Genomic DNA, 71518 nt, shown 5'->3' with positions numbered 1-71518 from the left:
AGCCCCACAAGCTACCGCTCGCTCGGCAGCTCGCTTGGTAGCCCCAGGAGCAGCGCCGGCCTGGATGGACTGACTGCGCATGTCCGGAAATCCAGACATGCGCAGTCAATCCATCCGGACCAGCGCGGCTGCTCCCGCGGCGAGCAGCAGCTCATGGGGCTGCCCCACCCCTGCTGCTTCCGCGGTGACCTTGCGAGCTGCCGTGTAAAAAGCAGCAGGAGCGGGGCAGCCCCACGAGGTGCCGATTGCGTGCGGCAGCCCCATAGCTCGGTGCCTGCTAGCGGGGCGGGACAGGGCTCGCCCAAGTGGCACCCCTCTCCCCTGGAACCCAGGGCGGACTGCCCCCCGCCCCCCTCGTGATGCCCCTGCTCCATGGTTAGCAAAATAAGAAGCTGTCGTTGGTCCATCTAACTTAGTGCTGTCTGCACTGACTGGCAGCAGCTCTCCAGGTTTTCAGGTGTTGGAGATGCCAGGGACTAATGTGTAAAGCCACGTGCTCTGCCACTGAATTATGAATGGGGGTGGGGGAGAAATAATGAGCAGTATCCAATTAAACCATTGTCTCAGTACAAGGATTTCTGCTTGTGCAATGGAACTCCCCCTAAATATGTTCCGCCAACCCTTTGGAGCAGATTTGGGGAGGGTTTGGGATAGATGTGGGGGGGGGGGACTTTTGTTGTGCAAAAGGAAATCCTTTGCACTTTCCCAGTCTTAACAGTGCAGTTCTCCAGCCAGGCTATGTATGCAAAATGCATATACAAAAGTAATCCATGCACAAAAATGCATATATTTCTGACAGTAACATGAAATGAATTATATTGGGGGAAATTGCTTGCAAAAATGGATATATTAGGCAAATACATCCAAAAGTGTGTATGTTAGGAGAAATTAGCACTAAAATGCTAATGGTTTTTTTTGGGGGGGGGGGAGATTGTAAACCGGTGTGGAAATTTACAGAACTGAACATAAAATTGGGGAAAGTAGAATCCGAAATTAATGGATTTGCTCATCCCTAATGATGTCTGCAACTCTTCACCATGGGAAAGTGGGTGAAGAGAACCTAGGGGCAGGGGGCATGGTAGAAAGAAAGCTCAGGGTTACATTTAACTATTTTGCTCCTTTTCAAAGGCTTGGCAAAATGATGGTTCATGCTACCATGAACATTTACAAGATGGCTGTGGAAAACTTCCTTCCGACTCCTTCAAAATCTCACTATGTCTTCAACCTGCGCGATTTCTCCCGGGTCATCAGAGGAGTGTTGCTCTGCCCACATACCCATTTGCAGGTATGAAAGCTACACTTGCTTTTATTTCATCAACGGGGGCACCATCATCACCATGAAACTTAGCATTTATAATTGCACTTTAGGTTTCCAAGTACTTTGTATCCATTGCCACATTGCAATGATTACAACAACTCTGTAGATTAGGTGAATATTGTATATTGAAGATGGAGGAGTGCAGAGCTGAGGCTGAGCAATTGTGGCCTACTGGAAGCCACCAAGAGGGTTTGTGGCAGAGGCGACTTTTGACCTAGAGATTTCCTGATCTATATCTTAACCAGTATTGGCTGCATGCTGCATCTAGTATTAGTCCTACTCAGAGTAGACTTATTGAAATGAATGAGCATGACTAACTTAGGCCCATGAATTTCATTGAGTCTGCTTTGAATAAAACTTAGTTGGATGCAACCCTGTGCACACAGTTGCACCTCACAATGGACCACACTGCTGCTGAATCTCCAGAAATAACTTCTCTCTGTAATTCCCATCTCAAAAAGTGATTTATCTGCATGGAGAAGGATCACAGCTTTTCTCCTGCAAAGGCTTGAGCTGGTTCATTCTAAAGTTCTTTATATTGTTACCAGCAGTAATACGGGATTCCAGAGGTCTTGGCCCTCAATCAGTGTCTGTGCTCTTTGGAGAATTGAAGATGCGGTAAAGGCTGTTGTAGCTTTAATAAATATTATTTATTCACATATTTACACCTGAATTTAGGTGGAGGGAGTACAGATCTTACAGCTTGATCATCTCAAGAGGGGCTTGTTCTTCACAACAGTGCATTACTGGAGCTCAAGGCATCTCTCTCAGCCTCCCAGCCAGCCTGCCAAAAGATAAATCTCTGTCTTTGTTCTCTCCCTTCTTTTCAGTATACAGTAGCTTGCTAAAGTTACTCTCTCACACACATACACATCCCATCACCTTGGGAACCTCTGTCTGCCCAGGCCCAAGATTCCTTTTAGATGGCCATCAACACCTTTTGTCATGTTAACGCCTCTATCCCAGGTCAGGCACTGGCTTGGAAAGGAAGCTAAGCCTGTGTTTTTCCACTGGCCTGCAATCTTCCTTTCGGTACTCCAAATAATAAAAAACCCTACCATTTATTAATTTCTAGGGTTTGGGGGGATCCCACCCCCAAACCCATAACAATATTTACTGATTAAATTCCTGTTGGTTGACTTCCACCTCCCAGTGGTCAAGAAGTATCAAGATCCATGTGTGTGTGACTGTGTTCATATCTGCTTCAAAACCAGGCATGGATTGAGGTTCCTCCTTTCTTTTGATAGGATGGGGAGAAACTGATCAGGCTTTGGATTCATGAAGTTTATCGGGTCTTCTATGACCGCTTAATAGATGACGAGGACAGGAAGGTGTTTTTTAACATGGTGAAAGAAACAACCTCTGATTGCTTCAAGCAGAGTGTTGATAAGGTATGTTCATCTTCAAGCAGTAAGAGCTGTTTGAATAAAGAGAGGACAATAGGATATATTTACGGCAACTGTTATTTTGGTTGCAGAGGGCTGAAGAGCTCCCCCACCCCCAACCCCCGTTTGACAGGGTGCAAAAGTGGCAGAGGAATTTCAGCAATTTTCTGGAATTTGGGGAAATTTCAAGGATGGAACTCAAGTAACATTCACTTCTCTGGCTTCTATTTGAATGGTCAGTGGTAGCAGCCGCCATTTATCTTTGCCCATAATTCTTCTTGGATTGTTGCTACATCATGATTGGTTGATTGATTGATTGATCAATCTATTGATGAATACATAAACAAACAAGCAAACACTCCAACTGATAAATTATGGGTGGTATGCTATGTTAGTCCTACTCAGAGTAGAACCATAGAAGTTAAGCAACATGACTAACTGGTCCATTAATTTCAACGGGTCTATGCTACGTAGAACTCGGTTGGATACCACCCTATAGGTTTTAGTTTAGAGGGAGGAAGGCAAGCAAGGGGAATGTGATAGAAGCATGTAAATTATGCTTGGTGTGAAGAAAGTTGATAAAGAAACATTTCTTCCCCTCTTGTAATATCAGAACTTGGGACCATCCAATCTGAAAAGTGGGAGATTCAGGACAGATGAAGTGCATAGTTAAATGATGGTGTTGGCTATGACAAGATGAAATGATGGCTGCCAATTTGGGTGGCTTTAAAAGAGAATTAGACAACTTCACAGAGGGTAAGGTTATTAGTGACTACTAGTCATGGTAGCTATATCACATATAGTTCCAGAGACAATATGGTTCTACATGCCAGTTGCTGGAGATCATGAGTGGGAGAATGCTGTTGCACTCATACCCTCTTTGTGAGCTTTCCAAGACGTATCTGTATGGCCACATTGGGAGTTGGTTACTGGACTAGATGGGCTTTTGATTCAACCCAGTAGGGTACTACTTATGTTCTTAGTTTCTTTTCACATCTGTTACGTCAGAGTGGTGGTGGGCAGATGGAGTCCAAACTGCTTATGTATTCCTCACTGTCTTCCATAGGTATTAAGCCACTTGTCTCCAACTGGAAAGATCCGTGACGATAACATCCGGAGCCTCTTCTTTGGAGACTACTTTAAGCCACAAAGTGATGCGAAGATCTACGATGAAATAACAGACTTAAACAAGCTGACGTCTGTTATGGAATACTACTTGGAGGAGTTCAACCAGATCAGCAAGGCGCCCATGTCTCTAGTTATGTTTAAATTTGCCATTGAGCACATCTCAAGGATATGCAGAGTACTGAAGCAGGATAACGGCCACTTGCTGCTGGTGGGCATCGGTGGAAGTGGCCGACAGAGTGCCACCAAGCTGGGCACCTTCATGAATTCGTATGAACTCTTCATGATCGAAATCACGAAGTTCTACACCACAAATGACTGGAGAGAGGATATCAAGAGGGTCATGTTGCAGTCAGGGGTGGCCAACAAAAACACTGTGTTCTTATTCAGTGATAACCAAATAAAGGACGAGTCCTTTGTAGAGGACATTAACATGCTGTTGAACACGGGGGACGTGCCTAACATCTTTGCAGCAGATGAGAAGGCTGACATCGTTGAAAAAATGCAGGGTGCAGCAAGGACCGAAGGCAAGAGAATTGAAGCCACCCCTCTGGCCATGTACAACTTTTTTACTGAACGCTTGAAGAAAAACTTGCACATAGTTTTAGGTACAAATTTTAAAAAAATAAGTTACTTTTTCATTCTGATTTCTTCTAACATTTGACTGGGCTTGTCTGAGAAATAATGATTATGTCCATTGCAGCCATGAGTCCAATTGGAGATGCTTTCCGGAACCGCTTGCGAATGTTCCCATCGCTGATCAACTGCTGCACTATTGATTGGTTCCAAAGATGGCCCACAGATGCTTTGGAAATGGTTGCAAACAAATTCTTAGAGGATGTGAAGCTGGAAGATGAAATCAGAAAATCGTATGTCATGGGATGCTTTGCAAAGCTGCCCCCATCCCACGCCCTCTCAAATATAACAAATCTAAATTGTCACAATTTCTAGAAGGCATAGGCACGTAACTCTATTGCAGCCAAAATCAACAGAGGCACTTTAGATGCTAACAAATTTATCCCAGATCAGTCTTTTGTGGATTTGATTAGGAATGAGGGAGAAATTTGATTCAGATCACATTTAAAGGCAAATCTACCAAAAGTCACACTTTCTGAAACAATACATGAATGGAAATAACATCTTTCAAAATTCACATTTATCTGAAACTGCTACCTTGTGGGCCAAAGAATGTGGACAAAGATGCATTTCCTAGGGGAAAATATGCGTACAAATGCATATATTAATTAAAATAAAATGCAAAGAGGCAATAAATTGGGTGAGATTGCTTTTGAAAAATGGAAATATTAGGCAAAATTGCATACAAAAATCTGTATATTAGAAATTCACACTGAAATGGTGATGAATTTCCAGGGGGATTTTTTTATAAAATGGAAACTGAAGTGGAAATGTGAAGAACTGAACTTAAGATTAGCAAAAAATGAGAAACTTGAGAGAAACTGAAATTGATACATTAAATCATCCCTAGTCTTAAGTCTACTTCAGAGATGGCTCTCCAGATATTGTTGAAGTACTACTCTCATCATCCCTGTTTACTGACTTTGCTGGTTGGGACAAGCTTTGGAGCTTGTATTGCCACTTTTGATGCCTTCATAATAACCTAACTGAACTTAGTTTGGCCAGTCATGGTCTATGGTTAATATTGAGCCGGACCGATTTCTAAGAAAGGTATTAAATAGCATTGTAGGCCATAGATATGGAGAACAGTTTTTGAAATTACTGCGGAATGCTGTTGACTATTGTCCATCACCACAAGGCTTTCTGATATAGTTAATTAGCATGCCACAAAATCATCCCTTGGCATGTCCTCAAATAACTTTTATATCTTGAGCCAAAGTTTTACCAGAAAAATTATGTGGCTCTTATACAATGTTCATGGACCACACAAAATTTAACTCATTGTTTGTATTAGGTGCCTATTAACACGTGTTTTCCCTGTAGGGTTGTGTCCATGTGTAAGTATTTCCAAGAAAATGTGAGAGAACTCTCCGTGAGCTATTACAGCACTCTTCGAAGACACAATTACGTAACACCAACATCCTATCTGGAATTGATTCTGACCTTTAAGGCATTATTAAATACTAAAAGGCACGAAGTGGATATGATGAGAAATCGCTATCTTGTGGGCCTTCAGAAGCTTGATTTTGCAGCTTCACAAGTAAGTGGCGACTGGAACAGGTAGATTGTATGGAAACTTGTAACTGTTTTCATTATCTGCAGTATCCATTGCAAGCTCATTATTATTAACAGGGCTGTTCAAAGACAGTGGCTGTATACACACCATATATTTAAAGCACATGACTTCCTCCAAAGAATCCTGGGAACTGTATCTTACAGAGCTACAATTCCCAGCACCCTTAGCAAACTACAGTTCCTGATTAGTTAGAGAGCAAAATCACTGGCAGATTCTGGTACCTAATTGCACACTAAATTGCTGGTGCTTTTTTGTCATGCCTCCCCCCCCCCCCCGTATCTGAAATTGATTATGGAATGTGGTGAACTGAAGATTGGAATAGTAAGGAATTAATATCTTGATTATGCCCTCTCCCTTGGTCGTCCTCTTTAGGTTGCAGTGATGCAAAAGGAGCTGACTGCTCTTCAACCGGAATTGATCCAGACCTCCGCAGAAACGGAGAAAATGATGATCCACATAGAAAAAGAAACCGTTGAGGTGGATGCCAAGAAGGAGCTTGTGGCTGCAGATGAAAAGGAAGCCAATGAAGCTGCAGCTATTGCCCAGGGTATTAAGGTAATTGTGCTGTGCAGCATGGCGCTCCCTCCCCGTCAGAGCTCATCTTTCCAACAGTGCCGTGTAATAATTGAGAAATCCAAACTAAGAAAGGTGTAAAGAGCTAGCAGTGATGTGTTGTTTCTGCCCTATTTATTGTTTCCCTGGAGGAATGTATGCAATGCTAGTCCTTCTCAGAGTAGGCTCATTGAAATTAACGAACCCAAGTTAGTTCTGTCCTTTAATTTCAGTGAATCTGCTCTGAGTAGGACTAGCATTGACTCCAGTCCTAAGGCTTCAATCCTGTACCCCAAGTGTGGGAATGTTTATCAGCCCAAGGGCCACATTCCTTTCTGGTCAACCTTCTGAGGGCCACATGCCTGCGGTGGGTAGAGCCAGAGGCAGAAGTGGATGGGGTGACAAATGCAAATTTTACCTTTTGTAAGGTTGACTGGTTTCTTCATAGCCACACACCATCCAGACATGCAAGTGGCATTGCCAGAGTTCATGGACACAGTCCAGTCAGACAAAAACAGTTGGGGGACAAAGTGAGGGGGGTGTTGCCAGAGGAGAGCTCTAGGGCTAGACAGAGAGGAATAGAGGGTTCTCCATCCTCTGCTATGCCAACTTACCTGAGAGTAAGCCCCATTGAACTCAATAAGACTTACTACTGAATAAATATGCACAGGGCTGCACTGTCAGCACATGATGTGCCCTTCCATGGTTGGCTTTTAACTAAAGGGGAACCACTTAAGAGGGGATGGTCACACTGGGAACATGACACCGCTGAGATGGGATTCAATCCCTTGCCCCCACCACAGATCTGATCTGCCTCCCCAGGGCTGCTACTTACCCCAGAGCAGGGAGAAACTATTTCTCCCAAATACACATATGCTAAAAGTAATGTTGGGCTAAAAATGCCCACCTTTTGTGGGGTCACAAAAGAGTGAGTGTGATGCAGTTAGAGTGCTAGGCCAGGGGGGGGGCGGGGTTCAAATCCCCACGGAGTTAGAAAACTCACTGGGTGACCATGTGCCCATTGCACCAGGGAGTGCTTTTGACAGGTGGGCAACTGCCACCGAGAGGGCCATCAATCAGTTCCGATCAAGGCACATCCAGGAAAGGGCTGTTCTTGCAAAGTTGTTGTTTCACTGGACTGTGCAGTGGCATCCTGACAATGTGGCGGGAATGTATTTGATATGATTAAATAAATAAATAAAAATGTCCAGTAGCACCTTAGATACCAACTAAGTTTGATGTGATTACAGGAAGAGTGTGAGGGGGACCTGGCGGAGGCAATGCCAGCCCTGGAAGCTGCCCTTTCAGCTCTCGATACCTTGAACCCTGCAGATATCTCCCTTGTCAAATCCATGCAGAATCCACCAGGACCTGTCAAGCTGGTCATGGAGAGCATTTGTGTTATGAAAGGAATAAAGCCAGAAAGAAAGCCTGATCCAAGTGGAAGCGGTAAAACACACAAAACAAACAAACACAAACAAAAACAAAAATCATATATTGGGAGGGGTTGTCATGTGCTTTTTTGTTGATATTGAACATTGCCATCGTATCACTTTATATTATATATTAAGACATTCACCCAGCAGAGTTTAGTCCATTAGGGCAAGTGCTGCACTGTCCTACCAAGCTAAGCCTGTCCTTAGCCAGCCCTATCTTTGAAGGTGACTCAGAAACTACAACTAATCCAGAATGCGGCAGCTAGATGGGAGTGGCCACTGAGACCACATAACACCAGTCTTGAAAGACCTACATTGGCTCCCAGTATGTTTCTGAGCACAATTCAAAGTGTTGGTGCTGACCTTTAAAGCCTTAAATGGCCTCGGCCCCGTATACCTGAAGGAGCGTCTCCATCCCCATTGTTCGGCCCGGACACTGAGGACCAGCTCCGAGGGCCTTCTGGCGGTTCCCTCACTGTGAGAAGTGAGGTTACAGGGAACCAGACAGAGGGCCTTCTTAGTAGTGGCAACCACCCTGTGGAATGCCTTCCCATCAGATGTCAAGGAAATAAACAACTATCTGACTTTTAGGAGACATCTGAAGGCAGCCCTGTTTAGGAAAGTTTTAAATGTCTAATGTTTTATTGTATTTTAAATATTTTGTTGGAAGCTGCCCAGAGTGGCTGGGGAAACCCAGCCAGATGGATACTACTACTACTATACTACTACTTCTGCTCCTCCTTATCCCCAGTGCTGGTGTTATAGAACTCAGCCAGAAGGAGGGTGAAGGCAAAGCCAGAATTAGTTGACTTTGCCTATCATTGGCTCTAACTCCCCATTACTATTGACTCTCCTGCATTCTGCCCTAAAAGTCTAATAGGCCTCAGCCTCCATTGTAGTAAGTGCAATAAAATGGACCATAGATACAAGTGTTATGGAAAGTGAGTCATTATATCACCTTGTCCATTTGCTTTGGCTTAAGAATTACCTGGATGCTCAAAAAACTATTTAAGGGGAAAGAACAAGGGAGGTTGAAAATCTTCCAGATTTGTTAAATGAGGTATTTGTATTTTGAAAACATTTTAATATATATGTATTTATGTGAAATTTCAGGTAAAATGATAGAAGACTACTGGGGAAGTTCCAAAAAGGTTCTAGGGGATCTGAAATTCCTCGAAGGCTTGAAGACTTATGACAAAGATAATATCCCATCAGCTGTAATGAAGAGAATTAGAGAGAAGTTCATCAACCATCCGGACTTTCAGCCAGCTGTCATAAAGAATGTATCATCTGCCTGCGAAGGCTTGTGTAAATGGGTGAGAGCCATGGAAGTGTACGACCGTGTTGCAAAGGTGGTAGCCCCAAAACGGGAACGACTCAGGGAGGCTGAAGGTTTGCTCGCTGTACAAATGCAGAAGCTCAATACGAAGCGAGCAGAACTCAAGAAGGTGATTGACCGCCTCCAGGACCTGAATGATGAATTTGAAGACATGAATAACCGGAAGAAAGAACTCGAGAACAACATTGACATATGCTCTCAGAAGCTGGACAGGGCTGAAAAGCTGATCAGTGGCTTGGGAGGCGAGAAGGATAGGTGGACAGAAGCAGCACGCTTGCTAGGAATTCGATACACTGACCTCACCGGGATGTCTTGTTATCTTCAGGGACGGTGGCTTATCTGGGAGCCTTTACCGTTGATTACCGTACAGAATGTCAGAAGAAATGGCTGTCTTTGTGCAAGGAGGAGAAAGTCCCATGCTCTTCTGATTTCAGCCTGAGTAACACTTTAGGGGACCCGGTCAAGATCCGTGGCCTGGCAGATTGCCGGATTGCCAATTGATTCCTTTTCAATTGACAACGGCATCATTGTTTCCAACTCAAGGGCGGTGGGCTTTAATGATTGATCCTCAAGGGCAAGCCAACAAGTGGGTCAAAAATATGGAAAAGGGCAATAAGCTTTCTGTTATCAAGTTGTCCGACACCAACTATGTAAGGACTTTGGAGAACGCCATCCAGTTTGGAACCCCAGTCTTGCTTGAAAATATTGGCGAGGAATTGGATGCGTTCTTGGAGCCAGTGCTGCTAAAGGCAACTTTCAAACAGCAAGGTGTGGAGTACATGAGACTGGGAGAGAACATTATTGAGTACTCGAGGGATTTCAAGTTTTACATAACGACACGCTTAAGGAATCCTCATTATCTTCCGGAAGTTGCTGTGAAAGTTTGTCTGCTCAATTTTATGATCACCCCTCTAGGGCTTCAGGACCAGCTTCTTGGGATTGTGGCTGCAAAGGAAAAGCCTGAGCTGGAAGAGAAGAAGAACAAGCTGATTGTAGAAAGTGCAGCAAACAAGAAACAGCTGAAGGAGATTGAAGACAAAATCCTGGAAGTTCTTTCCAAGTCGGAAGGAAATATCTTAGAAGATGAAACAGCCATTAAAATCCTCTCTTCTTCCAAAGAATTGTCTGAAGAAATATCTGAAAAGCAGGAAATTGCCACTATTACTGAAATGGAAATAGATGCCACCCGAATGGGGTACAAGCCAGTGGCCGTTCATTCAGCAATAATCTTCTTTTGCATTTCTGATCTGGCTAATATTGAACCAATGTATCAATATTCCCTGATATGGTTTATTAACCTCTATGTCCAGTCTCTTGCCAATAGCAGGAAAAGCGATGTTTTGGAAGATAGGATTGAATTCATAATTGACCATTTCACAATCAGCATCTACAACAACGTCTGCCGGTCCCTGTTTGAGAAGGACAAGCTTCTTTTCTCCCTACTTCTGACTATAGGGATCATGAAAGGAAGAGATGAGATTGATGATGAGGTCTGGCGTTTCCTACTGACAGGTGGGGTTGCGCTTGAGAACCCGTATGCAAATCCTGCCCCAGAGTGGTTGTCTGACAAATCGTGGGCTGAAATTGTGCGTGCCTCAGGGCTGAAAAACTTGCATGGGCTGTTGGATCATGTGGAGTCCAATGTCATGGAATGGAAACTGATTATGATTCTGCCAAACCTCATGAAGAAGAGTTTCCCGGTGTATGGAATCTGGTCACGGGTCCTTGACCGCATGGTCATCCTCCGATGCCTGAGACCAGATAAAATCATTCCGGCCACCCAGCTGTTCATCTCAGACAACATGGGGAAGATTTATATCGAAACCCCCAACATTTGATCTTGTTGGAAGTTACCATGATTCCAACTGCTGCGCACCTCTGATTTTTGTCCTGTCGCCAGGTGCTGATCCCATGGCAGGTGAGGTTTCTTAAATAACCCAACATGAAATCCTCCTTTCATGATACTGCCTTTTAGTTGAACAAGGCTATAATTTGCACCTTTCACTACTCACACCCTGAGCAGCAGCTCAAACTCTGACCCAGAGGAGGAGTGCGCATCCATATTTTTTTAAAAAAATGGCAGTGCAAGCAGATGAGGGGCTGGACCCAAACCTGGGTCCCCATTTCTGAACGTGAGCCAGAGATTCCATGGTCAGAGGAGTAATGCTTCTCAATGCCAGTTGCTGGAAACCACAGGAGGCAAGAGTGCTGTTGTGTTCAAGTCCTACTTGCGAGTTGCCCACAGGCATCTGGTTGACCATTATGAGAACAGGATGCTGGACTAGATGGGCCATTGGCTGATCCAGTAGGCTCTTATAATGCTCTTATGAGACCCTCAAACTAGGGTCCCCAGAGGCAGCATCTCCTGGGTCAGATTCATCTGTAGGTCCAACCTTCCCCTCTGCCCCAGGGCCTGTTTTCCAGCACACAAAATGCACCCAGAGGGGAAAGACCACAGCTCATAGTACCCTTTTCATGGAGAGGGTCCCAGGTTCAGTTGCTGGCCTCTCCGGGTAAGGCTAGGAGAGAAATCTGCCTGAAGCCATGGAGAACTGCTGCCAGTCTGTGTGGGCACTACTGGGCTAGATGAACCCATGTTCTGACTCTGTATAAAGTAGCTTCCTACTGACATTCCCTAATTTTTCTATATGTTTGGTGCAAAGGTCTTTGCAATAGCAGCTTACCAGAAAGTCCTCAAAAAAGCACTTGTAATTCCCCATCAACACCTTATTATTATTATTATTATTATTATTATTATTATTATTATTATTATTATTATTATTATTATATTTGTATCCCTCCCATCTGACTGGGTGGCACTAAGGACAGCTTCCAACATATATAAAAAACATAATAGCATATATAGGGCTGCCTTCAGATGTCTTCTAAAGGTTACAGTTACATTAACTGAGAAGATTCCATTTGGGTTTCTTGAATAGCATTCCTGACTAAAATGCTGCGCATTTATTAAAACGATTTGTATTTAAATATTTGACCCTAGGCTTGTTGAAGTTTGCTGATGATCTCGGCATGGAAAGCATCCAGACTATTTCACTTGGCCAGGGCCAAGGCCCAATTGCAGCAAAGATGATTAATCAGGCTATCACGGACGGGACTTGGGTTGTGCTGCAGAACTGCCATCTCGCAACCAGCTGGATGCCTGCTTTGGAAAAAATCTGTGAAGAGGTCATAGTACCTGAGAATACTCATGACAAGTTCAGGCAAGAATTCAGTACCTATTATTCAGTCTACATGGATGCTGTAGAAATTTCATTTCCTGGGGTCCAGACATCCACTTTTGCTGGTCAGGAAAGGGGTGCAATGAAAGTTCTGATCCCCTGGGGTTCTGGGGTCGCAGAGGACATGGCAGCAGGCTTTTTAAAAGAAGGCAATATTAGATAAATATCTCTTCCCACTGAGGCCATGCCAGATAATATCACAATGAGCAGGGTCATGCAGGTAAGGTCAGGCTCAGTAGCATGTGCCTCGATTTAGCAGTATCAAGTTCACGGCCAAGGTCAAGTATATATGTTAGTACAGTGGTGCCTCGGGTTGCAAACACCTCAGGTTACAAACACTTTGGGTTACAGACTCTGCTAACCCGGAAGTAGTACCTCGGGTTAAGCATGTGGCAACAGCGGGAGGCCCCATTAGCTAAGTGGTACCTCAGGTTAAGAACGGTTTCAGGTTAAGAATGGACCTCCGGAACGAATTAAGTTCGTAACCAGAGGTACCACTGTATATAATGCCCTTAACAGCTTGTCACTAGTTTACTTGTGAGATCGCCTTATCCCATATATGCCTACGAAACTGCTTTGATCTGTGGAACTGGCACTGTTACAAGTGTCACATAATACTTGTTCTGCAATGGTAAGAAATTGATATTTTCAGCTGGAACTCCCAAGCAGGTACCTTCACTGTACTCTTTTTGGTGCCTGCTAAAAACACATCCATAAATGTAGAAACTTGACTTACATTTTAATCTGCTTTCCCTCCCTGCCCCCATCGTTGATTTATTTATTTTTGAATGTTTTCAATAGTTGTTCTTTTTTCTTTTTTAAGATGATTTTATTTTTACTCTTTCTGTACACTGCTTTATTATTTATACCCCTACCATGTGGCTGAGTTTTCCCAGCCACTCTGGGTGGCTTTCAGCACATATAAAAAATTAAATGCAAAACATTAAAAATTCCCTGATACAGGGCTGGTTTGTGGCCAGTAGTCAGGGTTGCTAGTTGTCTAAAACATCTGGAAGGACGCACACAGTGGCAAACCCCTGATCTACACATAGACAGCATCCACGCCATGTAACCAAATTTATTTCTGCTCCCAACTTCATTAGATTGTGGCTGACTAGTTATCCATCCGAAAAGTTTCCTGTCAGCATTCTCCAGAACGGAATAAAAATGACCAACGAGCCACCTAAAGGAGTGAGAGCAAATCTCCTTCGATCCTACCTCAACGACCCAGTTTCTGACCCCATGTTCTTTAACAGTTGTGAAAAGAAAGAAATTTGGCAGAAGCTGCTGTTTGGTCTCTGCTTCTTCCATGCTCTTGTGCAAGAAAGAAGAAACTTTGGTCCATTAGGTAAGATGTTGTGTGCTTTATTGTTTACAAAAACAATTTGGCTTTTTGTGGTAGATGGCTCTGGGGAGGTGGGAACAGAAAGTCAAGCCAGAGGAGGTTTTGCATATGGTCTTCACCTGCACCCGTCTTTCTCCTTGCCACCCAAGACAAGGTAGATGGTAGGTGGTTCTGTGGCCAGCAGAGGCTGGAGCAGGCTCTGAGATGGTGTCTTTCCAATTCTTCGTCCAGGATGAAAGCCGTATGGTTCCTATCTGCCCCCCTCCCCACTTTATCCTCATAACAACATTGTGAATAGATAAGTCTGAAAGAGTATGATTGACCCAATCATTCACTGAGTATCATTCCTCAGTAGGGAAGGGGGAGAAACCCAACTCAGTTCGCCTTTAAAGGCAAATCTACCTTATTCACAGCCATCCTTCAGAATTCACGTTTCTCCAAATTTTGCGGTTTTCCCAGCCAAGTTGTATTTACAAAAGTGCACATACTGAGGTAAACATTCACCCATCCCTATTCCCGAGTGAGGAATTTAAAGTGGATCTCCCTGATATACTGCTCTGTCCACAACACCACACTGATGCTATCATCTTATATGTGCTGCAACTCTAAACTAAGGAACAGCACAGCATGGCAACAGCTTTTGACCCCATGCCAGTAATGGGTACAACCATTGCACCAATCATTGTGTCAGTCTGTGATCCAGATCGCACAGTTCAGTTTTGCATCAGTACATGGCTCTTTCTACGATTAAGCTGGGGCTTAGTTTTATTGAAGATTTCCTCATGTATGTCACTCACTGCCCACTGGGCCATTTTTGGTGCCAAAAGCACCCCAAATAACATTTTAATGTGGTTACAAACTTGGATCTATTGCTCAGGGTTTCCTAGGTGGCCATATAGGAAGCTTCTGTTCAAATTAACCATAGGCACTTGTGCCTTTTCTGTGTCCATCAGAATGCAGCTGTTCAGTTTGAGCTCAGCAGTTTTCAAATGACAGCTGAGGGGCACATAAATAATATTTAACATTAGTGGCTCAGATTAATGTAAGACCTGGAACACATCATTGCACTATAAGGGAAGTTAATTAAAGACAAATATCTCCCTCTTGGATACAATATTGAGACAAATGCCTGGGCTTCACTATAGAATTGTTTCAGCTTAGCCTATTAGCATTGAATGGCATTTTATTGTTTGCCATCAGCAGAACAAAGCTTGCTGTATTGCAGACTCACTTTCCTCCCACTCTGACCTGGACAGGTTGGAACATTCCTTACGAATTCAATGAATCTGATCTGAGAATCAGTATGCGGCAGATTCAGATGTTTCTGAATGAATACGAAGAAACCCCATTTGAAGCTCTCACATATCTTACAGGTATGGACATTATGGCTACATTCAGACATAATGCTGGTTTAGCATCATGAAATGAGCTCAGCATGATTTAGCTAAACTATGTTTTATCATTACGAACGTGAGCGTATTACAAAAGTCAGGTAAAATCATGGCTTATCATTATGAAAATGAGCCCCCAAAGCTTGCATACATCCCTTCTCCATTCCTCAGTGTGGGCCATAGCAAAACAGCTGGAAAAGAAGAGAGGAGAGAGAGGAGCATGCAAGGCACACTGCAGCTCATGTGATGCTGCTTTATACAAAGTCATTTCATTGGTCCATCTAGCTCAGTATCGTCTGCTCTGACTGGCTGATACCTTCCTTTGCCATAGGCAAGGGTTTCCTCCCAGCCTTACCAGGATATGACGCCGATTGGATCTGGAATCCTCCCCCAAACCATGGTTTCCTGTTACATCTGGGCCACAGTCTATAGCCGCCACCTTCTACCATGCCACCCACAGTATATGGGGATCCATGACGGGAGTCCAATTCTGACAAAACTCAGTTATCCCTAGTAATGCAAGGCTAGCTAACATATGGCTGTTTATTAAGACTGTCCCACCTGTAGGTTTCCATTTCCCCCTGAGCCCGCCGTATGTGGGCTCCAGTCACCTTGTGAGCAGAGTCTTATTGGTCTCCTGTTTTAAACAGACGGTATCGTCTGCATGCTGCATAAACCATCTTACCATTTTGTTCTAATGTGTGTTTTCTATTCCTAGGCGAATGTAACTATGGTGGGAGGGTAACGGACGACAAGGACAGGCGTCTCCTGCTCTCTCTTCTTTCAATTGTGTATTGCAAAGACGTAGAACTCCTGGAAAAACTATCAGCTTTCCCCAGGGGGGAATATTTTGTACCATCCTTTGGAACATACCAGTAAGAGAGCAAAAGGTGTGGATGAAGTACTCTTTCACACAACACCTAGTAAAACGATGGGATTCTCTCCCCCCCCCCCCCCGAAATAATGATGGCCATCAACCTGGATGCTTTAAAAGTGGATTACGCAGATTCGTGGAAAATAAGGCTATCAATGGCTACTAGCCACAATGGCCATTTTCTCCCTCCACTATCAGGGGACAGTGAATGCCTCTGAATAACAGTTTGCTGGAATCACATGTTGTGCTCAGGTCCTGTTTGCGGGCTTCCCAGAGGCATCTGTTTTGGCCGCTGCAAGATGGGTCTTTAGCTGGTTGTGCGGGGTTTTTCTTATCTGTGGTGAGGCAGGCAAAAGCGGGGGGGGGGGGGGAGACGGAGAGGTATCAGGCGAGAGTTTAAACGGGATAAGCTGTGGGGAGGAAGGCGAAAACAGGGGGAAAGACCAAACAGGATGCAGGCGAAAGTTCAACAGGAGAAGCTGTGGGAAGCAGGCAAAAACGGGAAAATACGGAGAGGAGGCAGGCAGAAGTTCATCAGGATAAGCTGTGGGAAACCAGGTGAAAATGGGAGAGAAAGACTGAGAGGAGGCAGGCTTAAGTTCATTGGGATAACGTGTGGGAAACCAGGCGAAAACCGGGGGGGTGAGGGAAGACTGAAATGGGGCACACGGAAGTTCGTGGGGATAAGCTGTGGTAAACCAGACAAGAACGGGGTGGGAAGAGCCACAGCAAGGCGTGGCCGGGCCAGCTAGTGCTTTTATAAAATGTGGGCATCACAGTCTGTACCATTGGGGGCAGTGTGAACAAGAGCACCTCCTTATCTAGCAAAACCTGCTTGCAGGTGATGATTCTTAAAATTCACACATTGTTATATATTTATTTACAGTCCTACATAGACTACTTGAGAAGTCTGCCAATTATAACCCACCCGGAGTATTTGGGCTACACGAGAATGCAGATATCACAAAGGATAACCAAGAGACCAACCTGCTTTTCAATAGTGTCTTGCTGACTTTGCCCCGACAAGCAGGTGGCAGTGGCAAATCTCCACAGGTAACAAAATGACACAGTGGCTTCATTTGGTGCTTCAAGCCCTAAATGACTTAGGCCCCAAATATCTAAACAACCACCTCCATCCCGAGTCTCTTTTGCATGTTAAGGTTGGCAGAAGGGGCCCATTTGGTTATTTGGCTACCCTCAAGGGTGTTGGTAGCCTGGGAGAGGGCATTATTTGTCGCATCCCCTAAGCTGTGAAATTCCATCCCTTTAGAGGTGTGTCTAGCAGCTTCATTACGTAATTTCTATCATATGCTGAAGATGCACCTATTTACCCTGACCGTTGACACCTGACATGCATACATGCATCGCTCTTACTACGATGTATGCATTTAGTGCTGTGCTAAGCACGACTAAAAGCATAATAAGCTCAAAAGGGCCAATGAGTTTGAAAAAATTACATATTTGAAGAATAAACTACAAAAAGATGGCAGGTTATTAAAGAGCTACAAAATGCTATTTTCAATCGCATTCTATTTCAAAATGTTCAATTTCCTGATTTTAGGAAACGGTAGAGGAACTGGCACAGGACGTCCTGTCCAAGTTACCACAAGACTTTGACCTAGAATATGTGATGGAAATGTACCCAGTACTTTACAGGGAATCCATGAATACGGTTCTTAGGCAGAACTTATCAGGTTTCAACAGGTAGGATTCTGGGTTTCTTCTTATTCTTCTTCTCCACCCTGCAATATTAATAGAAATTGTGATGGAGCAGCCACAGGCCTGAAAGCTCCGAGTATATTTTATGTTAGCATAATGGGCATCAAGCAAAATCACAGATATTTGCCCACTTGCTATTCCATATACAGAAGGTGATGGGACTTGCAGTTGACTGTGGCAGGACAGTGTCCTCTACTGCACAAAAGAGTTTCCACCCTCCGAAACGTTACTCTCACCCCATCACCTGCCATCCACTCTGCCTAATAATAGGATTGGCCCTCTTTCCTCATTTAACAGCATGCTTAAGGTCATGTGGAAGCCTCCAGTTAACCATAGGTTTCCATTTCATCTGAGCCTATGGTTAACAGATTCAGGACAGATTCAGAACCATTTCTTCTCCCTTTAGGCTTACAGAAGTTGTACGCAGCAGCCTTGTCAACCTACTTAAAGCCATCAAAGGCCTGGTGCTGATGTCTGCAGAACTCGAGGATGTCTTCAACAGCATGCTTGTAGGCAAAGTGCCTCCTATGTGGGCAGCCAAATCCTACCCATCCTTGAAGCCTATGGGAGGTTACGTGTCTGATCTTCTCATGAGGCTGGTCTTCTTTCAGGTATGCTTCAGCTCTCATGGTTCAGTGTTGATGTCAAGATAATTTACACATAAGTAGAGATGGAGGAAGAATTCAATTGGTTTGCATTTAAACACAGTCTTCCTAATTTGTGCTTTCCAGAGCAATGTGGGAACCAAATCACAGCATTCAAATTTTGCACTTTTCTAAAAGTTGCAGTGAGGATCTCCAGCCAAGCAATGTGTACAAAAGCGCATGCATTGTGGTAAGAGTGCATAGAAGTGCATATATTAGTGAATATAACAAACCAAATGCATTCATTCTATTAGGGGAAAAGTGCTTGGCAATATGTGTATATTAGGAGAAATTTTCACTATAATGCTAATGAATTTTCATGAGCACTTTAAAAAAGCTCTGCAAAGTGATGTGGAAATGTGTGTGTGGGGGTGGATTTAAGACTAGAAAAATGAGATACTTAGAGTAACTGTCTATCAATTGAGGTTGCTTTTCTGACACGGTTTCCTTTTGGACAAATAAATGTCTAGCCAGAACTGCTTTTTATGTATAAGTGATTTTACACTGTTTATTTTGTTCTGAGCTTTTAAATTTTGGAATTTGGTGTTTTTGTCTTGATACTGGTCATTGACTGTAATAAAATGACTTGATTTGACTTGAGAAACTGAGAGAGATCAAAATTGGCAGAGTCATAACAATCCTGTGCAGGGCCTACTCCGTGGTTGCTCCCAGACTTTGGGACTCCCTCCCTAGAGAAGTTAGATTGGCTCCCTTCTTGCTATCCTTCCACAGGCAGGTGAACAGCTTTTTGTTCCAATGTGCTTTTGGTAACTGACTGCTTTTAATGAGAGGGCTGGTGCCATGCTGTTTTTACTGTAATCATTTGTATGGGTTTAAAAGATTTGTGTGTGTGTTCATGTGTGTTTTAATTCTGTCAATGTTTGCTTGTATTTAATGATTGTTTTTCTGTTTTTTTAGTGGTTTGTTGACATTTCTTGGGATGGCTCAAGTGTGTGGAACTGGTTTGGGGAATTCAGTATTCCCTCAGGGTGCAATTTTGTTTTACTTCAAAAGTTTATATATGGCTTAACTCGGTAGTATCTAAGCAGTGTAAATGGAGGCAGGCAGTAGAAAGCTAGCTAGGTGGTTAAGAAAGAGCCACAGATTAGAAGAACTGTTGCAGGAATAGAGGTTAAAAAAGCTATCGCTGTTAAGAGATACTGGGTTGCATTCAGTGCTAGTCCTACTCCAGAGTAGACCCATTCAATGTGACGTCAAAGTTAAAGTCCATTAACTTCATTAACTGCTCTGGAGTAGAACTAGTTGGTGACAACCCTTAATTGTTAGATAAGCTTCAAGAGAGACAGCAATTGCCAACAATAAATTAATTAATAAAAGCCCCAGAAATAGATGTGTACACCAAAAAGTGTGTCAAATTTAAATTTTTAAATTATATTATATATGCTTTAAGAATCATGCTGGTGTTTTCAGCTAAGTGTGGTGTCACTTTCTTATCTAATATTTATAAATTTGGACGTAAACCTTTACAGATTTGCATTGTTTAATGGTAGAGACGGATGGTTTGAGATTCTATCACCCCAAGCTCTTGGCCTTCAAGACTTTACAGCTGACCATATGCAGTTGTTGTTTCTTTTAATCCACATAATAACTATTTGCTTTGCTGATTCATGTTAAACCTAGGAGTGGATCAATCACGGACCTCCCATTGTGTTTTGGATTTCCGGTTTCTACTTTACTCAGTCCTTCTTGACAGGAGTTTCACAGAACTATGCCAGGAAATACACCATCCCATAGATCACATTGGATTTGAATTTGAGGTAAGTAAAACAATTTCATTCTGTGTTGAAGAGTTCCTGTATACTATGCAAATGAAACTTGGTAACCTAGGGTTGTATCCAACAAAATCCTACTGAGAGTAAACCCATAGGAATTAATGGACCTACTTTGGTCATGCCCATTAATTTCAGAGGATGGTATGGTTAGGTTCATGGACTTGCTCCCACCCATCTCTCCTTAATTACCAGTGCATATTATATCACTTACTTCAAAAAGGCCATCCTACTGCATTTTGGGGGCTGGGGTGGGGGGCTGTTCATTCTGTTACATGGAGCCCTGGGCACACACCTTTGCTCTGATGGTACCACTGATCTCCAATGTAAAGTACTGAGGCTGGTAAAAAAAGTGTTCCTTCCTTCCTCCTTCCTTCCTTCCTTCCTTCCTTCCTTCCTTCTGTCCTTCCTCAAAACATGGATTTCTGAAGCTGCATCCTCCAGAGTCTATTCAGAGCTTTCAATGGCCAGAAACAACAGCGGCCGTTTTCCTACTTAATTGATCCTTAGTGTTAGAAGATAATAGTAAAATATTAAATAATTGATGTCATGTTGTTAGAGAAAGGGGGGGGGGGAGAAAGGAGCTCAGGGATTTAACCTTACCGTCTCAGAAAATGCCTTTGGGAGCTGTGCAGAGAGTACAGATTCAAAAGTAATAAGTCTGGAGAGCATTATGAACTAAAGCTTAATGAGCATTTAGAAATATGAGGACCAGTGTTGGGGGACACACTGGGACCTAGCTTTTGCAAGCATTTGTAGATATTTCTCTTCCATTCTTTATGTTTAAGAAGCCCATAGTGAGCTAGTGGGATGGGGAAGAAAGCATGATGGACAGTCTCCGTAGATACTTGGGGAGCTTCTGAGTAGATTGAGTCACATAGGATTGGGTGTGATGTTTCAGCACGTCCTGCTTCAGTGCTTCAGATCTACAGGAGACATTCCTTCCTACGGCTAGCAACTAGCACTGGATAGAACCTTCCTTCTGCAAGACCTAGGCCATGTTTTAATACACCATCTCTTCCTTCCTTCCCCCACCCAATTTAGGTGATGCCACAGGAGCACACTATGACTGAATTGCCTGAAGATGGAGCCTACGTGAAAGGGCTTTATCTGGAAGGGGCCCGCTGGGACAGGGAGACCATGCAGATTGGAGAGTCTTTTCCCAAAATCCTCTACGACTCCCTGCCCATCATTTGGCTGAAACCTGGTGAGAGCTCCAAATTTTTGCATGAGGGGATTTACCTGTGCCCCGTCTACAAAACCAGTGCCAGGAGAGGCACCCTGTCCACCACTGGCCACTCCACCAATTATGTGCTCTCCATTGAGCTCCCTTCCGATTTGCCCCAGAAGCACTGGATCAATAGGGGCGTAGCTGCGCTTTGCCAGCTCGACGACTAAATGGTTCGTGTCACATGCCTGCGCTTTCCAATGAAAAAGCGCAGCTACAACCATTGCCCCTTTGAGAAGAAAGAAGTCTCGGGCTACAACCACCGCCCCTTTGAAAATAAAGAAAACTTAAGGCTTGAGCAACTTGTTTTATTGCACATTCATCCTGATTTGTTTCCAGGGAGGTTAGAAGCTGCATCTACACCATACATTTATGTATGTATGTATGTATGTATGTATGTATGTATGTATGTATGTATTTCATAAAGTTTATATGCTGCTTGATTCTAAAAACAACAACAACCCTCAAAGGGGTTTATAAAAAGAACACAACAATAAAATTATTAGTAAGAATAATTTAAAACATTCAGAAAATTAAAAACTGCAGTAAACTACAAACACATCAATATTTCAGATAGAGGAGTAGGCTTGTCTAAATAAGAATGCTTTAAGTAGGTACCAAAAAGAGTGCAGTGAAGCTGCCAGTAGGAGATCAATAGGCAGGGAGTTCCAAACTGTAGGGGCCACCACATTAAAAGATCAGTTTCCTACAGTTTCCATCTGTAACAGTGCCAGTTCCACAGATCAAAGCAGTCCAAGAGGGCTTGTATGGGGTAAGACAATCTCACGGACAAATATGTAGTTAAGGATCCTGGGAATTGTAGTGCTGTGAGGGGTAAACTACAGTTCTCTAGGTTCTTTGGAGGAGGCCATGTGCTTTAAATGTATGCTGTGCATGTGAGCGATGTTGCTTTAAGCCAGCATCATCCCACACTTTCCAGTGCCCTTCCTCATCTCTTATTGTAAAATGTCCATTCATTTGGGGGAGAGTGGGTTTGTTGTGCAAGGCCTCCCAATCGCCTTCGACTGCACAATCAGGATTTGCTGGGATGTGGTTGAATCTCACCCAAGACTAGTGATGGTCTGGAGGTACTCTTTGCTTTGCTCTCAATTTGCTTTCTCTCTTGTGTTGAGCCATTTTACAGTGAGAATTGAGAAGTGGGCCCTTCCTTTTCCCTGTTCTAACAGCCACACTCACAGCAACCCTTTTGCTCTCAGGGTGACTCAGGAGCGTTCTCCCAGAAAGAGGAAGCGAAAGGCACCACTGCCAGATCTCTCACTGAACTCTTTGCCTTGGCATTTCATTCAGCTTCGCTTCTGGCTTTCCCCAGTTTCCTACCATGGCTTTAATTTTCAGGTCAAGGTCATGGGTTTGAGCCCCTGCATTGCAGGATGTTGAACTAGATGATCCTTTGTTTCCTTCTAGCTCTATGATTCTTTCATTCTGTGACTTCATAATCCATCCATTCCTGCGTAATGTTTTCCTTGCCCCTCTGCCTTCCACTCTCTGCCCCAGATGTTAATCTCCTTGTGGCTTTAGGCCCCATTTGCACCATACATTTAAAGCAGTATCATACCTATTTACACAGTCATGACTTCCCCCTCTAAAATCCTGGGAACTGGAGTTTATTAAGGGTGCTGAGAGGTTAGTTCCTCTTCCTAGGGAACTCTGGGGCTTGCAGCTCTGTGAGGGGAACACAGATGTTGGGCATCATGAAGTTTATTTAACTCTGCCACCTTTGATTTTTATTTATTTATTTATTCCCCCCCCCCCCCGTTATGTTGCTGTTGATTAGTCAGGATACACACACACACACACACACACACAAAAACACACTTCTTTTTGTTTATTTAGTATGGGACAGACATCCACAGCAGCATAGATAGCAGTAGGATAGATAAGGAACAACTTCACAGGGGAAAAGCTATTATTGTAGTCAGTTGGACAGGAAGAAATGACTGGATGTGGAAGAAGCAAGAGGATGAGTCAAATATGACACATAGGCTACATGTCTGAATAATTGTATCTCGAGCAGCAAGGAAGACGTGCAGAAGGATGGAAAGACACATGGCAGAGCATCTGCTCTCAGGGAAATTGTCTTGTGCCAAGGTTGAAAAACTTGGAACGGGGCCTACTGGGTTTGCCAATTCTATAGGAAGGCTGCCTTCAACCAGGTTAGAATATATCTCTGCCTAACACACTGTTACCTACTCTGAAGGCAGCAGCTCCCCAAACGGGCTTTCTCTTATCACCTGCTGCTGGAGATTGACCCTGGGAACCTTCTGCATGCAAAGCGATGGTGAGCGATGGTGTTCCCCAAATATCAGAGGACATATGGACTTGCCTAAAAACAAAGGCTGATGGACTTTATGGAGAAGGCAGTCAATGGCTGCTAGCCATGATGGCTGTGTTCTGCTCCACACTGCCAGAGGCAGTCTGCCACTCAGTGCCAGCTGCTGGGGATCACAAGTGGAGAGGGTGCCATTGTGCCAATAGCCTGTTGTGCACAGATGAATTATGGGACACTGCATTGTCCACCATTCGGTTGCATTGGCTGATTTGCATTAGTATTATGAGAGGGGAAGAAAGGTTTGTCCATGTCCATTTTCTCCTCGTGATGCATAATTGTATCCACTTCTAGTATGTTCTCGCTTTTTTGCTGAGCTAAAAAGCCCCAATGCTGTAACCTTTACTCATGGGGGGGGGGACATCAACAAGGGAGACAGTCCACTTTCAGTGTGTGAGGTGCGAGGCACAAAAAAGACAGTGTGGGGAAACCAGCCTTGCCCCTCTGAGGAGGGGGGAACCCTACAGCAGCAGCTCCTCTTCTTAGGTATGCACTTTCTGCTGGGCTATACCTTCCAGCCTTCTCCTGTGGAAGCTTTAATTAACTGTGTGAAACTGTTTTCTGCTTATGCAGAGTGTTTTCTCAAAGAAGCGCAAAATGCTTTGAAAGGGGATCGTAGGTGTAATAACTTCAGGTTTTCAAAGAGCAGCAATTTCAAGACGCCCTGATCAAATTTCAAAAGCTGAAAAGGTGTATATTGTTGCGGCTCGGTTTGGTTGTTGCTCTTTTTTAAAGCCAAGTTGCATTTTCCCTGGAGTCAACTGGTTTGGATGCTGTTTAATTCATGAATGTTGAAGACCCTTTTCTGATTGCCTGGGGCCACTAGTGAGCCGCTTGCAGAACTGGGTGTTCCACCCCTGAGCTTTTGCCATAACCAGATAGTAATATTGACTCAGCTAATTAGGCCACGCAATACCTCATTGCACCAGTCACTTGCCTTATGTATATACTTTGGATATTCAAGCTTTTAGTTCCTTTAATCCCAGGATTCAAAAGATGGAGATTCAAAGGGGGGGGGGCCTCTGCACATCTGTCTGTGGTTAATGGACAACATATATAACAAGCACTGAATGGGCTGGACACATTTTAGAGGACGTGTGCAATGACTGAAGCTACACATTCTGGGGAAGAGGAACTCAGGCCTCTTACAATGACGTTTCCACAAATACTACACGAGAAACAATTCAGCCTTAACAGAGATAAAAGACGACTTTGCATTTCTGCCTTGTAGAATTCTCTGATGGTATAAAGGAGAACCTAAGTTGTGCTTTCAAGTCATCTGCAAGAAAAAGGTTTCTTACTTGAGTCATACCCTGTTGACACATTGCTACCAAGAACACAAAACACTTGAAGTGTTCATAAGCTGCTGTTCACCACATCACCCCATTCAAATGAAACAACTCAGGCTGACCTGTGTTATTCCTATGGCAGCCAGAGACAACCACTATCCTGCTAACCTTAGGTGGATTATTCCATGCTTTGTCTGGAGTTCTGTTTATGTTAACAATTGGCCAGTACCATCTCCTGACATGGAACAGTATGTTCTCAATAGCAGGACTGATTTTGACCCAAACGCAAATCTAGATTAGACCTTCAGCTACAAAACAGGGGAATCTGTGGCCTTCCAGGTGTTGTTAGATTATAACTCCCATAATCCTTGACCATCAGCTATGCTGGCTATCCCTGATGAGAGTTGGAGTCCAACAACATTTGGAGGGTCACAGGATCTGTATCCCTGCTTTAAAAATTATTATCTATTGAAAGGGAGGCCTAAACCGGGGATTGGGGAACATGTGGCCCTCAAGATGTTGTTGGACTCCCAACTCCCATCAGCTCCAGCTAGCAAGGTCAATGATCAGGAGTGGTCCCCTCAAATGTTGTAGGGTCAAAGGTTTCCCACCCTGGTCTAAATTGGAGGGCTATTTCAGGCATCTTGCCAGAGGGTTATTTTCTGTCTTTGCTGATGCTTTTCAACCCTGTCCCTTTTAAAACATGGTCAGGGCACAGTAGCCAACCAAGTGCTTCATCACAGGCACAAGAGCCTTAAAATGAGTTGGGTGGGTAACATGCTGAGTAAGTGCTTGTGTCTACAATGAGCAGACGTCTACTTCCCAATAAGCGCACATGAAACATGCCAGGATCTCCCACTGGCTAGGCCTCCTTGCACTGGATTTTATGCACAAGTTATGGCTCTGCATGAGGATATAGAGAGAGACTAGAGCCCCCAGTGAGTAATAATAATAATAATAACAATAATAATAATAATAATAATATTTTTATTTATACCCCGCCCTTCCCCGCCAAACCGGGCTCAGGGCGGCTAACACCAATAAAATCACAACAAAAACATAAAACAATTCATTAAAATGCAGATTAAAATACAATTTAAAATTTAATTTAGAGTAGGGATGGAAGGCACAACCTCACTCCTCAGCCAAGTGCAGAAAGGTTGGGGAAAGTATTGCCCAGACTAGGCCATTCTGTAGAGGTGTTTTCTACTTGCCACACCATGCTGGTGTAGTCTTTGAAAAACAATGTTTTAGGTTTCAGAAGATGACCCTTTCTGCACGGTGCTATATCCTTCTACAATGCAAGACGCATCAGACTTTTGTCTTTCCTATCATAAATCATCTGACTTTTATTGGTGAGTCATCTGCTGACTCTTAATAAATACAAGACAGTTTGATTGTATCCTTACTCATCGCCTTCTCAGGATCAAGTGGGCCTCCGGCCTTGGGGGCGATGTCAGCAAGTGCAAACCACACCAGTTTCATTTATGCATGAAAGGAATCTGCCAAGCAGTCCAGGATGACACAGGCAACAGTCTTGATTATGAAATTTCATCGTGGGATTTCAAGTAGACTGGCTTGGAAAGCTTCCTCAGCTTCTCTTGATGTCGAAACGTACGGCCGTGCTGCTGTGCGAGACCCATGGGAGGCAGATGAGTCTATGTGAACCAAGGAGAAAATATTTTTAAAAACTCAAAACGTTTGGAAACTGCAAAAAATCAGAACTGCTCAGAAACAGACACACATGCAACCAATTCCACCCCCCTGCCATAGTCCAATGAAGGGGGTGTTGCATGTGGGCCTGGAAGAAGTGGGAGTCACATCCCAGTTTCTGTCCCCACAAAGGCATGTCATGGTCCATCTTTTCACACCTTAGGTTGTACCATAGCCAATGTTTACCATGGACATGCCTTTCTGGGCCATTTGTCTCCTCCCTCCAAGTGTGTGGAGGAAACAGTTTGGTTTCTAAACCAGAGATCATGAGTGGTTTTGCTCTAAGAAATCATGATCAATAAGCTAACTTTGGCTGTACATCGTGGTTTGTTGGGAGCAAACAAACCACTATATCTGGTTCAGATTTAATGCTAAGCCAGGGTTCCTTTCCCTTCCCTTGCCCCAGAAAGGGTGAGAAGGAACCAACTGACCAAGATTAGCGTTTTTACCATTTACTGTTACACTGAAAGAAGATCAGAGGTTCAATTCAGATATTGTGCTGAACCATGGGTTTCTACTGACCATCGTTCAAAACCCAAATCGTGACGTGAGCTTCCAAAGCTACAGGCAGACCATAATTTAGAGCTGTGGGTCTGCTGTTGTTTTCTGTTCGCTCAGTGCTCATGTCTCTGAGCCAATGGCCTCCGGAAGCACAGTAATGGACGTAACCATGGTTTGTCAATTCAAACATTCTGCCAAATGAGGGTTTGCAATCCAATTTCCGGCTGTGGTCTCTTGACTTCCCAGCTGATCTAAAAAATGTGGTTTAGTAATTCAGCCTAGGTTCTGAGGTCTGGGGAGTGAAATCACAGTAAACACTGTATGGGCAGGGGGGGGGAACCAAATGGATGATTACTGCCATATTGGACCCCCCACTTGCAAAAAGAATTGAATGCTGACAGAAGGAACTGCCTTTGTGAGTGCCTGAGGGCTGATAATGAATACCATCTGAAGTCTAAAAAATTGAGAATCGGTGCTACATGGTAATTAAATATCAAGTCAACATCCTGATTCTCCAAGCAACTTGTGTTATTAAAAGACATCATTTTTAATGACTCTTGCAGATGTGGGAGACATCTTTGAATCTCCTGATTCAACCTGACTCATGTGCTTAGCAGTAATTGTAGGATTGTTCCTGGAAAAGCAAATGGGATGATTCAATAGCTTCTGTCTAGAACATGTGGAATTCTACGGAGTAATGGGGCCAAGTTATTCACATCAGGTGGATTTCTACTTACAGGCCTTGGATACGGGATGTGATAGTGAAGTCCTATCTCTATCCTCGCTGTGCATTCGTCTATACATTCTTTAATCAGCTTCGGATCTGTTAACTTCTCAAACAAGAAGACAAAACAGAAATCAAAATAGAAAGCTGTGAATCCATGTAGAAATTAGCCATTTAAAAATCACACCTTGCGGGGTCCCCCCCCCCTCTCCCACTAGCCCAGGCGAGGACATTCTGAGGTTGAGGTTGGTGGGGCAATGCCCCATTCACCTTAACAGACCAGCCTCCACTGGGCCAAGGCAGAGGCGGTTTTAGACTAGCACAACTGCTGTGGTAGCACTGGGCGTTGGCCTGCAGGGGGTGCCGAAACAATGCTGAAGAACGGATCAAGAGAGGTCGGGGTGCCAAATTTTAGCATCGTTCAAAGTCCGCTGCTGATCAAGGCCACACAGTACACTCGGAAGGAAATTTGTGTGCCTAAGTGCCGTTTAAATCAACGGGATCAAAGAGCGTTGTTAAATGTGAGGTACCCATATCTCTTCTCTGGATTGGGTTCCGAGCAGTCCTTTGATTCATTCCAAATTTAACTCAAAGCAGCTCTTTGTTCTCCCACAGAGTGTCTAATTTGAGCTCTTTTCGCGCCTACCCGTTTGGACTGCGCTGTCTTTTAATTAAATTGTAGGTCTACTTTTGATAAAAAATATATATCACTCACATTTCAGGAAAGCAAAGCATGGGGGGTTTTTGTCTCCCAAATATTCCAAAGGAGGAATTCTTTAAAAAGAGAACTCGCATGTTTTAAGAATCCATCAGGGCAACCTTACATTTGAGCCTTCGCCTAGTAGTCATAGGTGAACAGGAATTCCATGCAGGTGAGTGAGCAGGCTGGCAAAGGAAGGACGGGTCACGACAGCCCACCTCTTGCCATGCTACGCACAGAGCAGGTATGGAGAAACTTTGGCCTTCCAGACGTTGCTGAACACGGCTGAATTGGCAGTGTTTGCTGGGGCTGACCAGAGTTGCAGCAGCATCTGGAGAAAAGAAAGTCTCTTCCTCCACGGATGGAAATCCAAGAGGCTGATTGGAGCAGGGATGGAACCCCCTGCTTAGCAGCCTGCCCGGCAGAGGAAATTTTTTGTGTGTGTTGAGATTTCCTGCATTGCAGGGGGTTGGACTAGATGTCCCTCAGGGTCCCTTCCAACTCTTAAGATTCTACAAAGTTGTATCAGATTATGGTTGTGAGTATTTTACCACATTGGTCTTCAGCTGGTCCATCGAGACCTACAACTGGGTTGTGCTCTGTGCTAAGGCCATTTAACCAGGAACTGTTCTGTGAGAAGGATTGTGATTGCTTTTCATATGCTGGTATTGTTGTGGGTGGGTATGTGGTTTTTGTTTTTTTTAAAAAACACATATCAGGTGTTTTTTTGTAAGCCACCATCTGGATGAAGGAAAGAGAGGGATGTATGAGCCAGTGTAGAAACTAGCTTATTCTACAAAGGTGAGATTCACATTTGTTACTCTGCTTCTGCATGTTACTCTGCTTCTGCATGTGGCCCCACCCACCACCAGCATGTGGCCCCCGGGAAGCTGCCAAGAAGGAAATGCGAGCCTGAAAAATATACCCTACTCCTGACCTATTATTTGTTCAGTGCTGGACGGACATTTGGGGGACCCTGAAGCTTGAACCTATCATGGGGGCCCCTTTACAACTGACAACAAGGTCTGGGTAACTACTGCTATCTTAACAGAAAACAGATCACCACACCTTTACAACTTCTGTGCTGCTGACTGTCAAGCTTTGGAATTATTGAAATATATGTTGTTGTTGTTGTTCAGTCGTGTCCGACTCTTCGTGACCCCATGGACCAGAGCACGCCTATCCTTCACTGCCTCCCACAGTTTGGCCAAACTCATGTTATTGAAATATATACACCCCCCCCAAAAAATTGATTTGAGTTGTGCAACACCCCCCCCCTTTAAACTAAAGTTGCTTCTGGGACCCCTCCTCCAGTATTAAGGGCCCTGAAGCTTAAGCTTCATTAGTTTCATTATAGATCCTGGATTTGTTTCTTCCATGGGGAAACCCGATGATGATCACAGTCTGGTCTAAAAAGAAGCAACAGTCTGCATACAAAGAACATTTGCCCTGTCAGCTGGGACAAAGCGGGAGGAAGCCAGTCCTCTTGCCATCTTTGATGCCAACTCAAAACCCATAAATATTCAGCAAGACAAACACTCACATTTTTATTCTTTTGGAATAACGTTTTTGCTTCATTTATAATGTACTGTTTTTCTTTGATGGTCTCTTCCATCTGGCCCGATGCCGATTGCCATTTTCTGGCGATGCGAAATATCTTGCGATAAAGGCCAAGAACTTCTTGACGGGCGATGGGCGTCATCTAGAAAAACAGGGAACAGACTCACCAACATTTATGGTTGTGGGGGTAGGAGGTGGCCTCCAAACAGATGGGACATTTTCACATACTCCTTAATTAGTTTTCAAATATTTTAATGGCTCTCTTAGCTGAACACAAAGAGAACCAGAAGAGACAGAAAACTAGTATCATGTGCTAATGACAGAGAAAATTTACTTTCCATGTACCAATTTGGGGAATAGGGGTGAGAATCCCAGACCCTCCAAGTGTCCCTATTTTCCAGGGACAGTCCCGGATTTACAGAAGCCATCCTGGTTTCTGATTTCACACTGGAATGTCTTGTTTTTCCTTAGGATGTCCCTATTTTCATCAGAGAAATGTTGGGAATCTATGGAATTATCAGATCCCCAAGCCATCTGAAGGCAGCCCTGTATAGGGCAGTTTTTTAATGTTTAATGTTTTACTATGTTTTTATATATGTTGGAAGCTGCCCAGAGTGGCTGGGGCAACCCTGTCAGATGGGCGGGGTATAAATAGTTAAATTAGGACATCCATATTTTTGTCGGAGAAATGTTTGAGGGTATTAAAAAACAAATCCTTCCAGTAGCACCTTAGAGACCAACTAAGTTTGTTACTGGTATGAGCTTTCATGTGCATGCACACTTCAATTGTTGTTGTTGTTGTTCAGCCGTTCAGTCGTTTCCGACTCATGACCCCATGGACCAGAGCACGCCAGGCACGCCTATCCTCCACTGCCTCCCGCAGTTTGGCCAAACTCAGGCTAGTCGCTTCGAGAACACTGTCCAACCATCTCATCCTCTGTCATCCCCTTCTCCTTGTGCCCTCCATCTTTCCCAACATCAGGGTCTTTTCTAGGGAGTCTTCTCTTCTCATGAGGTGGCCAGAGTACTGGAGCCTCAACTTTAGGATCTGTCCTTCCAGTGAGCACTCAGGGCTGATTTCTTTAAGGATGGATAAGTTTGATCTTTTTGCAGTCCATGGGACTCTCAAGAGTCTCCTCCAGCACCAGAATTCAAAAGCATCAATTCTTCGGCGATCAGCCTTCTTTATGGTCCAGCTCTCACTTCCATACATTACTACTGGGAAGACCATAGCTTTAACTATCCGGACCTTTGTCGGCAAGGTGATGTATCTGCTTTTTAAGATGCTGTCTAGGTTTGTCATTGCTTTCCTCCCAAGAAGCAGGCGTCTTTTAATTTCGTGACTGTTGTCACCATCTGCAGTGATCAGGGAGCCCAAGAAAGTAAAATTTCTCACTGCCTCCATTTCTTCCCTTTCTATTTGCCAGGAGGTGATGGGACCAGTGGCCATGATCTTAGTTTTTTTATGTTGAGCTTCAGACCATATTTTGCGCTCTCACCCTCATTAAAAGGTTCTTTAAGTTTGAGGATCCAAGCCAGTGATCTATTTAAAACATGAACACATTTGACTCAAGAATGAATGCAGATCCAACCTACGTCTTGAAACAGAAGCTTGTCTGTTGTCCGGGATTGCTGGTCTTTTCATGCCGGAGATTTCTGTGAACTCAAGACTAAGTTTTCGTTGTCTGTGAATCCAGACAGCGATTCTCAACAAGATGGGCACAATACTCCCTTTCTTAACTGTTCTCGGCAAAGGCGGCCTATTGTCATTTCTCAAGGAACAGATGGCAAATGTTTAACTAGGCTTTGGGAGGCTGAAGGAAAATGGTGGCCTTTCAGAACGGTTCAGAAACTGGCCAAGCCAGATTGCCTGTCCCATAACAGGGGATTAGGGAATGGATTTGGCTGGTGCAATCATTGGGCAAACCAGATTTAAACCACTCCTCCAATGAAGGGGCCACAGCATCAGCGTGAATGTAACGTTTTCTGCTTTGGAACTGGGCACTTTGCCACTGTTCAGTGCTTTGGAACAAGGATGGGGAACCTTTGACTCTTCAGATATTGCTGAACTGCAACTCCTATCAGCCCCAGTATGGCCAATGGCCAGGGATGATGCAAGTTGCAGCAACATCTGGGTAACCTATGGCCCTCCACATGATGTTGAGTTACCACTCCTGTCCTCCCTGTTCATTGGCCAAAATCATTGGGGCTGATGGCAGTTGGAGTCCAACAACATTTGAATCGTATAAACATAGAACTGTAGAGTTGGAAGAGACCCCAAGCGTCATCTAGTCCAACCCCCTGCAATGCAGGAATCTCAGCTAAAGCATCCTATGACATATGGCCAGCCAACATCCAAGGAAGGAGAGTCCACAACCTTCCAAGGGAGACCGTTCCACTGTTGAGCAGCTCTTACTGTCAGAAAGTTCTTTCTTATGTTTAGTCGGAATCTCCTTTCTTGTAACTTGAATCCACTGGTTTGAATCCTACCCTCCAGAGCAGGGTAGGATTGCTCCATCTTCCATGGGACAGCCCTTGAGATGTTTGAAGATGGCTATCAGATCTCCTCTCTGTCTCCTCATTCCAGGCTCAACATAGCCAGTTCCTTCATTTGGAGAGCCACAGGGCCCCCATCCCTGCTGCACAAAAATGCTCAGCAATTAGCAGACCTTTAGCCCTCCAGATCTTGCTGAACTATAACTCCCACCATCTCCAGCCTTTACCCATGCTTGCTGGCTGATGGGAGTCGGAGTTCAGGGACATCTGGAAGGCTGACAGTTCCCCACAACTATACACTAAAGGCACAGCAGCTTCCTAATTTGAGCTCAGAAAGCTTCAGAAAGGAAACCCATTTCCAAGATCCCTCTGGGGGTAGGAGGTGTCCCGCTGTCTGCTTCTCAATACCCCTCGTCCATGTGTGCACAGGAACACAGGAGGCTGGCTTATACTGAATCAGACCCATTGGCTCATCTAGCTAAGCACTGTCCTCACCAAGTGCAGGCCAGATCTGGAGAATCTTTGGTTTTTCAGGCAGCCCCATATGGAGATGTTGGGGATTGAACCTGAGACCTTCTGGATGCAAAGCAACTGTTCCACCTTCCTGCGGAGGAATCACATCAGCAGGGGACGCTCTGGCCTTTGTTCTCGGCGCCTGCTTAACGCCACTCTCAGGCGCCTTTCCAAGAACGGCCGGTGTCGGGAGTCCCCATTTCGCTGTCTTAAGAGCTAAATTATAACACTTAGCTGAAGTGATGGCCCACAATTGCTCTGCAGCTGGGAGCGGTGACAGATCATCATTCACGGCTCTGCACATTTAAGCCGCAGCAGCAACAACGAAAAAGTCAGTGGGTCAAATTCAACCCTGGGGTAAAACACGAGCGAAGAAAGCCAACAGGCCTGTCGCTGTGGTGGACATTCAGCAGATTTCCTACGAGGAAGAATGAACAGCTGGCATGCTTCGCCCCCGTGACATTGAAGAGAAGGGGAACGAAGGCTGAGAAGATCACCTTCTTTCCAGTGCACAGTTACGCATTAAACCATCAAGTCGTTTGGCATCAACAGGATTCATTTCTCCCTCTGTGACAACAGCTCATCTGGTTTAACGATGCATTTCAAACGCCCCCCTCTTTGTGCAAGATACTTGTGCAAGCTTCTGTTTCGACTAGTGCACTGGGATTTGAGCAAAAGGGGAACGGGTTTAGGGCTGCAGCTGCTGAAGAGGTTGCAAGCCGGTTAGCAATGCACTGCTCTGATCTTTTGTGTGAAATCGGGTATTTTAGGAAGCTGCCTTAAACTGAGCCTTGGTTCCACCTAGCTCAGCATTGTTGGCACAGACTGGCAGCGGCATTCCAGTGTTACAGCCCTACTGGGAGATGCTGAGAATTGAACCTGGGATCTTCTATATGCAGAGAAGATGCTCTACCACTGGGTTGCAGCCCTTCTTGTCATGTGGGGTTGATGCCTGGAGGGCTGTTTTTCCCCCCTCATGGACCTGAGGCTCCCCATCTCTGGTTTATGGCTTACTATTAGATGCGAATTCAGCCAATATCTAAAGGTCCCTGATTCGTTCCTGTGTATTGGCAGCTGTGATTCTGAAACTCAATGTAGTGGTGAATGTATTAGTCTATGGCTGGAGAACCCAGGTTCAAGTCCTCACTTGGGGAGTCGGTTTTTCTTTTGCTGAACAGTAGAGAGAAGATGGTTTTTAATAAACAAATAGCCAGTCTTTTTAGAAACAGTCTGGCTGGCCACAGTCAGAAGCTGGATACTGAACTAGACAAACCCATCGTTAAAAAATAAATATAAAAAGCAGCAATTCTTAGCACTTGGCGGTTCAGAGGAGCAAGAGGTGGACCTGCTCAGGAACCACCAATGATCTTGCAAGGACCTCTACCTGCCCTTCACTGCATTTCCTAGTTGCAGAAGCAAAACACTGACTCAAGCTCTTTTCTAGAGAAATCCTTTCATTGCTTTGAATACATCCAAGATCTGCTCTGTCAGGGGGAAATGTACATGGATGACCGGAAACCAAAGGCAATTTGGATAGTAACATTGTTACCAACCAATGGGGTGGGATAGAGAGAGAGAGAGAGAAGGATCATAGGCACATTTCCTTATTTTTTCAAATGTTATTCTCTCTCCTATTTGGTGACATAATTTAAAAAGAAAGTTTGGAACTTCTCAGCGTCTTATACTTTGCACTTGTGGGCTCGCCTTACCCACTCGGTATGCCCACTCAGCCACTTTGATCTGCGGAATTGGCACTGCTAGACGTGCCACATAATATTTGTTCCACACTCATAAGAAATGAAACTTTTACTGTGGCTGCTACTATACTTTGGAACTCCTTGCCTGTTGACATCAAGCAAATGCCTTTGCTGGACTCTTCTCAGTGCCTTCTTAAAACATCTTTGTTTAGGCAAGCTTATTCAGACATACAGAAATCGATTTTTTTACTTTCTTTTTAGCTTGCAGCTGCTTTTGAATGTTTTTAATACTCACTTTTAATTGTATTTAATGATAATTTTAGTATTTTGTTCTGTATGTAAACTGCTTTGAGGTTTTACTGCAATCAATTATATAAATTGTGTTATATAAAATAAAAATAATGGTCTGATGAAGACTAACGGGACAAGATTTGCCTTATTCCATTTTTAAAAATGCAATCAGACAACAGTTTCCCACCCCCTAGGAAATTCTCCCAAAACATCAATACATGTAGAATTCGGTCAACGCTGTAGCCCAGCAATTTAATTTCACCTTATAAGTCTCAGCAGCATGAATAAAGTCTTTTCCTGGAACTCTTCTTTTATTTATTTTTTCTTTAGCACAACAAATGACATTCTCAGCTATATCTGCATTATAAGAATGAGGCATCCAAAAATATACAACCCAAATCCGGAGCAAAATAATAGATCTGCACTTCTTATTCATTTTTGGCCTTTCGGCAAAGGTGACTAATCACTCAGAAAATAATAGAAATTATCAAGTACTGGGCCAAGGCCAAAATAAAACAATGGATCTAAATATTAATGAAACCAATTCTCCGCAAATTACGCTTGCCCATGACATTACCAGTTCCTTCCTACCTCCCATTGCTTTGACTCAGATCACCTGAGCCCATTCAGAAGATGCTCCAGTAATGCTGATGGTTTCTGGGTTGCAGTTGGAAAGCAACATAGCCTACGCACAGCAAGTGCTGCTCTTGCTCCTGTCCTTATTTCAGTTTGGCTTCTTGCTTTCAAGGGTAGGCTCACATTTTAAAACAAAGGCTTCCCTTACGTTTGTGGGTTTCTTTCGGGGGCTTCAGCTTTGCTCAGTTGTCACTGATGTTTTAACTGCTGACTTGAATATAATTTAAATTTCCCATCAGCTAACACCATCGGTGGGGAAACTGTGGCTCTACAGATGTTAGAATCCAACTCAAAAGAGTCCCAGCCAGCATGGTCAATAGTTGGGGGTGAAAGCTGTTGGCTCCCAGCAACAGCTGGAGACCCCAAAGTTTCTCCATTTGTGGCTAACGCCCTATCTACCTATGACTTATGGGTGGTGATGGTGAACACATAAGATGGTGTCATGGGGCAACAGAAACTGCGGTCACCCCTAACCCGGCATCCATTCAAAATGGCTACTCCCAAAGCATTCTGGGAAGAGTAGTTTGCAAAGGGTGCTGACCTCACAGAGGTACAATCCCCATCACCTTTAACAAACTACATTTCCCATGACTGGGGAAAAGCTGTAACTGTTATAAGTCGTGTAACTGTGATTTACATATATAGTGTAGACTTGACTTGCATGTTATATGGAAAGCCTGAGTTTCAGGGTACAGTGGTGGGGTGGGGTGGGGCCCTTACCTTTTCTGATGGGAACTCGAACGGCATATAAATCATATTAAATAATAAATAAAAATTAGAATACGGAAACGCAATGCAAATCTGTGTCTTTTCGGGAGTGGTGGTGGGCAATGTGTTAGGGGGTTCACCCTAGGAGACTATACTCACAGCATCCTAATGGACTGACAAGGTCCATTCAACTACCAATCACAACTAAGCTCCATCAGGCTCCGCCTCATGGTTTTCAAGGCCCCGCCTTTGAGCTCCTTCAAGCCCCACCCCCTGAAAGTGAGGTTGTCATGGCAGCTTCAGCAGGAGAGCAAGGGCACAGCACTGTGAGGAGATGGCAGGGGGTGTGATTTACTGCCAAGAGACCCCACTAAAGAGTCAAGGTGTTATAAACGGATGCATTTAGGGGGTCAGGTTCTCCCGCTCTTCGTTGACATTGGCGACGCCATTTTGTCGCCACGCCAAGGTGCTTTGGCGCCCTCTAGCGGAGAGGGCAAGAACAACTCGAGCTCTCTAGGGAGCCCGCGGAGCCATCTGGGCTGTACCAATATACGAAGGGGGCGGGGGTGGCGAGTGCGGAAGGCAACACCCGCAACCAACACCTCCTCATTTCAAAACGCTTCCCTTGGCCTCCACCGTGACACGCCCGCCCCCCGTGGGCACTCCAACCCAACCTTACCTTACCTTACCTGACGCAGGCATCATCCTTCCCTTCCCTTCCTCACCCTCCCGACTAGCATAGTTGCACCCGACGCGGCTTTGCTCCCTACTCACCTCAGAGGCAGGAGGAGGACGACGACGGGGGTGTGCGGGGGAAGGGGCGGGGGAGTTTAGCGCCCCCTCTTGCCCTCACTGCGTGCGGCGTCAGGCACGTCGGCGCGGGCGCCGCCCTGCGTCACCGCGTCGCCAGCTGACTCCCCAAACGGACACCGCCCCCCGGAAGTGATGCAGGGGAGGCTGAGCCTGAGTGGGAGCCCTGGCCGCTGTAAGGAGCTGGTGCGGAGGGGTGAGTGAATTGGGCTGTCTCTCTTCCCGTCCGTTTCGGGATGGGGCTGGGGAGCCTCCCGTTTGTTTCCCCCACCCCCCACACCGACTCCCTTCCCTCACACACGGGCTCCCTGCCCCCCCCCACACACACCTTGAGCAACTGCCAAGGTCCTCAGCTCTCTCTCTCTCTCTCTCTCCCCCCCCCCCCAATCGCCCCCTCTCTCTGTGGAGTCTCTGTCTCTCTTCTCCCCCTGGACTGCCCTGCGTTAGAAGGGGCTTTGGGGTGGGGAGAGAGGAAGGAGGAAGATTTGGAGCCCTGGTGGGGGGGGGGAAGACATGTTCCCTTTGAGGGGTTGGGGTGGGTCATGAGGGGGCCCTGGAAGTCCCCATGAGGGAAGCAGGGGCAGTGGGGGAAGGGGGTGAGAGAGTCTTCCAACTTTGGGGCATGTAAATCTTCCCTGACTTCCCACCTCTCCAACGCCCCCAAACCCCAAATATAAGTGTCTCCTCCTCCCCTATCTCAGAAGGTGAGTTGGTTGGAGTCTCTAGTCAGATTTTGTGTCCGTGGAAGCTTCCCTTCCTTTTAGCTTGGTGTTAGGACCCGCTTGATCTGGGTGCATTTTTATTCGGTAAATTCAGAGGCTTGCTTCCCACCTCAGGATGTGTGATTAGGAGGATGGGAGGTCGTCACTGCCACTTCGTGTCCCAGGGTGAGTTTAGATTGGAGTGGTATTAAACCCGCCCTTACTCACAAAATTGTGTGGGTTTCCCCCCTTTTTTTGATGGGAACTCTCCCTCCCCCCTTTTAGGCTACAAGGTAAGGATCCACCCATGGTCCAATCCTGGGCAAGTTTTCTCAGGGCAGGTTGCCCAAATTCAAAGGGGCTTACTCCCAAGTAAGTGTGTGGGACTGCACCCTTTTAATATGTGGCTTGGAGTGGTGGCAGGGTGGAAGCTGCTATTTTAACCATCCTGGTGTGCTCAGAGTGGGATGGTTAAACTGTGGTTAAACACATATACGCACAGCACTTTCTCATAAATGTTTGGAATGTGTGGTCATTGGTTTTGGGTTTTTCTTTTTGAAGGAGCCACTTCCCCCTTTCAGAAATTAAAGATCATTTAATATGCAGAGACAGTTGACACTGATGTTTTTTGGTCATTCTTCCGCCTACCCTTAAATCCATCCCAAACACACTTTCGTTACCTCCCTGTACTGTGAAATATTGTAATCTGTGTTAGTTGTGAGCATGGAACATGGATGTGGTTTTTCTTGTTCGAAACAAATGTTCTCAAGTGAGAGGAGGAAAATGGGAAAGTGTCAGTCCCTTCCCCTCCACCACCCCAAAGTCTGGCACACTGGCACCTTCCCCACCACCAGTAGTGCAAGATCACTCATCTCCTGTCTCCTCCTTCAGGAATTTGTTGGACTGTGGTCATTATACATCATTTTGGAGATGCTTCCACAATTGAGGGTCAGATAAAAATGACCTCTTGTTGATACCTCAGTGCTGAAGAGGCTATTCCCTTATTTATTTGTTTAGTGTCATCTACATACATGGTGCTTTACAAAAAAACAGGTATGACAGGTCCCTGCCCTCAGGAGCTTGCATCCTGAAATAGACGAGACAAACAGCAGAGGAAGTGAGGAAAAAATGAGTAGGAGATCCATTGTGTTCAGAAGATTTGCACACATCCTCAGGGATGACCAAAGGCTTCCTGGGAAAGGGCTCAATGCCCTGGTTGTGGGCTTCCCAAAAAATTCCAGGTGACCACCACCAGGAATGAAATGCTGGACTAGGTGGGCCTTTGGTCTGAACTAGCAGATCTTTTCTTCTGTTCTAAGATGCTGAGGATCACTTAATTTATGGGGTGGAGCAGCTACCACTCAGTGTTCTTGACTTCACTGGTCCCTTCATAGTAGTATAGATTTCTCATTGTCACCTTCATACAGGGTGAGGTTTTGGGGTGACAGCTCTGCCTCTATTGCCTTTTCCCTTTCAACAAGTCTTTTATTAAGTAAGGTATCTTTCCTAGTCTGCATCTGTACTGGATATGCTTTTAGATGTTTTATCTCCTGTGTTTGATGGCTACTAGCCATGATGGCTTTGCTCTGCATCCTCACAGTAATGCAGGAGGAGCTTGCAGTGGTTGTCAAAGAGATAGTTGGGTGTCTTTTTCTCTGAAGAATTAAGGGATAACAACAAAGTGCTTTGTAGTGAAACGAGGAGTGGGATTTCCCTAACTGTAGAAAATGTGTTCCTTTTTTTTTAATTGGCTGTGTAGGAAACGTGCAAACAAAACGCCACATTCCAGTGTGGTTTGCTTTTCCAGTCATTATTCATATTCTCTTCCTATCTGAAGGGTGTGGAGGCAGATTTTTTTTACAAAGCATAACACCCTGCCCCCTAGGGGGTTTAGTGTTTATGCGAGCAATGAGTTCAGAGGTGTGTTTTTAAATAAAGTGACAATATTCATTTTTTAAAAAAATATTAATACTAATAACCTAAAATACTTCATTTTGCACAATTTGTATTTCTTTGTTTCTGAAATACTGGTCTTTGAGTTAAAAAGTTATGGCCAAGTAGGTTCATAAAATACATATCTCTCATAATTTGGATTTAAAAGCAGCCACTAGATTTTTGTGTTTTCTTTCCTTCTTTCTTTCTAAAAAAGCAAATCCTCTTAAGGTGTGCAATTCTGAGGGTGTCTTTTTAATGAAAGAGAACTGCCAATATTATAAAGTGCTGCTCTTAAAAAATATTTTGGACTATCCATTTAAATTAAGGTTACCAGATTTTTTTCAATGAATCTGGGGACACTTTCAAACTTCCTACTAAATAGTTGGATTTTGTCAGGGGACTGATTTGTAAATCCGGGGACTGTCTCTGGGAAACGGGGATGTCCGGTAACCTTAATTTAAATCAGAGGTGTTACTGATTTAAGTAGTCCCAACCCATCAGCTCTTGCCAGCATGACCAACGGTCAAGGATGATGGGAGTTGTAGTCCAGCAACAGCTGGAGGGCCACAGGTTTACCCCTCCACACACACATTTAAATATGCATGCAGTGGTAACAGGATGCCAAGGCCATAGTGTTAAGTTAACCAGTTTGTGGCAGTGTAATAGAAGTTTGTCTAACAATTGTTGCAAGCAGTGGTTAAGCAAACATTAACTGGAAGTTGTTTCCTTTTACGGCTACCATTGAGAAGAATGTTTGCACTCTTCAGGCAATCTGGCTAAAACAATTGATGCTCTGTCTCTTTCAGAATGGCTGTGGACTCCAGTGGGATGCCTATCCCTTAAATTCTTTGAATATACTTTAGAACCACAAATTTCCTCTAAAGCTCCTGGAAACTCTGCTTTTTTCAATTGCCTTCCTGTGCTACTCAAAGCAGAGGTGGGGAGACTGTGGCCTTACTAAATGTTATTTTTATTAGTATTATTGCGTTTATATCCCACCTTTCCTCAAACAGCTGAAGGGTGGTGCACATGGTTCTCGCCTTCCCTGTTTTTTCCTCACAGCAACCGTATTAGGTATTAGATATTTGTTGTCTAGCCAACAGCCAACTAGGCAGCTTCATGGCACTGGACTCCTAAAGAAGAACTTCATCTTCCTTAAGACTCACAGGTCACTTTTTGCACAGCACAGACTCTCAGTTGGCCTTTCTAATAGAGGTGTATTTCCTTAATCTTGGATTTTTGATTTTTTTTTTAATGTGCCAACATGGCTACCTTTGCTCTTCCGGTAGGCATCTCATTCCATTCCTTCTTCCCATCCCCAACTGAGCAACTTCAGTGATGCAGGAGGGCTTAGCAATTTGTTTCACACATTCAAGAAAGGGTGGGTAGCTTTGGAAATGTATCTCAAGCCCAAGGGCTAGAGCAAGTTGCATATATTAGCTGCATGTAATTACCATAATTTGTAGGTCATTTCCACAAATGTGCTGGGTGCCAACTTGCAAGAGACAGATGCGTTTCACTCCTGTGATAATTCTGGTTTTGAATGGTTAACATCAAATATGCAAAACCCTAGCCCCCCATGCCACCCGGCCAGTGAATCTGAATAAGCTCTGGAGACCATGAGATTTCCAATGCTCCAAGCTAACGCTTCCCCCTGCCCCACTTCAAGCTTTAGCATGAAGACCAAAGCATGGCCCAACAAACATCATTTTTTAGCACTGTGATGTGTGATGGGGTGGATTTAGACGTTCTCTGTAGCATCAGATCTACAGGCTGCCTTTATTTTATCTTTACAAATGTTGATATTTTGAGCCTTCAATAGTAGTAAGAATTTTGATTGTAATATAATTGTCACATAGGCAGCATGCAAAAATTGCCAGGCGCATTTTGCACCTGGCTATTGGCCACTTGCGACCAAGTGAAGATGCCCGGGCGCCATAATGGCACCTGACATCTCCACCATCTGGAGCTGCATGCCTGGGGATCCTTGGATCTTGACTGTTTTCACACACCAGCAACACATCTTGTAGAATTGTACCTGATCTATTTTATCTGCACAATCAGAATGAATTTCAGGAGCCAAAAGGTCATATTGAAAAATATGACTTACAAACCTTCAGGCCCCTTCAGACCCTACAAAACCTTCAGACATTCTGTTTTGGATGCTTCACTGCTGATACGCATTAAAAACTGGCAAGAGTTTTAACAGTTTGGATGGAGAGGTAATAATTAACAAGGAAGGTGGTTGGTTGGGTGCTTACCATCAATGTTGGGTGGATAAGATTAGGATCTTAACCACTGGACAGGACACCTTTCCCAGATTTTTACCTGTAACTGAAAACCTATACTATCTCCCCTTTAAAAAATAAATAAAATAAAAGTAACTATTTTGAAATCGTAGGTTCTGGACTTCATGAATGCCCAGCCGTGCTTTGAAGACTTGTGACCACTGCTGTTGGGCTCATGGTCTATCCACTCACTGTGAGAGAAGAGGCACCCTTGGAATACCCTGCTAGAAAGAACCGGGTATGTATCTGCTCCTGTAAAGATCTGCGCTGCTCAGCCGTAGGAGGTGGTGGGGAGGAGAAGAAGAAGAAGGGGAAATGCTCCCTTAGCTGTGATTGCAAGTCAGGAAGCACTGTTAATGCTGGATGCTGGCTGTGTTAGCTTCGTTCCACTGGAAACCCTTAAACCTCTCTGTTATACTATCAGTTGCACTGGATTCCCCCCCCCCCCCCGAACACCTTTGTTTATTTGTAGAAAAGTTTAAGATTTTCACAGCAGAATAATTCCCTCTCCCTAATTGCACACTTGGTGGTAACAGGACATATAGCAATGCGCCTCAATTTTCTATATCTCACCTCCTCATCTCCACCAATCTCCACCTCAAATGTCATGGTAGTTTCCTAAATGTGTACAGTACTGCGTCTTTAAAGTCACATATTAAGCAATTTGCGGTTGTAGCAGACACACATATGGACTTTCCCATTCTGCAAGCATATGCAGGAATTGAAGAAAGGTTCAAAAGAAGTAAAGGCGGGGCGGCAGAGAAGAGTAAAAGAAATCCAATTTGTTGTAGTTGAGAATGTCCACATTCAATAATGCTGCAAATCACTGGTGTTTGATTTATCCCAGGGATGATGCAATACCACACAATGAAGACAACTTGCCTTTTTACCCTGCTCTTTAGCCAAGAAGGCTCTTATTACAAGGGACAGTAATAAGACGGTCTCTGCCCTCCGGCTTGTTATCTAAAAGACATGGCACATAAGGAAAAAGGGGTAGGAAGGGAAGAGGAAAGGGGCAAGCTCAAGCGTCAGTTCTTAAAGGTGCAGCTCTTACCATTACCAGCTGAAATGGAAACAGTTTGGGATTCCTCATGGAATGGCTGCTGCTAAATGACAATCAAGGGGTGGTAAAAGGCGTCTGGGATCTTGCCAGTAGCACTATGGGAGCTGTTAAAAGCTGTGCAGGACTTGCTTGCTGCTTTTTCTGTGTTGGCTACTATGAAGTAGCTTTTTAGGCAGAGCTAGCTAGAGTTCTGTGAAGTGGGTCTCTCTTGGGGGCTGCAGGACCCGTGGCGGTGGACTGTGAGGTTTAAAGTGCTGTCGTCTTGAGGGCCTTGAGTTCAAGGCACAAGGTGTTTTGTTTTTCAACAGTGAGCATGTGGGTGGCCAAGAACAATGCTTGGCAGTTATGCGGCACTTTGTGTGTTCAGAATTATGTGCATTCGCTTCTGCAGGAAGCTAAAGCAGGCGTGCAGAGTTAATCCTGATAAAACAAATGGGACTGGGGAGAAGCCGAGGCTTGCTTAAGGCAGCTGAGTGGGGCCCTGCTCAACCATACACTTCACCAGGTGGCCTTGGGCCAGTCCCCATCTCTCAAGCCTAGCATATCTCCCAGGGTTCTTGTGAGGATAAAATGGGGGAGTAGAGAACCATATGCATTACCTTGGGCTATTTGAAGGAAAGGTGAAATAGAAACAATACCGTATTGGTCTGAATATAAGCTGCACCTTTAAAATTCGGGGGGGGGGGGGAGAGAGAAAAAAGACAATACCCGAATATAAGCCGCTCCCTTAAAATTCTGCAGGCACTCACATCCATTCCATTTTACCGCATGTCTTGTTTCAGCAGCAATATCGTAAAAGCCAATTTTTGTAAGCTCGCAAATTTAAGCCGCACTTTCACTTTTCACGGTCAGAATTTGGGGGGAAAGTGAAGCTTATATTCAGGCCAATATGGTAGTTTTTAAAGTGGTGGAACCCTCTGTCTCTTGCGTGGGCAACTAGATCTCAAGGATTGTATCCAACTATGCTATCGTCAGAGTAAACTCAGTGAAACAAATGGACCTAGGTTGTTATTGCCCATTATTTTCAATGGGTCTACTCTGAGTAAGGCTAGCATTGGCTACAGCTATGCCTGGACCATTACAAAGTGCATGTGAGGGCCAAACTATACGTTTCATTAAGGATGTGTTTACAATTGCGCCCTTAGAAGTGTGGCAAGTGCTTTCTTAGAATTGTAGAGTTGGAAGGGACTCTGAGGATCATTTAGTCCAACCCCCTGCAGTGTGGAAACAGGCAGCCATCCCATATGGGGATCAAACCTGCAACCTTGACGCTATCAGCACCATGCTCTAACCTCAGGAAACAAACAAGTGGTGGTGAAATCCAGTTGAGATCTACAAGGTAGGGGATTAGCTCTTGATCACCAGAAAATGTTATCCGTTGAAGCTGCTAGTTGCACACATTGGTGTTATCTGCTGGAACTAGCACTTTGCTGGGGGGGGGAGGGAATGGGGGGATTACAGTGGGAAAGTGGTATGTGGGGAATGGGTTAAGCCACTCCCTCTTCATTGCACTTCCTAGTTGCTGCTTAAAAAAATAAACCAAAAAAAAAGCACTGGCCATACATCTAAGCATGCAGTTGTAAACACACTATTACCAGGATGTATCACTTTGCTCAGAGTTTTAGGAAAATACAGATTTGCATCTGGGTTGCTGGTTCCCCCTCCTACACACACCCCTTTTCAAGAACACACACATTTCCCAGATAGCGATGTGGGTTTTCTGGAAAACTTTGCCTTGGCAAATTTCCCAGAAAACTCTGGAAAATGTCCCAGTGCCCTGTATCTTTAAAAGAAAAAGTTATTCCAATAGTCAAAGAGTTGAATGAAAATATTTGATTGAGGGCAAGGCGGCGGCGGTGGTGGTGGTGGAAATCGACAAGGTGTACATTTTTCAAGCTGTTCATAGTTTTATTGAAAGCATTTCTATTTGAATATCTGCAAATAGTGTAAGACGGGTCTCTTCCCTTAAAAATGTTAAGAGAGAGGAAAAAAGAAGGGACTGAAAACTTTTCCCTGGCTGCTTTTGGCACCCCCTGAGAGCTGTGTGGGAAGTAACAGACCACCTGCGTGGCATGTAGAAGGTCCCTCTACATGCATCTCGGCATCTCCGGGTAGGGCGGGAAAAGACTTGTATGAAACCCTGGAGAGCCACTGTCTGGAAGTGTAGACAGTACTGAGCGAGATGGATCACTTTTTCTCACTCAGAACAACACAGCTGAATCATTTGGGGGGAACAACCATAGCTCAGTAGGCAAAGCAGCTGCTTTGTAGGTTCAGTCCCTGCCTGGCATCTCCAGGTGGAGCTGGGGAAAGACAACCGCCTAACTAACATTCTGGAGAACTGCTGCCAGTCAGTGTAGGAGGCAGTGCTGAGCTAACGAATGGTCTGGCTCAGGATAAGGAAACTTCCTGTGTTCCTGTTGCTTGCCATGCCAATTAACCTGTTGAAATCCCCCAGTCTGCACCCTTAGAATCACAGAACAGAAGAGTTGGAAGGGACCATGAGAGTCATCTAGTCCAGCCCCCTGCAGTGTAGGAATCTGTTGCCCAGTGTGGGGATCAAACCTTGAGATTAAGAGTCTCATGCGCTACTGACTGAGCTATACCCAGTCAATGGTTAAAGGTGCAGTGGCCCTGGCCTCATTTTTACCCCCACTGGCCAGCCTAGTACTTGGTCTTGTTCCAAAAGCCTCTGGCAAGAAAGATTTGTCGTTTTGCAAGCTGCCTCCTGGAGGGTGAGAAGAGGGTATCCAAAAGCGCGAATGAACAAACTTTTGGTACTGGCTCCACCCACTCCTGGCTCCTGAAGGAATGTGGTCCTTGACAGAAGAAAGGTTGTCCACTCCAACACTTTTAATAATTTGCGTTATTCCCCCCCCAAAAAAAAAAGATGGGCAGTATCAGCCTCAATTGTTAAAGCAAAAGTACATAAGTTGGAGCCAGGTATGATAAAACTTTTCCAGAGTGGTCAGATTTCAGTATCTAATATAATCGGCAGCTGGTTCCTCAGAAGTGCCAAGCGCAGGCAATCTTGGCCAGGTTTTTCTATATCTTCAGAGTCTTAAAGGGACCTCACAGGTCACCTTGCCCACCCCCTGCTGCTCAAGAAATCTGCTGATGCCGTGTCCCTCTGATGGCCGGCTAGCCAGCATCTGCTTGGAAACCTCTTAGTGAAGGAGATTCCGCGGTCTTCCAAGACGGTCTGTTCCAGTGCTGAACAGCTTGTACTTTCACTATGTCCTTCCTTACGTTGGGTACAGAGGTACTGGTACAGTCTCTCTTGAGGAGGGCCTGGGAGTTGCTTACATCAAGCCTGGGAGTTTCCTTACTTACAACACCCAGGAGGGAGGCCTTGGAGACAACCAGGTCTCACACCTGCACCTCCAGTTATCCAGATGAGGAACTTGAAAAAGCCGCCTTATACAGAATCAGATAAGTATGGCAAAGGCACTCACCATACGTTTAAAGCACACCAAACACACATTAAAAACTGCTTCCCCAAAGAATCCTGGGAAGTGTCGTTTCCAGCTCACAGAGCTACAATTCACAGTACCCTTAACAAACCACAGTTCCCATGATCCTTTGGGGGAAATCACATGTTTAAATGTGCCTTGGATGTCCTATAAGTGTATGGTAATGGATCTGCCCTTAGTCTATCTAGCTCAGCAGTGTCTGCTACTAAACCAACTGGCAGCGGCTCTCAAGGATTTCAGACAGCAATCTCTTCCATGAGACAAAAGGGGACCTTCTGAATGTAAAGCACATGCTGTAAACACTGAAAGCTCCTTCCTTTGCTCCCCCCCCCAAAAAACCCCGTAAAGGTAAAGGGACCCCTGACCATTAGGTCCAGTCGCAGACGACTCTGGGGTTGAGGCACTCATCTCGCTTTACTGGCCGAGGGAGCCGGCGTACAGCTTCCGGATAATGTAGCCAGCATAACTAAGCTGCTTCTGGCAAAACCAGAGCAGCACACAGAAACACCGTTTACCTTCCCGCCGGAGCAGTACCTATTTATCTACTTGCACTTCATGCTTTCGAACTGCTAGGTTGGCAGGTGCAGGGACCCAGCAACGGGAGTTCACCCCGCCGTGGGGATTTGAACCGCTGACCTTCTGATTGGCAAGCCCTAGGCTCTGTGGTTTAACCCACAGCGCCACCTGCGTCCCCATACCCCTCCCAAAACAATTAGGAGAGGTGCTAGTATATTCTCATTCCCCCCTCCCTTTGGATTGTTTGTTTTAATTTTAATTTTATTATTCCATTTATATCTCGCTTTTCCTCCAAGGAGCTCAAGGTGGCATTCATGGTTCTCCCCCTCCCCATTTTATCCTTACGACAACCCTGTGAGGCGGTTTAGGCTGATAGATGGTGATTAGTCTCCATGATCACCCAGTGAGCTTCATTGCGGAGTGGGGATTTGAACTCTGGTCTCCCAGGTCCTCTTTAACCTATGCGCCACACTGTAAATAGCACAGCTTTGCTCTTGAATCTCTCCCCTGCTACTTATGAGTGTTTCTGGTGCAATGCAGCGCTGTTGTGTCCATTCGTTATGTTATTAATTAATTTTATGAAACAGTTCGTTTTTAGAAATGGTGTAACTGTCTGTAGAAAATTGTTTTGAAAGCTTTTTATATATATTTTTCCATTGCAATAAACTTTCTGCAGAAAACATTCCATTCTGCACTGGTGTTGATAGTAAACGGTGGCCAAGAGCAGGAATTGCTCATCCTTGATATAGCAGACCTCTCCAAGTCAGTAAACAAAAGTGTTTTGAACCTTTTCCCTGCTGTAACCAAGGGCAAGTGTCTCTGTGGATTTGGTGTGTTGAGTGTGCCTGTGAAGACTTCCCTTCAGATGTGCTGATCTAATGCATCCAATCCCAATAGCGATTTGCTCAGTGGATTCTTGGTAGCGCATGTCATGGTGTGCTCAGGGGTGAATGTTGGGGGGCTGTTGATTTTCTTGTTCTTCCTTGCTGCTTCAGGGAGCTGCAACCCTCTCTGAACTCGAAGCCTTTTGGAGCCTGCTCTGCTAAGAGGCCGCTTTGGATATCAAGATGGAGATTTGGCACCCCAGTGTATTCAGCTGTTGATGTTTTGCAATATTTATTAAAGGTGGTTCTGAAGAAATAAGAAATAACACTTGTCAACACGCACATTTCTTTGGGAGCACTACAGTTTTTGCCAAACGCGGCTTTTCTCTCCATTTAAACTTTTGCTTTATTGTATAGTTAATCAATATTTTGATTATGCAGCACCAGGGCCCAGTGGCAATCAATATGCCGATCATTTGTTAAAAGTCAGCATCTGGTAGCAATCTCCCCGCGAACATGTGTTTTTAATAAGTAGAGGAAGAGCTTTTAAATGTCTGTTTCGTTTTGCAAACTGTTGCCCTTTCTCAGCTGCAAACAGCAATATCAGATCAATCTACCATGTTTCTTACAGTTTCTCTCAGCAAAGCTGCTGAGGTTGAATGTATTAGATCTGAAGGATGCATTAAATCAGCACATCTTGAAGGGAAGTGGCACTCAGCTGTCAGTCCCTCCTCCCCATGTGCCGTCCCAACCGCTACCGCTATTCTGGGCTATCTACAGGTTGAAAGCCTGCTTAAGCGATCAAAGCAAACTTAATCTTGTTGGACTGCTCTTCCCATCAGCCCCAGCTAGCATGACTAGGGATGATGGGAACTGGAGTCCAACAACATCTAGAGGGCAACACGTGGACTACCACTGCACTTGGGGCAATGTAAGGAACATGTGAGAAGCAGAATCTCAACCTCATGTTATGTTGTTTCTTATTGATAACAGTCCCTCAATACCCTCTCCCCTGGGAGGACCCCCTGTCCAGCAGTAGCCTAAGATTAAAGCATTCACATTCAGAAAGTCTGTCCTTGATCTGTTGATTTGGGGGAGAAAGCAGGTCTGGGATATAGATTTGCAGTTGCACATACAAGGTCTGGCAGTCTGTGACTTGCGGGATGCAGGACGGAATAGGCTCTACTCCAAGCTCCACTCTACATCTGGCTCCACCCCCATAGCCACTATTTTGCCCTTGTCTCTGCTTGGTGGGTGTTGCTGTTCTAGTAAGAAACAAACACACACACACACCGCAAATCCAGATCCTACAAGCCTGGAGTCTGCCTACCTTGCCCTGAAAACGGGTAGTGGATGCAGGAGTGCAGACCCCTGGTGTTTTGTCCCAGGCCAATTAAAGGGCTTTGGTTAAGAAAGTTGGGTTTAGATCTAAGAAAACGATGGCACTGTTGGCTTCCAAAGCATAATGCCTTCGTCTGGAGCAGGTGTGGGGAAACCTTTGGCCCTCCAGGTGTTGCTGAACCACAGCTGCCATCATCTCTGACCCCTTGGCCATGCTTGCTAGGACAAATGGGATTTGTAGATCAGCTCCATCTGGATGTCCGAAATTGTACCACACCTGCTCTAGAGATGCTGTCTACATCTTTCTATGGAGGCTAATGTTGGTGTGCAGTGGTGACAAAGAATATCAATTGCAACTACAGCTGCCTCCCTTGCTAGTTGTGGAATCTCTTTTAAAGAGCTATTTCTGGCTTGCACAGAGCATTTAAGAGTGCAACACGGTCCTTACTGGGACTTTGAGGCCCAACTGAACACTTGGAGCAGCTGCTCGTGCAGGTTTGTCAAATGATTTAGACCGGTTGATGACTACTGTCGGTGCCCAGTTCCTTCCTCCTGAGTTGTTCTCCTTTCCTTCCTCTGTACAGAAATTGTCCTCACCTACCCAGTGTCCTCAAAATAAAAGTGAGCTTTAACGGCGACGGTTTCATCAGACTTGCATATTTATATGTAAACAGTGGCATGCAAATTAGCTTTGTTAGCAACCTTTCCTGAACAGGCTGGAATGTGTTGCTCTTCTAACTCTCCAGCCAGGAACTGCTGTTTCCTTTATAGAAGCCGCTTGGCCTGAAGACGAAAAAGAATGTTTGGCTTTGTAGAGGCGGCGTCTGCGCCCTCCTTGTTGCTGCAAACACAACATGCTTCTCCAGGGACACCATGGTGTGTTTAGCACAGTCACAACCTATTTAAATTTGTCTCCTTACTACCCCCCCCCCCAGCTGATTTTGGACCAGGGCTATTCTCAGTAGTGGGTCACTTAACATCCAAGTGTTAAAGATGCCAGGGGATGGGGGGGGGGCGCGTTTTGCTGGTTCTTTGAAGTACATCCACAGTGACTTTTATTACAGTTGTGGAACTGCTGACAGCTCTTCAGTTTGCAAGCTAGATTTTGCCATTGAGGCTGTATATAGTGCAAAGGTACAGCAGATTTTTTGGGGGTGGGGTGGGTGGGTAAAACCACCAGACAGCATTTGGCTCTTAGATCATTAGATCACTGTTTCCCAAACTTGGGTTTCCAGCTGTTTTGGGGCTACAATTCCCACCGTCCTTGACCACTGGTCTTGCTACCTAGGGATGGTGGGAGTTGTATTCCAAAAACAGCTGGAGACACAAGTTTGGGAAACACTATACAATTTCATAGGTGGGGAACTATAGCCTTAGGGTAAATTCACCATTCCAAGTTTCTCTGCCTGGCCCATGGGACTCTCCCCAGCACACCCCATCTCTGTAAGACATGTCATATTCACTGGCCCTCGAGTGTTTTTGCCTTGCTGGAAATATGTCATTGAATATTGTTTAATGTCTGTTGCTTGCCTAGATGGAGGGCAGATAGGGGTGTGTGAATGTGTGTATAAAGGCAAAATTTACATTGGTTGCTCTGCCCAGCTTTGTCTCTGGCCTTGCTCGTCACTGGCATATGGCCCCCGGAAATGGTTGCCCAGAGTAGAATGTGGCCATTGAGCTGGAGAAGGTTCCCCCCCCCCAACATACACCCTCCATATTGGATTGCAAGGCTCACCCCCCCCCCCACTCAACATGGCTGTCAACCTTTCCCTTTTTTGCAGGAAATTCCCTTATTAAACATTGGGAAACAGCAGGGAGGGTTGACAGCTATGTATATAGCAGTGGGGAACAGCAAGGAGGGTTGACAGCTTTGCCACTCAAGCACATGTCAGCTCTGCTTTTTAATGAATTAAAAGCCCCATGCTTAACATTTGGTCGCAGTGGTGTGCAGTCATAGAGTTAGGTCAGCGGCAAACCTGCTACCACTGGTATACGGAAGGTTGCCCAGGAGGAAATGCAGCCCTTGGACTAAAACAAGATCCTCTGCCTAGGAGAGCAGCATTGGAAGTCCCACCTCTGCCACGGCCCAGCCAAATTTTAGTCAGAGTTGGTTCTTCACTTGTGAAATAATAACACACAGGGTGAATGAATGAAGCAGACAGACTACAAAGGGTTCTGCAGATTGCAAGTGGCATGTGGGAATTATTTAATAGTAACAAAAGCATTTGGATTCTCATAGCAGTAAGGTACAGTAGAACTGAATGCATGTTTTGGCAGGTGCTGTTGAGGAAAAACCTCTATGTCTCACCTGCATCCAAGCTAGAAAACCCCTCTCATCATTCGAGTTCCCTAAGTTCTACTGGCAGGCGCTTAGAAAGAGAGATGGTTTTACAGCTGTCTCCTCTGTTGCTTTACACCAGGGATGGGAAACCTTTATTTTGTTGAGGGTTGCATTCTTGGGGTGGTGGTATTTTGTCTACGTGTTGGCAGTGAGGCCAGAATCTAAAGTGAGTGGGGGCACCCATTCCTTTCTCTGCCTGTGCTGCTGCCCTGTGGACAGCATAGGAAGGGACAGGTCTCTCTTTCCACAGATGTGAACTGATAATTTGCATGCAGCTTTCACTCTGCCTCCTCCTATTACTCCATCTGTTTCAGGTTCCCCCTCCCATTTCCCACCCTCCAGACTCCTTTCCTCCCTCGGACTCCTTCCACCCACCTGAAACTAGGCCAAGGGCTGCACCCTTCCCATGCTCTGCTTTACCCCAAAGGTTTCTGGATCAAAAAGAGTTCTATCAGTTAGGGCTGGGCAATAACTGGCTTTCAACATCCCGATGTATCACCAGCTAAACATTGAAATATATTGATATATCATGATGCTTGAAATAAGGATGGAACTATGTAGAGGCAAACAATAGGGCTGGGCGTTAATCTGGTTTTCAACACTTGTGATATATCACCAGCTAAACATTGCGATTTACAGTGGTACCTCGGTTTTTGAACGTAATCTGTTCCAGAACACCGTTCGACTTCCGAAACGTTCGGAAACCAAGGTGCCTGCAAATTCAAAAGAGAAAATTGGGGGGGGGGGGGCTCAGCGGAAGCTGTTCAACTTCCGAGGCACGTTCAAAAACAGAAGCATTTACTTCCGGGTTTTCAGTGTTCAAAAACCAAAATGTTTGACTTCCAAGACGTTCGAAAACCGAGGTACCACTGTACCGATATATCACCGTGTTTGAATCAAGGATGGAGCAATGTAGAGGCATTGGCTGGTTTCACAATTCTTCCCCCGTTGTGATTTTTGCATAACACACATCATGTTTCGTGATAAATTGCCAGGTCAAAAATTATTAAGCTGATATCACGATACGGACTTCAAAACCTCTGGGGAAAGATGTAACTATTAAAAGCATTTAAAACTGGTTTGTGTATATGGTGGATCTGAAATGACACTTATTTTTTCTGGGAAGGTGAAGGTAATGGCCCTACTAAGAATCTTGTGCATCCTTAATGGTGCAGATTGAGAATATGTCTCACTGAGATCTAGAGATTAGATTTCTAGAAATTAGAAGCTCTTCCCCTTGTTTCTTCTGGTGTTTCTATCTCCTGGTCCAGCTGATGTCTCTCTTCCCCCTCCTGTGCTGATTTGCTGAAGTCTTGGGTGAGAACCTGAACGCTAAAATTGGCTCACCGCTCTGTAAATCCACTTAAGCAAAACCTATGGGATGCGCATCATTTATTCTGATCCTGGGATTTAGATTTCCACATCGCAGGTTGTGGGCCAGCCTTGACATAATGGAAGCCCATGGGAGACCCAGTACTTCATAGATGGGAGAAATCAGTGCAGACACACTCAATCGGAGAAGGACCTTCATAGTGCTGCACATGAAAGGGAATTATTTAGAGCTTGAAATATTGTGATATAAAGAAAGATATATCCTGTAGCTGGTGCATGAGAGAAATAGAATAATTACTGTTCCACGCTCCAGATCTACATTTCAAAAGAAATGTTTGAATTGCTGATACAAAAGCATGTCTTTGGGGATGTGTGTGTGTCTCACATAGTTCATCTTCTCCTCTTCACTCCCACAACCAGTCTCAGGTTCTGGAGTTGTTACCTTATTTACAAGGCTGGCTTACCTTTTTTTGGTGCTTCGTTTCTGATGCTTGGTGTTCATAAGACTGACAGATGAACTAGCAGAATATTAGACTAGAGCAGGGTTTCCTAAATTGGGGCCTCCAGCTGTTTTTGGGCTACAGTTCCCATCATCCCTGACCACTGGTCCTGCTAGCTAGCGATGACATTTGCCTGGAGAGGAACCTGACTTTCAGTTGAGCTGTTGGGTGATCCTCTCTTCATGGCACACTTCCTTAAGATGTTTGATTCCGGTGGAGTCCTTGAAAAGATGTTAGAAGAATGAACTCCCATCAAGATCTTGCAATCATATGAATGATGTTGCAGTTTGGGGGTGTGCCAGCATGGGACACACATGACACATTGCTGGCTGATAGCAAAAGCAGAACTGGAGTAGGACAGAATTGGTTTTGTGAGCCCAACTGCTGCTGCTGCTTCACTTCCCAGTAGTGTGTGGCTGCTGTGTTTTAAACATGAATATTCATCTTACACCGGTTTTCAGAAAGTTTATGAAAGATTCCTACAGTGGTTGCATCTAGATTTGCAGAGCAGCTCTTAAAATAATAATTTTAAAAAAAACCCACTCTTGGTTAGGAACAAAAGGGGAACTGGTGGTTTCCCTCCAAAATCGCAGTTACAATTTGGGTAAAGTGGGTGAGGCTTTAGTCTAGTTACACTTCCTCATTTTCTTAGGCGGTTGGACGGACCTCTTTTCTCTCTTAAAGGAACTGAGCTTCCTTGTGGAATTTCTCCTCCAGCTCATGGAAGCTTCAAGGCACTGCATTTTGATATGTCGCCTTGGTGCACAGAATCATCAAGTTGGAAGGGACCACAAGGGTCCCCTGCAATACACGAAACTTTTTGCCTTCAGATTGAGAGTCTGGTGCTCTGCCGACTGAGCTGGTGTAAAGGTGGGGAGCTGATTCAGCGCAGGGGCCACATTCCTTTCTGGGCAACCTCACAGGAGCTCTGTGGAAGTCGTGGGCAGGGCCTGTGGCCAACGCAGAAAGAGCAGTAAATGCGAATATCACCTTTATACAGCAGGCTGTGTTTCTTCACACTCACGAGGCCCTTTCTATCCTCCATCCTCACAAGCAAGGAGTTCATCAGAGTTCAGGGACACATTCTAGCCAGGCAAACGCACGCGAGGAGCGTGCAAAGCAGGGCTGGTGAGGGATGTGGCTTGGGAGGTTGCATGGTTTGCAGACAGTGATACCTGGAGTGACGTATCTGGCTCCCAGGCCTGAGGATCCCCATCCCTGTTTTAGATGGAAGATGGTTCAGCAGAATTGCTCCACTTTCTCCCCTCTATTCCACACAGCCTTCCAATTTATTTATTTATTTCTCATTTTTATTGATTTTTTAATTGATTATGATACATAAATTTTATCTATGTACATATATAAGTAGATAGTTATGAACCTAAAATGTTATTCATATAACATGGTGATGTTATCTGGATGTAAGAATCTCTCTTTACAAAAGTCAATTCATTAGAAAGTCCTCACAATGCCGAAAGGTTCACTATTTGCTTAAGATTTAAACGACTTCTCCCACTACCAACAAGAAAAAAAATGTTAGAAAATGGCAACCTTTGGTAGCTGATTATTTTACAGAATTTATCCAGAGCTGCAGCTGTCAGAAGTGAGTTAGGCTTCCCCAAGGAAGCGTAGACAGCTATCATGGGAAGTTTAGGGGCTTTTAAATATGGAAAGGCAGCATAAAAATAAAATTATATAGAAGTTCAATCTTCTCTCTGAGCTCTGTTTTGATTTGGAGGTCTGAATGTGAGTTCTTAGAGGTCATTCAGAGGGAAGTAATAGTACCACTCTATTCTGCCTTAGTCAGACCACACTTAGAATACTGTGTCCAATTCTGGGTACCACAATCTAAGAAAGATGTTGACAAGATGGAACGTGTGCAGAGGAGGGCAACCAAGATGATCAAGGGTCTGGAAACTAAGCCTTATGAGGAGCAATTGAAGGAGCTGGGTATGTTTAGCCTAGAGAAGAGGAGACTGAGAGGAGATATGATTGTTGTTGTTGTTGTTGTTGTTGTTGTTCGGTCGTTCAGTCGTGTCCAACTCTTTGTGACCCCATGGACCAGAGCACGCCAGGCACGCCTATCTTTCACTGCCTCCCGCAGTTTGGCCAAACTCATAGTCGCTTCGAGAACACTGTCCAACCATCTCATCCTCTGTCGTCCCCTTCTCCTTGTGCCCTCCATCTTTCCCAACATCAGGGTCTTTTCTAGGGAGTCTTCTCATAAGGTGGCCAAAGTACTGGAGCCTCAACTTCAGGATCTGTCCTTCCAGTGAGCACTCAGGGCTGATTTCTTTAAGAATGGATAAAATTGATCTTTTTGCAGTCCATGGGATTCTCAAGAGTCTCCTCCAGCACCACAATTCAAAAGCATCAATTCTTCGGCGATCAGTCTCCATGGACAAAGACAACAGGAGATATGATAACCATGTTCAAATACCCTAAGGGCTGTCACATGGAGGAAGGAGCATGCTTGTTTTCTCCTGTTCTGGTGGGTAGGACTCGAACCAATGGCTTCAAGTTGTAAGAAAGGAAATTCTGACTAAACATCTGGGAAAACTGTTCAGCAGTAGAACAGACTCCCATGGGAGGTGATGCACTCTCCTTCCTTGGAGGTTTTTAAGCAGAGGTTGGATGGCCATCTGTCATGGATGCTTTAGCTGAGATTCCTGCATTGCAGGGGGTTGGACTAGATGGACACTGGGGACCCCTTCCAACTCTATAGTTCTATGGTTGTCACTTCATCCTTCACTTCCTAGCATGGGATTCTACTATACCTTTCTCCTCTAATGTAGCCCAGACACTATAGCAGAAGAGAAATGAGTATAGAAGGGAAACAACTCCCATGAGCTCCATCCTGTGTGGAAGTTGGAAGTCCACAATATCTAGAGATCACCAAGTTGGACGAAGGCTGCTTTAGAATATAAGACACAATCCCTTCCCCAGGTATTTTACAATCTAAAATCTGGCACAGACAGCCGAGGAATGGAGACATAGGAAGCTGTCTTATACTAAATATTGGTCTGTCCAGCTCAATATTGTCTACACTGAGTGGCCATGGCTCTCCAAGGTTTCAGGCAGGAACCACTACCTGGAGATGCCGGGGATTGAACCTGGGAGCTTCTATGTGCAAGGCAAATGCTCTACCGTTGAGCTAGAGCTCTTAGAGAAATGGCAACAGATTGGGGAAGAGCATGTATGGCTTTCATTTATGTATGCTTTCACTTGGCTACTGCAGTGTCCAGAGGACTCTGTAGTTGTGCCAAAGGTGTGTCAGGAAATGTGGGCACTGAGTAAGGATTTGAAGGAAATGAGAGGTGTGACAAGAGAGAGGGAAGAGGTAAAAAACAAGAGTTTGGAAACAAGGTTGGCTGGTCCTGGTGATAAGGAAGCTGCCACGGACAGACTGCAGCTCAGTGAATATTATGCATGCAAATACCCCTGGTTCAACCCGCAGCATCTTTAAGTAAGCCTGGGAACCCTTGTCTGAAACCCTGGAGAGCTGCCAGTCAATGTAGGCAGGCTCTGAGCTCAGTGGAACAATGGCCTGACTTGGTACCAAAGAACTTCCTGTGTAATGCTGCTCATCGCTGATGTTATGCTTGTAACTAGCTAGTCACCTTTAATAAAGTGTGTACTGCAGTTTTTTTTTGTCTTGGTCTGTTTAAAAGTGTGTCTCCCCCCCCCCCAGCACCCAGCCCAGAAAATGCACCTCTCTCTCCAAAAATATCACCCTCTAAAAATATTTTTGGAAATGTCGACTTCTTTCCCCGCCACCCCTCCAGTCGGCAGCTATTTATGGACAAATGTTGTCAGGGCTACCATGCAACCCAATTACAGAACAATTTGCAACACAACTGAACCCAAAATAGTAAGGGAGAGTTCACCGTTGTCAGTTGCAACAGATGTTCCAATTGCTTGGCACCTGGTTATGCTGCAGCGTGTTTGCAGGCCAGCCTAGGTGGGGAAAAGAACATCACTTTGTCCTTCCTTGGCGTACAAAAGAGGTCTGCTCAAATCAGTGAGGAAACTGGGTTTGTCTGGAGCCTTCTGCTTTGCAGAACTGAAGTGGCAATGGGCTGCAGTCTCTGGCCAAGCAGACATGGAGGCTTTCATGCATAACTTGACGGGAGTGAAAAGTGAGCTGCCAAATGTTTTTTGCCATGTTGGCCTTGTAAAGCAGAGCTATCTCTCGCCATGTTGGGCAGTCAAGTACTGTAAGGAAGAGCTCACTCTAAGCTTGCTGATGAAAAGCAGGCATTCACCATGCAAGTGTGATTGCTGGATTGCCAAACGGAGGTGACTTGAATGCACTAAAAAAGTATTATAAAAAAGGTAAAGGTAAAGGACCCCTGACAGTTAAGTCCAGTTGCAGACGACTCTGGGGTTGTGGTGCTAATCTTGCTTTACAGACCGAGGGAGCTGGCGTTTGTCCACAGACAGTTTTTCCAGGTCATGTGGCCAGCATGACTGAGCTGCTTCTGGCGAAACCAGAGCAGCACACGGAAACGCCATTTACCTTCCCACCGGAGCAGTACCTATTTATCTACTTGCACTTTGACATGCTTTTGAACTGCTAGGTTGGCAGGAGCTGGGACCGAGCAACGGGAGCTCACCCTGTCGTGGGGATTCGAACTACTGACCTTCTGATCGGCAAGCCCAAGAGGCCCAGTGGTTTAGACCACAGTGCCACCCACGCCACCCTCCCCCCAATATTATAGGCAGTGCTATTTTTTGAGAAAAAGATGTGCTGAAGTTCACCATGAATGCCTCCCTTGTTCTCTTACAATGGCAATGGCACACACAGGTGCCAGAACTGGGGGAAAACCCTGAATATACAGTGAGGAGGGCGGGAAGTATTTGAACCCCTGCTAAATTTGCCCATTTGCCCTCTGACGAAGAAATGACCAGTCCATAATTTTAATGGTAGGTTTATTGTAGCTGTGAGAGACAGAATAACAACAGGAAAACCCCCAGAAACCAAAATCAGAGATTGACTTGAGATTTGTATGTGCCGTAGCCATTGAAATTTCCTTCTTTCAAGATTTCTAAACCATGTCCCTGTTTTTCACAGTGTTCCATGGAGAGACCCTGATGCGTGGGTGGAGAGTCGGACTCATTGCTGCAATGCCTTCCTGCTCCTCTGAGGATAGCATGTAAGTCCTCTGTTATGGTTGCTCTCTCGTAGACCAGACAAGTGTGCTTCTCAGACAGTCTGGACCACTCTACCATTAGCAAAAGACAGCCCCTCTTTTGGCGAGCCAATATTATAGCTGATGTCTTTGGAGGGCTCTTTGTGTCCGGAGGGTGGTGTGAGCCAGCAGTGAGGCTCAGGGTCCTTTAAACCTCTCCATTGAGGGGCGCACAGCCACACACCCCTCAGTGGACAGGTGGGGTAGAGCCTGCACCTCACTGCCAGCTAGTGGGAGCTGACGGCAAGATGCTTATTTACATGCACCATCTAATGCACACCCAATTTTTTGCAGCATAATCTAGCAAAAAAAGGTGCTCATTAGACTTGAGTAAATATGGTATATTGGAAGCTGCCTTTCAACTTTCCAATTCTGTGTTCTGTAGTTGTATAATTCTATCCCGGCTGGCTTATTTACCTCCATAAACAACACAGGCCAAATGCCTGCTGGATGGAAAATGAGTATCACTCTCCTGATTTATAAGAAAGGGAACAGGAATGATCCACAAAACTATCGGACAATCTAGCCCAGAATTATCTTCTCTGCCTGGCAGTAGCTCTCCAGGGTCCTGGCCAGTGATCTTTCCCAGCACCTGCTGCTGAGATCCTTTAATTGGTGTAACCAGGATCTAGCCTTTTTGCAAAGGCACGTATTCTACCACTAAGCTGTGGTCCCTACCGCTTTTCATAGACACAATCTTTTGTCTCTTATAATCTTGTTTTCAGTTGTGAATTTTAAGAAAGTGTTTGGACGCAAAGGGGGTCAGCACATCAACCAAACTCTCCTTGGTTCTCTGTCTAGCTTCCTGCAACTAGGAGTGCAACTAGTCATGCACAGACAAGGGAAAAGAGCTATGGCTCCAACTTGTGCAGAGTCCCACCCCTGGGGGGACAAATGTAAGCTTACTATTGTTTGGTTCCTTCAAACAGGGGAGCTGGAGTCTTGATTAAAACTGATGATGATGATGATGATGATGATTTTAAGAGGATTGAGTGACCTCTTAAGGAGGAGGAGCTATAATCAGACTTAAGCAGAAAGCCAAGTGTGTGTCAGAAAATGGAAGCACCTTTTGAAACCTGGACAGTGATGGAATCGTGCCCCTTGCATTCTCCTGGTATTTGGGTTCACTGTGGGGTCACTTCAGAATTGCAGCTAAAGGCAGGTTTAAAGCCACCCAAGCTGGCCATCTCTATCCCTTGTGAGAGCTTATTCCATAGTTTAGCTTTGCACCCTGTGAAGAAGTACTTCCTTTTGCCTTTCCTGAATTCAGCTTTGATGGATGTCCTCGAGTACCAGTGTTATGAGAGAAGAAGGGTGAGGGGAAAGCCTATGTAATGAATCTTGCTGTCTTTGTGCAGTTGCCTGTGGCCACAAGCAATAAACACTTACTTTGAAATGAGCTTTATGCAAATCTGCACAGAGCTTCTGGTTAGTTTGTGGGTTTAATGACACACAATGCTAAAGGATTAAAATAAATTTCACCCTCCTCAAGTACTCATCTCTCTTCCCCATACCCCAAATGTGTGTGACTTTGTGCATTTTCCCTTCACCAACTTTTTCTAGGTCCGTATGCACATTGGGTTTTTGAATGAGTGTGATAGGTGCCATCCCCTTTGGCCACACGCCCCCTCTGCTAATCACCATCACCCTACATATATAGAGAGAAAGCCCTCACACGTAGCTTTTTCAAGGGATCTGGGTAAAAATGTGATCCCGTAAAATTAATCTGAGCCTTGAAAATCTGAGCCTTGACTCCCTCGGGACGTTGTGGACTCTCTCCTTTGTTGGAACTTTTAAAGCAGAGGTTGGATGACCATCTGTCATGGATGCTTTAGCTGAGATTCCTGCATTGCAGGGAGTTGGACTAGATGACTCTTGGGTCCCTTCCAACTCTATGATTCTATGTCAGTTTGAATGTGTTTTTTGGCAGTTTTCCTCTGCGTAAATGAGTTCTGGTCTTACCAAGTAAAGCAGTACGTTAGACTTAAAGCTGAGAACCTGGGGTTTATGCCTCGCCCAAAGTGTGGACAGTCTTAATGAAATTCAATGGGCAATTCCTGTTTCCAGTTGAATTTTGGTAATCTGGCTGGCAGGCATCCCTGGGCTGGCCCTATAGGGAGCTGGAGGGTGAAGAATATCCTGTAACCTGTTTCGCAGGAGCCTTTGCTGTTCAAACAGCAAACTTCATGTGGGTGTCAGAAGCAAATGTGCTCTCTCTCTTTCTCTCTCATTTTATGGCCTTGGGCAAGTCTCCCTTAGCCTCTTGTTCCTCCCTACTGAAAATCTATTCCAACAAATTGTGGTTCTCTACTCTGCCTATAAAAATTAAAAGTGCAGTATGCTTGCCCTACTTAGAATAGGCAGGTTGAAATAAATGGGCATGACTAATGAAGGTCCATTAATTTCAGTGGGTCTACTCCCAACAGAATTGGATATAGCCCTAGGTTCTTTTTAGTTCTGTCCATAAGGGACAGCAAAGCTTTCGTGAGCATAAGTGTAGGAATATTTTTGTGTGCGTGAGTAACATTTAATTGTAATCAGTGTCTGCTTCCTTCTTGCATTTGGTCAGGTTAGTAGGGTCAGTAGTCTTCAACCTTTTCAGACCCAGTAGCCACTTTTAATCCAAACGTGCATATAGGAACTCATTTCCTAACCTTTTGTCATATATTTGCATGTTGGTAGTACTCCTGTTGCAACCCACCTTGGGTCAGGCTGTGACCCGCTAGTGAGCTCGGACCCACCAGTGGAAGACCAATGGGCTAGGCAATTGCCCTTTTCCCTCCTGCCCCATATGTCCTGCCATGAGAGAAGTTGTCTGAATTTGCATTTGCAAGTAAGACACAAGTTTAGGCTTCAGTCATGTGAAGTCATTTGGGTGCTGCCCTGCAGACCTGCTAGGAAGCCAATGAGGGGGAGTCCTGGGCATTCTGGAGCAGACTTTGAAAGCCCATCCCCCTCCTGTCAATAAATATTTCCCAGCTTGCCTGTAGTGTGAGTTGGCTTTTGGTTGCAGATTTGACACTGTCAGATTCAGGGCTCGATAGAGACAAGGAATGGCTGGCTTGGTACAGCAAGTTAAGAGAGGAGGAGAAGGAGAAGAAGAAGAAGAAGAAGAAGAAGAAGAAGAAGAAGAAGAAGAAGAAGAAGAAGAAGAAGAAGAAGAAAAGAAGAAGAAGAAGAAATTGGCTCTCTTGAAGCATACTGATGCTGCACACTGCTTATCTTCCTTTGCCAATTCATCACCAGCTGGGAGTGGGTCACATCCACTCAAATTTCATCTTTCCAACTCTGTTGACTGGCTCTTGTTTGCATTCATGCTCTGCATAGTAATGGGACACACCTAATTCTTGCATTGCTGGGGCCTTCTGGCATCATTTCTCTCTCATTCTAGTGTGTGTGTGTCTGTGCATGTGCACACACAATTCTGCCAGCTAAGGATAACGTGTCATGCATCTAAAATAGGCTCTTCATAACCATCCCACCTCCCACTGGCCTCCTCATCCCATCCTATTGTGGGAAGAGCCCCTGCTTTGTTCTGATGGTGCTTCCCTGTGTGTATGGCTTTTTAAAAAGCCAGAACAGAGATGTCTTGTTCTACTCCCTTTCTGCTGCCGCTGTAGGATTTGTGTGTGTTGTCTTGATTCTGCCTTTCTATCAGAAAAGAGATTCCAGGCAGTGAGCAGAAGAAGTCTGAAGCAAATGCACTATGACATTTTCAAGCCACAAAACAATAGCAACCATTATCGATTCACCAACAATCCCAGTTTCCTGATCTTTAAAAGCCCTCTTATGGAGGCAGGTCTTCAATGTGCAGTGTGGAAGGGTTATGCCATGATGGGGCCAGGTGGGCCTCCCTAGGAGTGGGATTCTGCAAGAAGGATGCCACAGCCGAGAAGGTCCTGTCTCTCTTACCACCTGTTGAATTTCAGAAGATGGAGGGACATGGAGCAGGGCCTCGGGTGCCGATCTGATCATGCATCACAGAGGTGGGTAAGGGTGGCAGTGGCTCTGGTAGCTTCATCCTAGGCCTTCTTATATTACAGCCACTGTCTGCTGATTTTTGCACATGCGCTGCAACAGCAGGCAGCTATATGCAAGGATGTTTCATCCTCTGGGACTGAACCTTGGGCCAGGTTGGCGAGTTTGAGGGCCTCTTCTCAACAGGTGGTCAGGGCTGGGTTGGAAAGGAGGCAGCATAAATTTAGAAGAGACTGAAAGAAAAAGAAAAAAACAGCCACCACCATCCAGAGACTGAGATACACTGCTGTTGGATAACAGTGCTGGTCCCTGTCGCCAGTCATTATATGATACTTTCATAGAACAGCTAACATCGTAACTAAGACTGAGCTATGGATCGAAAGGTCCCTGGTTCAAATCTTGCCCTGAGGCAAGTTGCACTTTGTTCTTCTCAATCCCCACACCCCATGCGTCTTGGCTCTGCCCATCATTGGCATGTGGCCTCGGGAAGGTGGCTTCTAAGGATATAGACCCTGGGCTGAAAAAAACTTATAAGGATGGAAACTAGATTGCTCTGAAAACCTGAAAGTTCTAATACAGAGCTTTCCAAACTTTACATGTTTGTGACACGTGTTTTGGACATGCATCATTTCGCGTGACACAGTACTTCAGTTTTACTAGCAAACCAGAGGCTAAATTAACCCCTTTCCAGCCCCGGGAAGAGTGCGGGGAGCGTTTACGCGACACACCTACACATTGCAGCCAACGCACTACCATGTCACGACACACAGTTTGGAAAGCTCTGTTTTAATACAAAGTGTTGAGTGGGTGTCTGTGTGTATCTGTAGAGAGGGGGATCTTGAAAGCATCAAGCAGCATCAAACTTCAGACAAGTTTTCTCCGGATCTCAGAAGAATGCAGTTAATCAGTAAAATGATATGTTTATTACAGTGACTAACAATGTTAAATATTTTAAAGCAAGATGGAAGTGGAAACATCTTCAACTGTTCCTGAAATACCTTTTTGAAGGGCGGGGTATCATTAGATCCAGCTTTGGGCTTTGTGATTACTGACCGGGTACCACAAACACACATCCGCTGTGCATAGGGAATCCTTTTATACTTTCCCTCCAAATAGGCTGAAGGCATTGTTTGGAAATGAAGGACCCTGAAAGCTTTTCTAAGAGCAGCACAAGTTCGATCTTGAAAGTACTGTTGAAAGTATTGATCTCTCTTTAATGAACTGAACCAAGTGGGGGAATGCTTGGAATTGGCTGGCAAGTACATTTCCCTGAGAATCTTACCTCAAAAATTCTTTTTTCGAATGAAAAATATATCCGTACAGACTCGAGAGGTCTGAGCACACTCAGAGTCAGATTATGACAATGTTAACCAGCATTGGGCCCACCCACCCTTGGCAAGTTGTTCAGTGAAACATCGCTTCCAAATTACTTTCCTCAAAATCCACCCATCTTTTCCCATAAAGTATGGATAATTTATGAATGCTTGCCTTTAAAAACCGTACTCATCAGAGGTCTGCCTTAAACCAGAAAGTGTTTCCAGCCCCTTTTATGACAAAAACTTGCATCGTTAGCATATCTGCCCCTGGAAAGGCAGATACCCTTCGCATTCTCTTGTTACATAAATTTGGCGTATTCATGGAGTGTGCCGGGGGAGGTTGCCCCAGCAGAGCTGAAAGTTTTGTAAAGATGGCGTAGAGGAGCCTCCCAAGCTAAAACCAGGTTTGAGCACTCACTCCAGTTGGAAGAGAGCAGCGATGTGCATTATCTGGCCCACTGGCACAACATCCCTATGAGGCGGGCTGCTGTGCTTCCAAGATCCCTTAAAGCAGTGTTCCCCAACCTTGGGCCTCCAGCTGTTTTTGGCCTACAACTCCCATCATCCCTGACCACTGGCCTTGCTAGCTAGGGATGATGGGAGCTGTAGTCCAAAAACAGCTGGAGGCCCAGGGTTGGGGAACACTGCCTTAAAGGACAGCTCTGCACAGAACACAGTTTAGTCTAGCTTTGAGCCATGATTAGAACCATCTGCCATCTCAGCCAGCCTCAATACTCCATGTCCTTTTTAATGATAACTTTGCAGTTTTTATGGGAATGGATCAGGGTGGGCAACATCCAGTCCCTCTGATTTATCCCACAGAAGGTAAGTCTTTCTGTCGCCATCATGGCTTTTTTATATTGCTGCAATATCACTTCTTATACTACCCCCCCCCCTTTCCCCAGGAACATTGCTCCAGCATGGGGTTTTTTGGTGGGGAGGATGCGGGCCTTTAGATTTCCACTGTAAAATCCAAACTTTGGAGAGCGGTGGAAGAGAAAGTGCAGCAAATGGAGCCAGGAATCCAAACTTGGCAGTAGCTTGATGCAAACTGTGGGTATCGTAAAGCTCCTTGGATGCTTAGCTATTAAAATGCATTTATGGTTTTTAAATAGCTTCCTGAAAAAAGATTCTGGGTCAGAGTCATCTGTCTCGGCAAATTCAGCGCATGAATCGACCTCTTTGTAACCCTGTGTTACAGTAAGAATTTTAGGAATTTCCTTTGATTACCTCTTGCCAGTCGGCCACTGGGAGAAGCCACAGCTGCTTTCTAGGTGCAGAGGTGAGGGAATGTGCCGTCACACAGTTTAAATGGTGCTTCCAAATGGAGAGACCTGGGGCGGTGGGGGGTCATTTAGGTACACCCACAATAAATGTGGAGACAGTGCTGAATCCACGTGTGTGTTTTTTCCCCTGGCAGATTTGAAGCATATTGAGCTAGCACAACGGATGTTTGTGTAAGCAGTTTTTATTGCACGGGCATGATGTTTCTCATGCTACCTGTCCTGCCTCCTCAAGAGGCAAGCAGAATCACATAGAATTTGCGAACCAACAACCTGGGTCACAACATTGCAGAATCATGCTGTTTAAAAGGGCTTCGATAAAGCAACAATGCCAGTCTTAATGGGGGCGCACCAGGGTCCTAGACGAGCCCTCTCGGGGCTGTGGGGGGACATTCGGCATCAGCTTGGGGAAAAGACCATAGGTCAGTGGTCCCATGTTCAATCCCTGGCACCTGTCATTAAAAGCAGCGGTTGGCAGGAGGTTGTTCATTTAATTATTTAATTTAAGCCATTTCTATACCTCTTAATCATTAGCATTTCTTAGCACTGCACCTAGCGATACACAATGCAGGTTCAGCAAGGCGGACGTGCCTATCTGATCTCAGTTGAGAGAGAATTCCACTGGCTTGGGCCCACAGCATTGAATGCATGGCTTCTGGTAAATCATGAGATGTGCCTCTGAGCCATGGCTGATCGCCAATGGAGACTCCCTTATATTTTGGTGATCAGGTGGCAGTATAAGGGATCAGGCAGTCCTTGCGATATCCTGGACCTAATCCGCTTTGTAAGGGCCTTGTGCAATGATATTATTTCCCTGAGATCTTGTACCAGAGTAGGCCAGGCTTCGCCAGCCTGTTGCCCTCCAGATGATGTGCCATCAGCCAGTTGCCCAAAACTGTTTTCATTGATTCAGTCAACACTTAAATTGGCTACTTGTGACAACTCTGATTTCTAGACTTCTTTGCATATACGATCTGATTGCAACCTTATAATGGCCTTATAAAAATAGTTTGGAGGAAAAGGGTTTTAGACAAAAAAAATCACCAGATGAGTTCATGGCAAAGGAAAGATCCGAGCTAACTACTTCCCCATCCATAGCTCAGTGACCTAGCCACTAGGCTACACTAGGTTGTCTTCAATTTGCAGGCTGCACCAGAATCCTTGCCTTGAGAGCTTCAGCAGGGATCACATGCAAAGTACTGCCCCAGAAACAGCCACTTCCTGTGCTGTCGGGGCAAGCCTGGCCAAACACATTTTGCTCTTCTGCAAGGCTGCATTGCACAACTGGGAGGGTGCACAAGGATCCTTCAGAGACTGCAATCTGAGACTGTGGATGACGTAAGAGTTGAGCCAGAGTATCCAAAGCAGGAACAAAGGATGAGGTCATATTTTGGATGGGACTGTTTAGCCCAGTTCTGTCCTCTCCAGTGCTCCCCATCATCCTTCTCCAGGTATTTTGGGCAACTGACTATATATTCAACTGACTATAAGTGCATCTTTGATTAATTGGGCAACACACCTTTTTTAAAGTTAGTTGCTTTCAATTTAAGTATTTCTATAAACTACAGATGGCGGCAGCATCTTAGGGAATTTCTTCCATTCTCTTGCTTGGAAGGTGGCACCAACTGTGATGCATACATACAAAGGTAAAGGACCCCTGGACGGTTAAGTCCAGTCAAAGGTGACTATGGGGTTGCAGCCCTTATCTCACTTTCAGGCCAAGGGAGCCAGCATTTGCCCACAAAAAGCTTTCTGGGTCATGTGGCTAGCAGGACTAAACCACTTCTGGCGCAACAGGACACTGTGATGGAAACCAGAGCACAATGAAACGCCGTTTACCTTCCCGCCACTGCGGTATCTATTTATCTACTTGCACTGGTGTGCTTTCGAACTGCTAGGTTGGCAGGAGCTGAGACAGAGCAATGGGAGCTCACCTTTGTCGGTTGCATTCGAACCGCCAACCTTCTAAATGACAAGCCTAAAAGCCTAAGTGGTTTAGATCTTCTATTGATTGCAGTAGTCATTGTATCACCACCCTGTTCATTGTTTTATTGTTATTTCTAAACCATAGGAGCCAACTCCTAGGGACTGAGGGATCTTCGGCCCCCTCAATAAAATATTTGAGGAGGCTGCCCCCCCCAAAGTTGATGGGCTTTGCCATTCAAATGGTGTGTGTGCACTGCGTCATGTGATCAATTATGCAGGGCGGGGGTTACACACACACACACACACACACACCCCCAATATTTTATTCACGTTGGCACCCCTGTTCTAAACAATTTCCCCACCCACTTCCCCCTAGGTTGCTCCACCGTCAATGATGGCATGCTGAGACCCACCAAGCGGCGGCGGCGTGCGATAGCAAGGGGGCCGCTCTAACCGCTGGGCGTGGGACACCATGGGCCAGTGCGTCACCAAGTGCAAGAATCCTTCTTCCACTCTTGGCAGCAAAAATGGCGACCGAGAATCGAGCGGCAAGGCTCACGGCAAGCGGAGCACGATTCACAAGGAGGAACACTGCACCGTCGGTGGGAAATCCTCCGGGGACATCCTGGTCAACGGGACAAAGAAGATGGAAGCCTCTGTAGAGTCTAGTCAGCCTCCTTCTTCTTCCGGGGATGCGAAGAGGGAGCCAGTTTCTGGCACGGAGGAATCGTCTCTCCACAGGACTGAGGAATTATTTAGGAGATACAAGGACGAGCGAGAAGATGCCATATTGGAGGAAGGCATGGAGCATTTTTGCAACGACCTCTGTGTCGACCCAACCGAATTCAAAGTCCTCGTCCTGGCATGGAAATTCCAAGCAGCTACCATGTGCAAATTCACAAGGTGAGTTCCTGCAGCTGTGACTTGCTCGGGGACTATTGTCTGACGTACATAAATATTGGTGGATTGCTAACTTGCTGATTGATTGTGAATCTACATAAGCTGTATATAAGAGAAAATGATTCTAACAGAAACCATACTCCCCATGTCTTTTAGGTGATGCACACTGCATCACTTTTAAAAGAGGCATCCCCTCTTTTATACATTAGAGGATGCCTCTTCAGGTAATGGTTTCAGGTTTTATAAATAGTTGGATTACAAAAAAAAAGTTTTTGAAAATTTAAACCTACTGTTGTAAAAACCATGATTCTCAGATTCTTCTCTTTTTAATAATTAATTAATTAATTAATTAATTATACCCTACCCATCTGGCTGGGTTTTTCCAGCCACACTGGGGTGCTTCCAACAGAATGTTAAAATACAATAATCTATTAAACATTAAAAGCTTCCCTAAACAGGGCTGCTTTCAGATGTCTCCTAAAGGTTTTCTCTTTGACATCTGGTGGGAGGGCGTTCCACAGGGCGGGCGCCACTACCGAGAAGGCCCCCTGCCCGGTTTCCTGTAACTTGACTTTTCGCAGTGAGGGAACCACCTGAAGGCCCTTGGCACTGGACCTCAGTGGAAAAAAGTATGTGCAAACAAGTTGTTTTTCTCACCTTTTTGAAGACTTTTGCAACTGGTCCCTCCAAGTAGAGTCCCACTCTCACCTGTTAGGTTTATTATTATTATTATTATTATTATTATTATTATTATTATTATTATTACAGCTTCCAACAGTATATAAAAGAACACAAAAAAGCATCAGACATTAAAAGCTTCCCTATACAGGGCTGCCTTCAGATGCCTATGTAAAGTTGTCTGTTTATCTCTGACATCTGGTGGGAGGGTGTCAATACAAGAAGGCCCTCTGCCAGGTTCCCTATAACTTCTTGCAATGAGGGAACTGCCAGAAGGCCCTTGGAGCTGGACCTTGGTGCCCAGGCTGCACAATGGGGGCAGAGACGCTCCTTCGGGTATACAGGGCTGCAGTATTGTGGAGGGGGGGGTGCAGCTCACCCATTGACCCACCCCATGAGGACTGTCACCACCCAGGTAAGCCTGTGAACTGAGCTACAGATCTTCGGTGCTTCAAGCACCTTTCAGTGCATGAGCATAAGTGCCAAGATTAGTTAACAGCAGGAGAAGGTTGTTTTGCCTTCTATCTCTGTGTGTGGGCTTCCTGGAGTCATTGGGCTGCCCGCTTTGGGAAGCAGGATGCTTGACTGAGTGGACCTTTGGGAACAGCCTTATGTATGTGTTTTTAATAGTGTGTGTGTGTGTGTGTGTGTGTGTGTGTGTGTGTGTGTGTGTGTTTTAGTATGGAATTGTTTTCATTGTTGATGTTTTAACTGTAAATCACTTAATATATTTTAAAGGCAGTGATTCATAAAAGGAATCAAATAAATAAATAAGCTAGACTGATCCACTGGGCTTCAGATTGTGTTGGGGAGGGAATCATGTCTTTGCATGTTCGCATAAGGAGTAAAACTCTGTGTGAATGGAAATAAGTGCAACAGGCAGGACTGGGGGGGGGGGTTAAATTCCTTCAGGGGTAGGATGGTGCTTAGTGATGCATATGTTTTCACAGAATGTTTGAACTGGAATTTCTTTCCGGTACCATTTTCTGATCCCCCCTTTCCCAACACAAATTAATTGGGATCAAAGGGAGGAATGCAAAACACCTCTGATCGTTTTGTCAGCAGTTCTACTTGCCACTTGATCCCCCCCCCCAACACCTCCCTCTGGGTGCTGGTTTGGGGGTTCTCACCCCTGATCAAGGAAGTTGCATGTAGCCGCCGTGACTACTAGCCCTGAAGTTTTTGCGTGTGATGCTGAAGAAAAGAAGGTGGTCTAACTGGCTTCTTTTCCCCTTGACTAGGACGGAGTTCTTTGAGGGCTGCAAAGCAATAAACGCAGACAGCATCGATGGGATATGTGCCCGGTTCCCCAGCCTCTTAAACGAAGCCAAACAAGAAGATAAGTTCAAGGATCTCTACCGTTTTACCTTTCAGTTTGGCCTGGACTCCGAGGAGGGACAGAGGTCGCTGCATCGGGAAATAGCCATTGCCCTTTGGAAACTAGTCTTCACTCAAAACAAGCCCCCGATATTGGACCAGTGGTTACACTTCTTGAATGAGAACCCCTCAGGAATTAAGGGAATCTCCCGGGACACGTGGAACATGTTCCTAAATTTTACTCAGGTCATTGGGCCGGACCTCAGCAACTACAGTGAAGATGAGGCTTGGCCCAGTCTCTTTGATACCTTTGTGGAATGGGAAATGGAGAGGCGGAAGAAGGAGGAGAACACCAAATGCGTTGCAGCTTCACAGACAGCAAGCCTGTGTATAGACCACCATACTTAGTGCCATTTAACACAGCGAAAACAGCCGTAACCTGTTAACCTTTCATTACCCATAAGCTCCGGACTCCTCTGGAATTTACAGACGCTCCAGATTTTTCTACTTTACACCTTTCTCTGCCTTGTATTTTTGAAAGGGCTCTAAAATGCTGTATCCATATTTTAGGCACTTTCTTTTGAATTTTGGGTTATTCTTGTTTCTTCTTTCCCCCTGCCCCCTGAAATGTTTGAGACCCCTGGCTGCAAGTTAAATGGTTTCTTTCTTTTTCAAAAAACAAAAAACATTGCAGATTGATGTTGGTTGCACAACTTTAAAAAAAAAAAAAAATTTGTGAGGTTAAATTAACATCGCTAAATTATACAGTGCCAGATTGAAGTTCTGCAAATATACATACATATATATGTGTATGTGAGTACATATATATATATATGTGTGTGTGTGTATATTTCAGAGCAGGTCTATACTGTGTGTAGTGCTGTTTACATTGTTGAATTTTCTTTTTTAAAAGGTTGTGATAATTTTAAGATTCATACCATGCTGAATTAACAGTGTTAACTGTTAACTACAAATGCATTCAATTCCCAGGTAAATAAGATTCTGAAAGCCAATGAAAGCAGCATCTTTTCC

General features: G+C 45.0%; 2 protein-coding genes across 5 annotated transcripts; one reads left to right on the top strand and one right to left on the bottom strand.

The window, feature by feature from the left end:
* Positions 1-26557: 26557 nt before the first annotated feature.
* LYRM1 (LYR motif containing 1) lies at positions 26558-37581 on the bottom strand. Its single transcript, XM_033166425.1, has 4 exons — positions 37547-37581; positions 30415-30573; positions 28185-28277; positions 26558-26891 (listed from the first exon to the last, which is right to left on the bottom strand). Exons 2-4 carry the CDS (start codon positions 30571-30573, stop codon positions 26775-26777), a joined length of 369 nt encoding a protein of 122 aa, XP_033022316.1. The 5' UTR covers positions 37547-37581; the 3' UTR covers positions 26558-26774.
* An 81-nt stretch (positions 37582-37662) lies between these two features.
* Positions 37663-71307, top strand: DCUN1D3 (defective in cullin neddylation 1 domain containing 3). Of its 4 annotated transcripts, none has more exons than XM_033166420.1 (5): positions 37663-37778; positions 42620-42744; positions 58971-59052; positions 67968-68494; positions 70411-71307. In XM_033166420.1, exons 4-5 carry the CDS (start codon positions 68064-68066, stop codon positions 70892-70894), a joined length of 915 nt encoding a protein of 304 aa, XP_033022311.1. In that variant the 5' UTR covers positions 37663-37778; positions 42620-42744; positions 58971-59052; positions 67968-68063; the 3' UTR covers positions 70895-71307. The 4 variants fall into 4 exon arrangements, with proteins under 4 accessions (XP_033022311.1, XP_033022312.1, XP_033022315.1 ...); XM_033166421.1 differs by lacking the exon at positions 37663-37778 and adding an exon at positions 38191-38286; XM_033166424.1 differs by lacking the exon at positions 37663-37778 and adding an exon at positions 38635-38655.
* The last annotated feature ends 211 nt before the right edge of the window (positions 71308-71518 follow it).

The sequence above is a fragment of the Lacerta agilis genome, chromosome 13, assembly GCF_009819535.1.
Source record: "Lacerta agilis isolate rLacAgi1 chromosome 13, rLacAgi1.pri, whole genome shotgun sequence".
NCBI classification, from domain to species: Eukaryota; Metazoa; Chordata; class Lepidosauria; order Squamata; family Lacertidae; genus Lacerta; species Lacerta agilis.
This window is presented reverse-complemented; position numbering and strand designations above follow the sequence as displayed.

Bases quoted from the DNA above. Each gene is read 5' to 3' on its own strand.
- LYRM1 (XM_033166425.1), bottom strand. From the start codon at position 30,573: ATGACGCCCATCGCCCGTCAAGAAGTTCTTGGCCTTTATCGCAAGATA. The intron at 28,278-30,414 runs GTGAGTGTTTGT...TTGTTTGAGAAG, and splicing joins TATTCCAAAAGAATAAAAAT to TTAACAGATCCGAAGCTGAT. The intron at 26,892-28,184 runs GTAAGTAGAAAT...TGGTTCACATAG, and splicing joins ACATCCCGTATCCAAGGCCT to ACTCATCTGCCTCCCATGGG.
- DCUN1D3 (XM_033166420.1), top strand. From the start codon at position 68,064: ATGGGCCAGTGCGTCACCAAGTGCAAGAATCCTTCTTCCACTCTTGGC. The intron at 68,495-70,410 runs GTGAGTTCCTGC...CCCCTTGACTAG, and splicing joins ACCATGTGCAAATTCACAAG to GACGGAGTTCTTTGAGGGCT.